The sequence below is a fragment of the Hyalella azteca genome, unplaced genomic scaffold (genome assembly GCF_000764305.2).
Source record: "Hyalella azteca isolate HAZT.00-mixed unplaced genomic scaffold, Hazt_2.0.2 contig1796, whole genome shotgun sequence".
Classification (NCBI taxonomy): domain Eukaryota; kingdom Metazoa; phylum Arthropoda; class Malacostraca; order Amphipoda; family Hyalellidae; genus Hyalella; species Hyalella azteca.
The window spans coordinates 121,297-193,385 of NW_025932096.1; the positions used below are offsets into that span (position 1 = coordinate 121,297).

General features: G+C 37.2%; 4 protein-coding genes across 5 annotated transcripts in view; 1 reads left to right on the forward strand and 3 right to left on the reverse strand.

The window, feature by feature from the left end:
* Positions 1–5,208, reverse strand: part of LOC108678931 — a 7,107-nt gene extending 1,899 nt beyond the window's left edge. Inside the window, exons 1-9 of the mRNA XM_018167424.2 lie at positions 4,933–5,208; positions 4,326–4,719; positions 3,888–4,067; positions 2,334–3,404; positions 1,826–2,224; positions 1,397–1,648; positions 829–1,059; positions 469–627; positions 1–63 (exon numbers count right to left, since the gene is read on the reverse strand). The exon at positions 1–63 is cut by the window's left edge and continues 27 nt beyond it. Coding sequence (XP_018022913.1) covers positions 1–63; positions 469–627; positions 829–1,059; positions 1,397–1,648; positions 1,826–2,224; positions 2,334–3,404; positions 3,888–4,067; positions 4,326–4,719; positions 4,933–5,006 — 2,823 coding nt within the window. The 5' untranslated portion in view covers positions 5,007–5,208. The remainder of the gene's footprint in view (positions 64–468; positions 628–828; positions 1,060–1,396; positions 1,649–1,825; positions 2,225–2,333; positions 3,405–3,887; positions 4,068–4,325; positions 4,720–4,932) is intronic.
* A 6,335-nt stretch (positions 5,209–11,543) lies between these two features.
* LOC108678933 (exosome complex exonuclease RRP42) lies at positions 11,544–19,378 on the forward strand. The gene is made up of 6 exons (XM_018167427.2): positions 11,544–11,757; positions 15,910–16,106; positions 16,463–16,628; positions 17,152–17,346; positions 17,642–17,800; positions 19,227–19,378. Exons 1-6 carry the CDS (start codon positions 11,701–11,703, stop codon positions 19,326–19,328), a joined length of 876 nt encoding a protein of 291 aa, XP_018022916.1. The 5' UTR covers positions 11,544–11,700; the 3' UTR covers positions 19,329–19,378.
* Positions 19,379–19,616: 238 nt separating this feature from the next.
* Positions 19,617–38,082, reverse strand: LOC108678925 (rab3 GTPase-activating protein non-catalytic subunit). The gene is given in 28 exon segments (XM_047884023.1): positions 19,617–19,859; positions 20,374–20,526; positions 20,899–20,988; positions 20,991–21,149; positions 21,331–21,502; positions 22,309–22,421; positions 23,043–23,186; positions 23,558–23,739; positions 24,523–24,696; positions 25,608–25,725; positions 25,948–26,066; positions 26,216–26,839; positions 27,100–27,393; positions 27,776–27,921; positions 28,480–28,631; positions 28,821–28,901; positions 29,585–29,670; positions 30,262–30,503; positions 30,913–31,035; positions 32,329–32,475; positions 33,198–33,351; positions 33,658–33,758; positions 34,348–34,547; positions 35,664–35,787; positions 36,118–36,196; positions 36,737–36,859; positions 37,426–37,536; positions 38,028–38,082. Coding segments are annotated over 28 exon segments (4,404 nt in total). The 5' UTR covers positions 38,068–38,082; the 3' UTR covers positions 19,617–19,706.
* Positions 38,083–47,126: 9,044 nt separating this feature from the next.
* Positions 47,127–58,501, reverse strand: LOC108678934 (NADPH--cytochrome P450 reductase). 2 transcript variants are annotated; one of them, XM_018167428.2, is made up of 13 exons: positions 58,276–58,501; positions 56,935–57,100; positions 54,215–54,400; positions 53,687–53,857; positions 53,195–53,326; positions 52,794–52,927; positions 52,097–52,349; positions 51,506–51,703; positions 51,110–51,270; positions 49,693–49,796; positions 49,006–49,112; positions 48,601–48,722; positions 47,127–48,023 (listed from the first exon to the last, which is right to left on the reverse strand). In XM_018167428.2, exons 1-13 carry the CDS (start codon positions 58,428–58,430, stop codon positions 47,879–47,881), a joined length of 2,034 nt encoding a protein of 677 aa, XP_018022917.1. In that variant the 5' UTR covers positions 58,431–58,501; the 3' UTR covers positions 47,127–47,878. The 2 variants fall into 2 exon arrangements, with proteins under 2 accessions (XP_018022917.1, XP_018022918.1); XM_018167429.2 differs by lacking the exon at positions 49,693–49,796 and adding an exon at positions 50,492–50,595.
* Between the last annotated feature and the right edge of the window lie 13,588 nt (positions 58,502–72,089).

Sequence of the window (72,089 nt, forward strand, 5' to 3'; positions counted from 1 at the left end):
CTTCTGCTCTCCTGGCAGCACGAGGATCATCGAGAGCTCTCCACCCAGCAACGACAGAGGAATCTGATACATTTAGTTGCGAAATAGAATAGGTTTTATAAATATCAACATTTTCAAAATACAAAAGAAAACAGGGTTAGTCATCTCTTTTCTTCACTTCAAAGATACATTTTTTTTCAGACTATAAATGAAAAAATCAATCCGGCTATTTTTGGGGGGAATTGTGTGTTTATTTAAATCTTATCCTAATTTGTTCATTATCGTCTTCAAGATTCGTCGATATGCACTGATGAACGAGCTTCACATTTTCTACACCCCAGATAAAACCAAAGCGTCATATAATACACGCCCTCTGTTGGGGTCCATGGAAGAGTACTTCAAAGTTCATTAGTTCAAGTACGGCTGGAGAATCAAGGTGACACCAGCAAGCTGTAGCATTATTTTTCATACTGTGAGCGGTGTGCATACCTCTGCAATTGTGGCGTCTTCCTCTCTAGAATACCCAGCGTTGACCGTCATTTTCTTGCTGATGCCAATCGTTCTGACGAGTCTTCGCTCAGCTGACGGGAATCTGATGAAACTCATGTCGAACAAGTCTGATTCTAGGAGCGGCACTGACCATGGAGACTGTAGGTACAAACGATAGAACTTATTATTCATAAAATTTGGGAGGTATATATTTGCAGCCTAACCCTTCTTTACGTAATTTACGAGTTACTGACGTAGCAGTTGTATTATATCAAATGTAAAACATTTTTCACAATAGTATTTGACGCATGAACTGGTAGTAAAGAATTTGCCGACAGTAGTAATGTATTTATGCATTACCTGCATAAGTGAACTCGACACGATACTGAAGGGACTACGGATATCAACTTTAGCATCCTCATCCAGGAGGGTTAGGACTCGGCCGTCGGTTTGGTTCACCACCGCCTCGTTGACGCGCATTCGGGCCTTGGCGCCTACGGTTGACCAGTCCGCCTCCTCGATGGTGGCTCCATAAAAATAATCTATGGTTTGTCGAAAGAAGTCCAGGCTGTGCACACTGTTTTGTCGAGGCTGCGAACAAAATTTATTAATTCAGCTGATCGTACTTCCACTGTAACAGCAATAAATTTACTAAAAAATTATTTGGCAAATGACAGCTCCTATCAAGTCCGGACTGTCAACAGAACTAGTTATAGCATCGTTATGTTAAAAGTTCCTATGACTAACAGTGTCACATAACTAACTAACTATGACTAGGCAGACTAGCTTATGTCTATAGACATAAAAGAAGACAAACTCCAAACACTGCAAGTGTTATCAAGATAATTTCGCGGTTTCAGACGAAATATGTTAGTTTCACTTTCTAATCTAAACTAAACTGCATTAAAGCGGTGCCACTGATACCTACTAATTCCACAAACATGTGGTTTGAGAAAACGATGTTGCTGTTCACGTTGTTCTTGAATATTTCGGCTCGGATATTTTTAAGCAGCAAGTGAGGATTGAAGTTACGGAAATCATCCGTTCGTAGAAGGTCCCCTAGCACCGCGGACGTGTTGCCTCTCGACCCGAGCAGCAGCATCGACAACGTGGAAATTAGGTTCATAGGAGATAGCCCGAAATTCCGAGACCGATGTAAGTGGGCGCCATGCCGGTATACCTGAGAGGAAATTCGAAAAGCTGATCGGAGCCGATTTGGGAAGAAAATGGTATTGTATGTTTAAATTTATTTTATAACACGATTGAAGGGAGAAAATTTTGAAAGGCTAGTTTTAATTTTTTACTTCACTAGAAAATAGGGCATAAAAGTTCCATCATATACTCAAAAATAACCAACATCGAATGAAACGTCGTTCATTGTATTGATGAACTGTCTTATGGTGGGGCTAAGGTTCTTGGTGGTTTCTTCAAGCCCGAGATTTCCAGATGGCGCTTGTCGTAAAATATTGCTTTTGGGTGGCACTGAGACGCCGAGTTGAGTCAGCATTTCTTGACCCGATAGAGCGTCAGGTCCAGAGCTTGTAAAATTATCCCTGACCGGTGTTACGACAACGGAAGCGAGGGAAATGTTCGAGTTCGCACTTGGTCTTGAACCCAAAGGGCGCGTCATGTCGCTGGGAACCTCCACCGGATGGTAGGAGGCTGCCACGTCCTTGCCTGGAAAGTCCAGCTTGGAAGGCATGGCCATCTTCGACGCATTGTATTGGTTGGAGTGATGTTGCTGCTCGTAATAGTCCTGATGGACAGTACAAGGAAAAATTTTTATTTATATATACCCGGCCCAGAACAATTTTTTTACTGAATTGTGCAGATCAATTTCAAAAACATTTATGGTCTAAATTTACCTGAGTTTCGTCATCCAAGTATATGTTTTGACTATAGTAGTCATAATTTTCAGAGTCATCTTTGAAGTCCATTCCATCTTCGAATGCATCAGTCGCCATTTGTGACGGTGGAAGGACGTTCGAGAAGTGAACGGTGGGAGAATCGTAGTCGTAATCATACAGGTAATTTGGATGCGAGTTTGTTCCCTCCTCAATGTTATCAATCAATTCTGATGACGAATCTCCTGTATCATCGACCCCAACATCCAAATCGCCATTTTCGTTTGGCTCCTTGGCCTGAAGAGAAATTGACTCAGGCCTTTGAGTTGTAGTCGACTCGAGAGTCTGAGTTGAGACCTGAGCAAAACTGGATACAGTTGATTCTTCATAATAATTTTCGCCGCTACTTCGTGTTGCTTCAAATACTTTACCCTCGGTAGCACCCTGTAAATCATTTGCACTAATTGTCGTAGAAGCCATTGAATACGGATGAGAATAGGTGACGATCGTAAATCGCTGATTCATAATATCTGTGTTATCACTAGTGAAGTTAGTTGAAAGGGGCATGCTTTCAATAGAATCCGAATTAATGTTATCGTTAGTAGAATTGCTGACCGAAAAAATTGTATTAATTTCTAGAACATCTCCATTGCTGTTCGGACTTTCTTCGGTGTCCGTGTCGAAAATGAGTTCCGATCTCTCCAGATTAATATCATGCGCTTCATTTTCCCGTTCAGTGATTTCATTTTCTAAAATGACTCCATGTGTAGTGATTTCATTTTCTAAAGCGGTCCCATCAGTTACAGGCAACCAAGATTGATTGAACAGAGAATTTACATCAAATGAATCGTAATGAGAAGTATCAAGGAAGACATCGTTAATACTTGGATTCGAAATAAAATAGTTTGCATTCGAGTCATTTTTGGGATTATTTCCTGAAGGAGTCACGATCGAATTGTTGGCTAAGAACTGAACGAATTGTTCTCGAATGAGCTGCTGGATGATGTTAGTGGATAACGTGGCTATCTCTCCCTCGTCCATGGTTGTGGTGCTCTCCACGATTCCATTATTAGCCATCTCATCTGCCATCACCTGAAAATAATATCAATGAATGAAATATTTTCATGGCACACCCAATTTGTGGGGGAAATGCATGCAACTGATTGAGAAAAAGTTCGTTTGAGTTTGAAATTGCTGCGTGAAAACTAGAATTTAAATGTTACGATTTTTTACATTTACGATACGAATGCCAATGAAATCTTCTATGTAATTCTTGTCCAGGGACCTATTGCAAAGAACAGTCAAATAAATAAATTCTGTCAAAAAACTAAATGTAATGGGCTTCGTTGCTATAATTACACGACTGAGATACTATTCTCTCCAATTTTAACTCCGAGTTCACGGAACCATCAGTAAAGTGCATTAAATTTTACATTAACACAAATAAAGCCATCGAATGCAACTTCTTTTGTTGGGAAGTTTCAACCTCATGTTAATTTTTTTGCTACTAAACTGTCATTTTGTGGGAATCTAAACCTCACGTACGTTTCATTACACTGAGATTGAGCTACTCACCTTGTGGACCGTGTTAACAACCCCGTCAATGTTGACGTCAGGCCTCTGGATGACCGCAGAGTCCCACGCCGCCCCCGCCACCAGCATGGGACTGGGAGGCTCTGTGGCTGTTGTGCCATCGTTAGGAACTTCGTTGTCGTCGGCGCTCACAAACCGGACGCGGTGGGAGATGAGCAAGTCCTGGAACCGATTTTCAAAAATATAAATGGAAACTCTATGAAAATCAAAATGAATATGTTTCATATTGAATTTCCCACTTCACTGAATGAATTTTTATTTGGGCCTTGCTGAAGTTCAATTGCATAATGGTTAAACTATCGATTCATCTCAGACGAACCCATAAGGAAGAGATGCTTTATACATCCATCCAATTGAACATTTTAATTAAATTATAGTAACCCTTTTACTGATTCTACGATCACATTCCTAAAGATTTACCTGTATTTGTTGCAATGTTATCCATTTTTGAACGAATCGCCCCTCATGATCATAGAGAAAAAACTGGAACCTTGTCTCGGCAAGCGGGTGTTTGATGCCATCAGAGACCGCATTTTCTTTCTCTTCGCGAGGTGAAGGCTTTTTCTCGTGTACCTTTCTTCCTGCTTCTAGTCCAGGCGACGCCTGCACGCTGGAGTTAGGAACATCTTCAGCTTCTTCTTCAGATGAACTCAAATTGCGTGTGGTCTCTTGAAGCCAAATTAATTGTAGAACTTCAGGTCGATTTGGATCGTGTGTTACCAACTCATCGTTCAGTAACACATGGTCCTTTTTAATTACCTTTCCAAAGTCTTTTTCTGTTTGTTGATTTTTTGGAATTAATGAAATCCTTTTCCTATGGAAACGATACAACACAAATTTAGATTTGTCCAAGGTAGTCACGTTTCTTAATAAAGTCAAATAATGGATATAAATTAGATGTATAAATTCAGTTTATGACACAAGACAGATAATTGCAATTAATCACAATTTAGACTGAATATACCTAATATACCAGACATAGAAACTGTTAGTGATTTATATATTTCTACGGTAGTCCAAAACAAACCTCGGGACTAGTGAGCCAGTGCAATAAAATGCACTTATTGGAATGAAGATGAGGTAGATGTCGAAAATCTTCATTTCTATTTCACTTTTAAATAAAGGAGATCATATTTTTCGGCGTGCAATACGTAAGCAAACATAAAGTTAATCTTGCCTTGGTCCTCAAATTATAAAATAGCACTATATGTATAACACATTGAAACGTATTATTTGACGCTTACTTAATTTATTTATATCATACGCCAAAGATTGTTGACAATTTCTTACAATAAATAAATCTGCAAAAAAATTGAAAATGAGCCGTTGGTGTGCAGCCATTTGTTATTGTTGTCAATTTTTGATTAGGAGCGAATTTCACTCAATTCGGCTTTGAAAGTGCTTGAGTCTGGACTCCCACGTGACGTCATCTGCTTCGCGCAGAAGGAAAGATCCTATGGTGAGATTAGGCTTTTATTAATGCACCTCCATCATTACCAACTCTGCTGTCGTGCCGGAAAGTATATAAAGACTCGCAAGAAACATGTACAGAGATCGGTTTTCCTATTAAAGATCATCTCCGGGTACGTGATCTCCAAGTCCGATGGTAGTCTGTCATGAAGCAAAAGTAAATGGATTCCAAGTACGACCAATTATCCTCTATGTACCAGAAGACCAAAGCTGGCAACACAAAAGCTATCAGCAATATAATGAAGCAGGTGCACAACAGTTGCAAAATCTGAAGCAGTGTTCCGTGGCGTCCGTTGAAACGATTTGAGACAAACAAGTCAAATATCAAAGTCAAAGTCGTATACCGGTCTTCTAAGTCGTATATAGGCGAAAACTCTCAGAAATATTATCGTCATCGGAATACCGATTGATGAGAACATCATACAGAACCTCTTGCCATGCAGCAGTGGACAATTGATATTGATTGCCAAATCAAACAGTCATTACTAGGGTTATACAAAACAGGAAGCTTCCAGATAAGGATTTTTACGGACTGAGATGTTGCGGCATTTCGTGAGAATATGGAGTTGGAAAAATGCAAAGAGAACTTCCTTCTTCCTAAATTCGGAGGTCAACTGTCTTCTTAAATGAATTTTTTTGTTTGTCTATTTTTCTTCATTGACAGAGGGGGCGTTCTTGCTACAGTACCTAGGAAGCGATCCTTGCGATGACGTCAGACGAGAAGCAACTGCGTTTCTTTTTCAATTCGCACCCAGAGCCAGAGGTCAACGAGACTGCATTGAGAAACTTGATTTTCTGAAGTGCAAGTAACGAATCTTCAACTCATGCTTAATCATTAATCAATCATGCTTAATCAATGAAAATTAATGAGTCGAAGATTCGAACGTGCAATTATACAATCAAATTTCTAAGTGCAGTCTCGTTGACCTCTGGCCTCTGGGTGCGAATGGAAAATGAAACGCACTGTTGCAATGTACGTATTTATTCGCGGTTATATAACGTAGATACAAAACTCGCCACATTAAAGTTTGCCTTAAATTTCTGCTTGATATATCGTTCACTTGATAATGGTACAAGTAGTGCTTGCGTTGAGAGTCTCGTGAGCTTTTGTCTGTTAATTTGTTTTTTCCCATCCAATTATAAATATGAAATTTTTATCGATATATTTCCAAACACCGCCATTTATCCAATTATTATCACTCGCAGTTATTCAATCATCGATTTTTCAATATATTCTCTACATTATTATCAACATGCACATCTCATTTAGTGATACAACGTAAATTCCTGTACTGTTTTGACTGCCTTATGGTCACCACAACCGCTAGATAGCTAACAAGCAGCCAGTACACTGATATTCTCCGCATGTGGTCCGCAGCCGCCTTGTGGCTGGTGAACCCGTTACGCTGCTCACGTAGCGGCAGCATGCCCAGAGGCCATCCGTGTAGGTGAAGAAGCTGCGCCGGTAGTTGACGCCCCCCAGTTACGTCCTGTTATCTCTACGTATCTTGCGGTTTGATGTTCCTCCTTGTAGGGGAATAAAGTGCACAACTGTAGGTAGTTGATACTGTAACTTTCTCTGCATAAAGTGAATAGGTTAGGAAATTGCGATATAAATATTCACGTTCATACACTTATCGGAGTCAATGAAGAAAGGAAATCTGGCTAGCAAATCTATCGGTAGCAGTTGAAATTGATGTCATGTGATGGGGTCTCTGAACTGTCTAAGATTATTTCGTTTACCAGCATGTTCCTCACTCCTTCATAAAGGCACCTTCGATCATCAATGCTAAATTCACCATAGAGCGTTAAATTTAAATTTGGTAAGATTTTAATTGCGGAACGGCATATTTTTGGAACGTAATGGCAATTTCATCCAACTAAGATCCAAGATACCACTAATGGTTGCAGGGCGATAACGATTTGTCTGCAACTAAAAGGAAGTCCGGCGCAGCGACTAAGTCTTGCCTTACTTGGATCGAGTGTACGAGCTGCATCAGACAAGCTCAAGGAGAACCAAGTTTTCGAAGCATGAACTGTGTTCTATTTGTTTAACACTGCCTTGATGCTCGTAGTAAAAATTAAATTTCACTTGTTTTAATATTATATTACTACATGCAGCACTCGATTACCAGCACGTTTCCTTGATGCATCTAAACTTGTTTTTTTTTCACAAAATATTCTGTGTTTCAATTCCTGGAACTCTAATTGAACGAGGACCTAAATTTATTGCCTTTTTGAATGTCTGTCCTATGTTTAAATAATGTAATACTCAAGAGCGTCTCAAAGAAGGGTGCGGAATCATTGTTGCGCAGATTGGGTTTTGTTCCGTGAAAGTTCAATGAATAGCTAATGAAGATACAATATTTGAAGATCCCATAAGGAAAATAATGCATTCGTGTTCTCTGTACAAACAGATTTTTTTCATTTACACATTGCATTGGATTGCGACAACGTTAACTCATTTCGTTATTTCCGAGATCCTTATAAATTATCTTGAAGAATAAATCGCTTATACAGAAATGAGTAATCAGTTGGGTGACCGAGTGGTTGAAGCTGAAGAGCAGTAAAATTGGAACAATGAGTTGTAGTCTTAAAGATTCGATACCAGCACCCGGCTGAATAAAGTTCCTGTCGAAATCGGCATGGTGGCACGGGCAGTAAAAAAGGTGCAGTGGATATTAAAGCAGTGAGTTGTATGTTCGAGACCCGTAAAAAGCTGCGGAAATTCTGAGATGTTCAAAATCAGTGCGCAGGCAAATGGCGTAATCTTCAACGCTGACAACGATATTATATCAATTGTCATATTCATTCGCTTTTTAAATATTTCAAGCTCGAATTAAAATAAATACTCGGTAACTGCGGCTAATCCGATCCCCTTTCTATGAATTCCTTACCGTTCAGTGGACACAAATGGTCATTCGTGGAAAGCGTGTAAAGTATCATGACATCAAATAAAATGATTTTAGTTAGAGATAGGTTCAGTAATTCTCGGTGCGTGTGATTTGAGATTTTTTTACGATTATATCACTTGAGAAGATTTTTATACGACTATATCAACTTGAGAAGATTTTTATACGACTATATCTGTTTCACCAAAATTAGGAAATAAAAAACGAAAACGCTATGCTAAGTTAAAATAATAAAAAAAAAACAATAAAAGGCTATTGATGAATACAGTATCTTTCAACTTCATTTACCGGTAGTTGTGTCAAGCGTGCGTAGTTCAGTTCCATACGCTCAGTAATAACCGGAAGGCGGCTACAGACCATAAAGTATCAGCTTTCAAATACCTCTGTCGATCGGCTTACAACTCAACGCAAACTGACCGGCCGTGATGATTTGTTGTTCTGACCAACCGCACAATTTGGGTCACTGGTGCGAATGTGCGATCAGAAAAGTGTTTACCGCAGCACGTTCGGCTCGTCACTCCCGCGCGCGTGTGAGAACTCGTGGCAGCTGTAGTCGTCTGCAATGTTATAGTTTAGAGCCAAATATAGCCTCGCATTTGATGGAAATATTAGTTTCCAAATTCAATATATGCGGATGCATCAACATAAAAACTTCTCATCGTGAGTATAGCGCAGCGTGTGTGTATGTGGAGCCCCTCTTGGCCGCTGTATTCGGCTACTATATGTTGTTTTGTTTTCGAGCCGAAACAAGGCTCGCGCTCGGGAGAGGTACAAGTTCCTATATTTAAATATGTGTGTAAATATTTATTAACGTAACTACTGTCAATCGTTACATGCATAGTATGTATTTAGTTTCTCTGTTCTTGTATATAAACTGAGATATGAGTCTTGCTGCGGATAAATAACAGCCTTCATTGTTTAGTGAATTAAATGCCTTTGTTAAATAACTTCGTGCTCTTTTTGAAAATGAGTAAGTACCACGGCTTAAATTAATTGTTTGCTCTTGGGAAGAATCTCCACTGAAAATTATTCGGATCACAAGATCGCGGTCATTGCTCAGAAGTGTTCCACGCGCATTGTTCGTCGTGAGGAAAATTCGATTTATGCAATCTCAGTAGTAACCTATATCGTTTGTTTCGAGTTCTTTTCACCTATAGTCAAATTGTGCTATTATCCAGAAATACAATAACTCATTAATGAATAGTTTCCTCTATGTAAATAGTAATTATTGAGCACGAATGTGTCCAGCCCATGGGAAAGAAAGCTTGTGTCGCTCAGTCCCGTTGCTCCGCCACGAGAAAAACTTTGCCGCCCGACGAGCGGAGTTCCGCTGATGCCTGAGAGGCGACCGAGTAACGCTGCGGTGTTTCAGCGTACGTATACATAACGGAGTTTATTTAACCTGCACAACGCTCACTACGATTGCCTGTTGCATCTGTAACTCGAAGTGAACGTAAAAACCCCATACTGAACGGTGCCTGAAATTTTATTTTCATTTATCAGATTGGCAGAAGCAAGTTATTACTGTACTCTAAGAGCAGATCAACGTTGAACGTACTGAGAAAAAGACCGCAATGTTAGAAGACTACGTTCACAATTCGATGGCTTCAACCGGACTCCGCTACTGGGAAGTGACCTCTTAACACGAATTGCAAATTATACATTTTATCTCCTTCGCATTAAACGTGGGAACCGAACATTGACAACATATGGCTAAGTTCTTCGTCGCACGGATCCTCGATATATAAAACTGGGTTAGTGGATAGATTTTATATGCGTCGTTCAACACTTTAAAGATATGTGATGTCAATTTATCGTAGGAATTTTGTTTCTGATTGGTGAATATTTCTTACGTTTTATTAAAAGTTTCCTTGTGATATCAGCGGAACAAGTCGGATGTATTCTGTTGAGTCGAGTCAATCGCATTCGTATAACTATACGTACATGACCGTCGGACTTTATATACTTATTATTCGGGAATCACTTTTTAGAACTCCATCTCATTGGTAAATATCATAAATTCGGCGACTTGAGTAATGGACACGATATTTGTAGCCGGTCACAAACTAGACCGTTTGAGTTTCTTTTCACAGAAACGACCTCTGTGAACAGTAAAGAGCTATCAATGGTCATGATAACGTTAGATAAATAATTCATATTAATATATGAAAGATTATTTGATAAAATGATATCTCGTAAAATAAAGTCGCAAAATTTGGTTGTTTAATGCAGTAATTGCTCACTATTTTCATGAAAAAGTAAAATTTTTTCTATAGTTCAAGTTTGTTTAGGAATTACATGTTTAAAATCAGAACTTCATTATTAAGCTTTTCGTGATCGAACGAAAAATAATGTTGTACTTCATTATTAATGTTATGAAACTCAATAGGTGGCTTTCGATAAGTTTTAAATTTTTTATTTTCTTTTGCCCTAATACTTATTTATTTCCAGTGAAAATTAAATACAACTTGATGAAGATTAGACTCCATACATATCATAATCAACTACATAGTATATTTACCTGTTAGGAACACTTTCGGCCATCAGCAACTAACTTACCAGAACCCTGAGGAAATTGAATTTTTCTCAGCGAACTTACTCGGAATAAAAACACTGCACTGACTTTATCATGCGTTTCCTTTTAATTTCAACACGTATTCATGAATTATTGCTCCACAAAAAATTTCCTAGACGTTAATTAATTAAATCCAATCATAACTGACTATCAATATAAATATTCGAAATAGTCATCAATAGAAAAAAATTCAGCGTAATGAACTAATTTTTCGTCACTTCTTTTTTTTTATTCGAGATCGAAATGCGTGTCTTGCATTACCGTGACTATTTCCTGCTGAGTGCTGGCACCAACTGACACACGAGCTCTTTCTGAAGCTTCAATGGGCTGGTAGAGCCTAATGCCTTCCATCAAGCCACTACAATTTAGAATTTATTTATTTAATTCTTACATTATTGCACAGTTTAAATGGTTTTCTTTATACTTGAAATTTTTTCCGATTAATCATGCATATGAAAATTTTTCTAAATTTATTGATAAAAAAATTTCACACGTTTATCAAATTTTTAATGGATACTATTTTTTAGAGTGTTGAAATTGATCACAAAAAGATGAATTTATGCAAATTTATTATTTCAAATTATAATATTTTGATGAATTAATGACTATAATTTTCAGTACTTTGCATCCTTATTTAATTTCCTTTGCATCGGAACGGAGTTCTTGTTGTTACCGCTGAACCGCTCCGTAAGTGCATGCTTGTTTGCTTCCAGTGATGCCGATGTTTCCCGCACCCGCAGTTATTGTGGTTTGTGGAGATTCCCTCAGTGTGGTATTGCTTTTTCACAATCTCTTTTGCTTTTGAATTTAAGAAAAAATCTTTTCGAGATCATTCACCATGGTTGATATCAACTTGAGTGAGGCAGAGAAACGATATATCATAGATGGAGTTAAGGTTGGTTAACTTGGAGTCTTGGGTTGTTATTTGTTTGATTAATTTGTTTTTTGTTTGATCAATCTGAAACATTATTTAGTCCTATTAAATGTTTTTAATTTCATTAATAAAATAATGAGTTTCCAAATCAAAACTCATTGCCTAGTGCCTGCTACCAATCTGCAATATCTTGAATATAATATTAATAGAATAAAAATATTAATAAATTTTGCAAAAATTGCGGATAATAATAATTATTTATAGATGATTTTCACAAATCAAGGGCAATAATTATCTGTGCCAAATAAATCCAAACCAAATTACCAATTAGGGCCAATGCACCATATTCCAACAGTCAACACTGTAGGTAATTCTGACACCCCTTAACTTTTCCTTTATGTTAAGCTTTGTCTTAGTTCCACGCATGCACTAGTGAGCACCACTGTGCAGAGAGTGGATGAATATTGCAAGGTCTTTGGGGATACTTCAGTAGCAAAATTTATGCCCTCAGAAGATCTTGCCATTTGCCAACACATTTAGATTGAAATTCTTTCATTTAAAATATTTGTCAGTCTTCGGCCAACTATTTAAAAAAAGTAAGGTTTCTGATTTGTTGGATTGATTAGTATGCAGTGAAGCTTGTCTGGAAATCAGTTGCGATGAGTTCCCACCAAAAAAAATGTAAACATCAAGTTTACGATTACGTAGTTGCGGTCAGTGACGGTCACATTAGAGTGGTCAGACTGCATTATCACATGTTCAGTTGACACTTGCTGTACAATCAGACTGTTTTTAGGGTAAAATTAGTTATTTGGAGTAACACGTGCATGCAACCTTGTTAATACGCTGTCTCTTATACACATCTAGATGTGTATAAGAGACAGATATAAAACTGGGTTAGTGGATAGATTTTATATGCGTCGTTCAACACTTTAATGATATGTCATGGCAATTTANACATCATGGCTTGGCCAATTTTACCGATGTCATTGTCATTTTTCACGTCATTGATATAAATCTGGAAGCAACGTAAGTAAGTAAGGAATTTCCCAGTTCAAATATTTATTTATTTACTTACATCAACTTCGAAAGTGTACACATTTTAAAATTGAGTTGTTATGAGACCATAACTGAGAAAATGTTGCTCAATGGGTTAGTCCAGTCGTAAATGAGACTTTCGTTATTCCCTTCCTATCCACCCCCCCCGCTGAGCCGGACCGGTCGATGCTCTTGCAAACGCATAAGTACTCGCAATAATTCCCTGCCACCATGCTAAGAATCCTTTAAGTATACTTGTATTTGCTGATTTTAAGTGGTAAATAAATTAATAGATGATTGATTTAAGAGACAGTTTTAGACACATAAAAAATATTCTGACACAGGGAGTCAGAATTACGACACACAGGATGTCGTATTCCAACACAGGGTGTCAGAATTATGAATTAAAATTTTTGTAGCGCTGTCAGAGATCGGAATTAGTCTCACAATATGCCACATTTAGTCACACACAGTGTTAGAATTCAGCGATTTTGTAGAATTGAATTCTAAAGGCTGTTAAATAAATATGGCAACAGTTTGTGACATTTCATCATTGCTGGCGCATAGTGTGATGTTTTGAAAGTGACATAAACCAGTCAGAATTTGAGTTGTGCATACAGTGATCTATTTCTAGCCATTTATTTCTTGCTACGTCCTTAAGGTGTTTCGAATATGGTATGTTTACCCTATTACAAATAGGCAAAAAAATGTGAAAAGATATATAAGCATTAATAATATAAAAAAAAAACTTGGAAGTTAGAAACAACAAATAAAAATATCAAACTCTAAGTTGATGTACAAAATAGAACAAGAGTTTGCTATTTAATCAGGACATGCTGTTCATAATTTTTTATTATATACTTGCTTCAAAAATCTTATCTCTCTTAAGAGAAAAATTTTAATATCAAATAGACTAACAAATATATCAATTTTTTTAGGCAAATTGTAATTGGATTTTGTAGTAATATTGCTATAAATTTGAAATATCGGACAGAGGTTTCCTAAAATTACAGGTAAATACAATATTTTTTCAGGTGATTTTTGAAAAATCACTCAAATAAGATGCGTTTAAAAATTTATTTTCAAAGAACACTGCTAAAGAGGCCAGTGTCTCTGACCTTACACATGTACAATGAATTTCTAATCTTGTTATAAATATTAAAAAAAGTTTTTCTTAAATTTTGTTAAATTTGAAAAAATTTTGATTTCGAAAATTATTTATTCTGTCAATTGATTCATGCATTGTCTCCAATTTTATGCAGGTGTGCAAACTGCAAAATTTCAGATCACTTGGACAGGTAGAATGCAGAAGTGTGTTAAATATTGATTATACCTAAGACTTTTTGCAGGCAAACAAGCAAAAAGAAGTGTTGTAACAAGAAGTGAAGTTAAAAAATGTTGTAAAATAGGCAGTTATTTATAATAATTATTTTTTAATGAAGAAATATGAAAAAGACTATAGGAATTGTTTAAATTAGCCAGATTTATAGTCATTTTTATTTGATTCTTGGCTTGTGTCTCAAATTCCACTTAGGTATTGCTAGAGACCAGAGAAATTAACATAGAAACTCTAATCGGACTTGGACACAAACACATTTGCATAAATGATAAATTATTGCATAGACAATAAATGAATGAGACTGTACTAAACATTTGTTTGCATTTGAATTGCCTAATCATACCAAAATTCCATTATTTTGAAATGTAAGCCTCTAACTCTACTTGCTTATTATATACTTGTATAAGAGTACCAGTATATAATGAGATTTAGTGTTCTTTAATTGTTGTTTTTGCTGTGTACCATTTGATCATTTATTACTTACAGTGCATTCCAAATTTTTTCTTGACAAAATAACCATGCACCAGGCACATTTAGAAATTGAAGACATAAATTCTTGTGCACCTAGCACATCTTCCCTAGTATGGCTCCTGAGTTAGAAAGTTAACTGTTTAATGCAGGCCTAATTAGCCACATAAGACATAACAACAATCAACCTGCATAATTAAGCAATTACCATTTGTGTCTCAACTAAGCTCTTCTCCTCCTCTTAAGTCTGCCAAGTGAATGGAGCAATTGAGACTTTCCAAGCTCATACTATGCATTATACTATTACATATTTTAAGCATTGTAAGTTTTCCAATAAATTATTTAAAGACAATTAACATTCATAATTATGAAAAACTAACTTATTCTTATTAACTTACTTATTAGTACTTATTAAACTTATTCTAATATTAAACTTGCCTGGTGAGTTGGAGTACTATTTCTGGTCCATGTCACATGAACCTCTCCCAATTTATATGGTCACTTCGAGTTTCTAATTGGTTTAATTATATATTTTAACATACCCTAACCATGTTATTCTGAAGGAATAGCATGATAATTGTTTCAATCACTTAGCACAGTTAACATTGATATATTTGCTAAATTTTAGGCATACTTGTCAGAATTTTTAATGTAAAGTGTAATTACATGATTTATTAAATGATAATTGAAATGATAAATGTGTAACTGCAAAACTTGGTTAGGGCTCATGGTAAGAACATAGCAAGTCTAACCACTTTATTGGGTGATGCAAGAAAACAAGCTACATTGAAACAAATCCCATCTTAATTATAGAAGGATAAAGTTGCTATGGAATTATTTAAGGATTTTACTGAGCGTTAGCAAATAAATGAGCACTTATACTAATAACAAAATTTAAATGGAGTAAGATTATAATACAACAATCTTCAGTGTTGCGTTCGGTGAAAGAAATTTAACTGCTATTAATGATGTTTATTTTGTTTTGCAATGCCTTTTTGCACTCACTTTGACTGTAACAACTTGTGCTTCATGAGTTGGAAAATACATCAAAAGAACTAGGAAATAGAGTACATTGTATTGAATTTGAAAATAGACTTTAACAAATTGTTGGAACACACATGATTAATTAATGAAAACTAATAAAATTTCAATAATTTAATAACTAACAACTGATCTCAATGAACTTAACTTCTAATTAGTAATGAAAATAAGGCTTTTTTTCTTTAAGTTCTCAATCTGCTGGCTTCTAGGCAGTATCATGATCAACTAATAAAATCTCTACATTGTCTAAGATTTCACTAATGTTGTGGGAATTTAATCCTTTGCAGCTCGGCATTCGAGCAGATGGCCGTGGTCCACTAGATTACAGAGAGCTGGAGTTAGAAACTGGTGTGCTGGATACAGCAAATGGCTCTGCTCGAGTGCGGCTACACAGGACAGATATTCTGGTCACTGTAAAGATGGAGCTAGAGCCACCATTGCCTGGACGGCCAAACCACGGCAAACTTTTGTTTTTTGTTAACTGGTACGATGAACACATGTGACATTTAAATGTGGTGAACTCTTCTTGTTTCTTGAAATTCTGAAGCTTAAATTTCCAACTCAGTTATTGGTTAAATATTTGATTATTGTGAATAAAAAATTGGTAACATTAGATCTTTTATAATTATTCTATTTTATGTTTTACCACTTTGAAAGCCTCATTACTATTCTCAATGTAATAACAAAAAATGTATTTTATCTAGCGTAATTTTTTAATGAAAAAAAATCAGCTACTACGCACTTATTTTCTGTGAGATGAGAGTTGAGCTATTAATTAAAGCTGTGGAAATGAGAGATAAGCAAATCATTATACTTTGTTTAATTGAAAATTTCCCTCAGTTCTGCCAACGCTGCTCCTGAGTTTGAAGGTCGTGGAGGAGAAGAGCTGGCAAGTCGACTGAGCAGCGTCTTGGAGCGCCTCTACAGCGATGCCAATGCATTCAACACAGCTGGCCTGGTTGTAGTGCCTGGCAAATATGTTAAGGCTTTCTACGTTGATGTTGAGGTTAGTCTGGATATTGATTGCTAATACAACTCAAAATATTATATTTTTTCTTGTATTATATGAATGTTCAGAATTAAACCGCAGAGAATGTTATTGTTTATTTAGTTTGTGATGTACGTATAATTACACTTTATACATAGGTAAAGACATTTCTTATTGAGTTAATGTATCTATTATGTACGAAGATTGTTAAAGTTACCTCTGGGCATCATTATTCCATTTGTAGTTTTTTGTTCAAATTTTAGTTAATTTGGTTTACGTTATATTCAAATATTCATCACAATTCAAATATTCAAAAGTTCAAATATTCATCACAATTATTTTTTGACTCGTTCACTCTTGAGTGTCAAGAAATTTATAATGTATCAAGCAATGGAAAAAACGTGCTGCTTTCGTTCACTTTAAATGTGACTGGAATTACTTTTCTAAATTTATTAATAGCGGAAAATGCTCGCCTTTTAGACAGCTTTATATTCTGAAACTCATATGCATTGATCACGTTTTTTGACTCTCATTTCTGCAGGTATTAGAGTGTGGTGGTAATCTTTTTGATGTAGTATCTCTGGGTGTAAAATCCGCCTTGTACGCAACCCGTACTCCACGCATCACCATCACAGGGGAGGACGGTGGAGAGCTAGAATTTACACTCTCAGACAACCCATACGACGTCGACCGACTCGACGTTACCAATGCTCCTATTCTCATTACGCATTTGAGGGTAAGCAGCCTGATACCTGATACTCCTATGTTGTGAATATAATACCACTGTTAAATTTCGAATAGAGAGAGACTCGTGCAAATGAATTAGATTCATCTCACAGAATAGTAACTCCCATAAACCTTAACAAATGGGCGAACTATTCTTCTCACAGAATAGTAACTCCCATAAATCTTAACAAATGTACGAACTATTCATCTCAAAGAATAGTACCAAACTCCCATAAACCTTTAAAAATGGACGAACTAAATTACTTGTTGCTAATTGTAATTTTTCGATCAATCGCGGTTACCAGATATCAGAAGGAATAACAATAGTGGATCCTACAATTGAGGAAGAGCAATGTGCCCCCGTGAGCGTGGTGGTTGGTGTGGCTCCCAACGCCACCATCTGCGCCGTGCATCTTCTGGGTCCAGGCACCATCGGGCCCCACACACTCAAAAAAGCTCTCAAGGTACGAGCGTACAAACTTTTAATAACCCTTTGTTTATGGATACAGTAGCCGTCGTCGATGTTGTTCGTACATAAAGATCTGCTGGGGCCATACTTTCAAAACTCGCTAAGTGAAAGTAAGTACTTACGCTCTATTTTCTTGTCTATGATTGGTGGATTTACCTTGAAAGCCCGTCAATGATTGGCGGATGAACTTACGATCTCTTAACTTTTTTTGAAAGTATGGGCCCTGGGACCGAGTATTCCGTCAGTACACAAAGGATTAGGTACTCTTAACCTCCAACACAATTATTCTTATTTTTGTTATTAATTTTGCGTTTACAGAACTGAGAATAAGACGGAATGAACGTTGGAAAAGAAGTTAGTTTATTTTATTTCAGTGCGTGTGCCATGCGATGCTAATCAGAATCCCATCTTACGATACAAAATTAAAATTTATGTGCGATATTTCATCTAAAATCAGCTCGTCTTTCTTCAGCTATCATCAGTCATATACGGGTATTCATATATTTTTTCGAAGGCCAGGAATTTATTTTCTGGAACAGTATCTTCAGATGACGTTCGGAGAGTTTTATTCTTTATTGAGAGGTCATGATAATCCTGGGGAGCTGAGCAATCGCGTTCAATATATAATACCCGATGATTCAAGCACGGGTCTTCAGTAATTAGAAAAGCAAATAAGAATTCATATTGTATATAAAACAATATATTTAAATAAAAATTATAATAATATGAAAACGTTGAACATGAAATTCAGATTGATGGATAAATGTGAAAAGCTTCTATTCAAGTATAGTTCTAGAAAGCGTGGTTGTTATTAGTCATTGCACTACTGCTACCAACTTCATCAAGTAATTTCAGATAGGGTCAGCGTTAATTTCTACGTTTTTTCACTGCTGTAATCATTTTGGCACACATTTCTTCAGAGCACTGGATTGACAGGGTTAAAATCTTTCAATTGTTTTCCAAACATTAAAATAATGCTCACAACCTACAAAAAATATAACTCGGTACTCATTGCAGTGAGTGACAGAGCGCATTTTCTCGTCGACGAAAACGTTAAGTCACGGACAGACAGACGGACATGACGAGCGATATAGTGACTTTTTTCCATAAATGAGAAAATGCGCTAAAAGGCCTTATTTTTCATAACTGATTAGAAATTAAGTTCATCAGCATCAGTTGTTAGTTATTAAATTTATAAAATTATACCGTATTAGTTTTCGTTAATTAATCATGTGTGTTCCAACAATAAAGAACAATTTGTTGAACTTTATTTCCAAATTCAATACAATGTACTGAATTATTCTTATGATGCATTTTCCAACTTATGAAGCAAAAATTTTTACAGTCTTAACAGTTTTAATGCAAAAAAAAGAAGTTCAAAGAAACAGTTGAGAATATAATATGCTTTGGTCTTTCACCAGGGAAGTGCAGTGCTCGGGGCCGAAATTCACGCTCGCCTCATCGCAAAGCTGAAGCAAGAAGAAAGCATTCCTGACAGACGCATACGAGGTTTTCTCGGATAACATTGCTACTTTCCAATTTTTTGCCCATAAATGTTCTTAAAAAAGCGAAATGTATCTCTCATTCCCATTCACTGCGCCCACCCGTGATACTATACCCATAGTGTAACTTGTGCATTATACAGACAGAATTATACCTTCGTAGATAACTTCCCAGAAAATGCTAGATATGGTAACAGGATATTCTCTACTGCAAGTATAGAAGTTTGGGCTATTTTATCTAAAATAATTCAACGTGATTTTCTAACGATTGATAGAACCATAATAGTGGTTTTGGCTAACGACAATAAAGTCTCTCTGGAAATATAATATATAATAAAATTCCATAATCTAGCTACGAATATTGTAAATTCATGTCTCTGCTTTCTAAAACTTGAGCCCTCATGCCGAGTCAAGCAAAGATGTGAAGGCGAAGAGGAGGTTTTCTGCTTTGGAGTGATCGGCTGACGAGTCTGGAAGAAGTCTCATGGCAGTTCGGAGGAGTTGCACGCTATCGGACACAGCCACATTCGGATTTTTCAGTTGATTTGCGTCCTGCAAGTAATTGGCAAAATTATCAGAAATACACATTTCATCAACAAGTTGAGGAGCCTGAGCTGTGTAAATTTATATTAACATTCATAAATATTTGTATCACTCGTATTTTGATGACGAACTTCTACCGTGTTGTCTGGTTTTCAATGATTAATTATTTGAATGAGCAAAGTGTGATTGTATGTTCTTGTTATATATTCCTCATTAAACGAAATCTAACCACTCGGTATAAATTTTTATACGATGAAATCTAATTTAAGCGGCTGGAATACACCAGACCGTTGGAAAATAACTTAAATTTTCATAGTGTGCAAAACGAACTGCGACATTTAAACTTAAACCAGCACTGCATTCTTAATTTTCAGGAATATTGACATTTCTGGGTATATTTAATTTCTCAAGGAAATTCGCATTTGCAATTAACTTACAAACTACATACAATCTGCAATTCCCTTGAAATAATTGAGCTCAGTCGAATTTCCAAATTACGAAGCGCATCGTTCATGTCACTTACCAGAGATTTGATCCAATGTGATATTGAAGCGCCGAGGTTGACTGTGAGAGGCACTGGACGAGGGCTGGTGTCCAAGAGATACTTGTAGCGGCAAGCCGCGAGGAGCACCAAGTTCTGACCAAGCTGCCTGGTCTGACGCACCAAACGCACCGCCTGCATTGGGAGGAAGGGCATCCTTGGTTAATGTTTCGGACGTCGCAGTTCCAGGCCACGCTGCAGCTAATTCACCTCAAGGCTTAGGAGCTTATTGAGATTACAAAGTATGTTTCTAATCAAATTTTTAACTGGGAACAAAGAAAGCTGCTTCCTACATTCATGATTTTTTCCGGTCCTGCTAAGGAAAATGATAATTCTAGGATATTATATATTATTGTTATGAAATTAAAAATTAAATTGAAAAAAGTCAACTTGCCAAAATTATTCAGTCGTTCTTTCAGATACCAGTCCTAGCCGTTTTGCCTAGTTTACTTCCTAGTCCGATCGCAAATAATAAATAGTGGGAAATCGAGAATAATTTCTACTGACATCTTCGGCGAATTTATCATGTCCGCAACTGTAGAGCTCGATGACTTGGTATCGGTAGAGGTGGTCGAGTCCCACGCCCCAGAGCTCACCCAACTGACCTCCTGGTAGACGGGCTGGTCAGGCAGCGTGGCGATGGCTGCGGTTATTGCGCTCGTCAAGAACTCGAGTCTCGCGCTTGTCACGCTGGGGGCTTCATCGACACCTCCTTGAGCCCAGTCCACGTGCAAGCTTTTGTGCAGCACACACCGACTCTGGATATCAAGTTAACCGTGAATGAAAAAAAAGCAATTATGTTAGATCTATTGGTATCCTGAATTATGTCGATTCATCGGTCTGATGCAGTGCTAGTAAAGTATTCACGCATCATTAAACTGGAAAATTCAGGAACTGAGATTGGTGAATGAGATGAGCGTTTTCTGGATTTTCACTCACTCTTTCGTTGTAAAGCGCAAGAGGTTTTTTGCCTCTGATATCGAGAGTGGCTATGAGTCTGAGGGTGTCGGTGAGCTGTGCGTGCAGCAGCACCAGGTCGTAGGACGTCGCCCTCTGCAACACTGCCACCTCCACCAGGCTCTTGGGGCCGTGCCAACTGCCACGTCTACCGCTACAACGCGCAAAATTTCTTTAGTCGTTCATACGCATATCAAGAAATAAATCGTAAATTTCTATAATCATATCTAAAATTTATCGAAAATCAATTACATAGAGAGCATTAATGGCAGAGCACGATGAAAAAATATCAATATACAACTAGGACAAACGTATATAAGTACTTATACCATCAGTCTGCTTATATCGCAAGTTCACAAGGAATTTAAAAGAAAAAAAAACGCCAAGAAAATTCACCATATCGATATGGAAAACGTTTCGAAGTCCATCTCCATCATCAATTCGACTAAACTAAAAATGAATAAGTCAAAATTCAAAGACAGACATAAAACCTAAACAAGACCTAACATATCGAAATATATCTATTCGATAAATCTATACCTATATCTAGTCCAGTTGATTTCGATATAATGTTAGGTCTGGTTTAGGTTTTATGTCTGTCTTTGAATTTTGGCTTATGATTGATTTTATTCATTTTTAGTTTAGTCGAACTGATGATGGAGCTGGACTTCGAAACGTTTTCAATATCGAAATGGTGAATTTTCTTGACGTTTTCTTTGCTTTTAAATTCCTTAGGACGAACGTATTCGATACTATAAGTTCTAATTTTTTCAATTAGATTTGCTGTCATTGCGGAGACTTTTGAAGAAGGTTCTATCTAAAGAAAAAATTGTTCAAATGTACTACAACTTAATGGGCTTGCTGACTGAAATTTTGCTCCAACTTATCTCAGCCGCCAAAAGAATCCTACAGAAAACACCTTGACGAAGGGAATATTTTTATGCGGTCAGTCAATTTTACCTTGTAGAGGACGGAAGGTCAGGTCTACCATCGCCCTGGCGGTCAATGAAACGGTGTTGGATCAAACTAGGTTCGCTGGCTGTGTTCTCGTGGATGGCCACCATATTGCCCACCTGCAGTGAAAGAAGCATTCAAAATGTCATCTTATTTTGTTTTGTATTTTGCCTGAATAAACAATCGCTAATATGTAATACATGGCTGTAATTGGATAATCAATGAAGTTTCCATTCAAATTCTTGACTACCATAACTAATATTTATTAGCTTGCTTACATCATTATTGAGAAAATCTTCTGCTTATGAAGCTCAGAACGAGCGAAGTGCGGACAAAGACATTTAAGTTTTCCCAGTAAAATTTTCTTTTGTGCGAGTTCTTAAATAATCTCTGGCTACGCTAATGTTAAGTGTTTTATGAATTTTAATTCTATTATTTGTTGGGACAAGCTTCAAGTAGTTTAAATATATGCAAACACATTTAAGTAGTTTTAACTAGGTTAAACATTAAAAAATGCCATTAGAACTTCATACAATTGGAAGAACTGCAGACAGAATTTATAGAGGGACCTGATAAGCTCGAGTGTAGATTTGGATGGTAAAGATTGAGTTTAAACTCAAACGATCAAAGAAAAATTCGTATCTATGATAAACTCTTGTTCGAAGACTATATTTACTCCTACATAGTAATAAATGTAACAGCAAATATTATTTCGTCCTATGTTTACGATGACGGTTTACCTGATTTTGACGGTCGTGTTTGTCAGAGTTGAGCTCATTTTCTTCATTAGCTTCTTTGACGCCAGGGCTTTGGACGCGCGAGTGCTGCCAGAAGCTGTCCACGTGCGGCACCTGGGCTTTTTCTGTTTGACACTTCACGTTGCTCTGCATTGCAAAAAAGCCCAAGTATGGGTTTTTTAAGAACAAAATATATTTAATTCAAGTGTCTTCTCGTATTTGATCGATTTTATCTTGCCAGCAGTAACCGTTCTTTAAATTATTTTGAAATTAGCAAGGAGGGAAAAATTGATTCCCTAAACACAACTCTGAACTTAATCTGAACTCTAAACACAACTATGAACTGAAATCTTTAATTTAATTTAGCTTATTATTGACCAGATTCAATCCAAAATTGACAGGACAACGTATGCGACTTCGTAGTCCTGCTAACTGACCTTTAACATACCCGACTTTTGTTTCCTGATAACTGACCTTTAACATAACCGAATTCTGAGTCCTGATAAGTGATAACTGACCTCCATTATGACGGCCAGCAGCTGCCTAGCAGCAGTCAGGAAAGGTAAGAGTGCGTGCCTGGGCATCTTGATGGCACTGAGGCATTGCGACGGCGAAGGCAAGGCCCCTTGTCGCTCGATGGCTTCACACACGCGCCGTAGCACAGGTCCCACCCACTTCTCCCACACCATCACGCTCACACCTGCGCGTTGTCACTTCAGATAAGGCTGTTGAAGGCATTCGTTGAATTCATGTTATCCAGTTGAAAAGATGGTCGGATAAAAATGAAGAAAGTAATGGTAATTAATAAATCAATTTAACATAAATTTCTATTACTGTAATTTAAAATTTGGAAAAGTGTGGGTGTGAACCGTGGAAGTCGATCACTGTTAACCGCGGCCATTTTTACTCATTTCCTGTGCATTTATTTTTTTACATACCAGAGATGTGTGTACAGCGACATCTGGAGTAAGAACATTTGAGTCTAGCTTTACCGCAGAGGTCGTGACGTTGTGAGGGTTTAGGTTTGAGCGGCTTTGAGTCGGTTGTCAGTCGTGTCCCGCCAGCCCTACTGTGAGGTTCTACCTGAACTCACCTCGCTCTGTTGCTGCACTAGCCATCTTGTGCCCCAACGCTAGTTCTGATGGCTGTGCTCTGGTATTGCTATTTTAAACGTGCTGCTTTTAAAGTGTTCGTTACCGAATGATATATAAATTACCTTTTATCCCAATAAACTGGACTTTCAATGAACCAACTGCAATAAAATGCCAAAGGTTGAAATTTTATCTGACAAGATTGAAGGTTGCGGCAAACTTCCGGTGACATGAGTAATTCACTATTATAGCATTTTAGTCATTAAATGAAGTTGGTTTACTATCTTCAAATGCTAGAAGATAACGAAATAACAACAGTTGATCAATAACTTTAAAAAGCCGGTTGTGTCTAACCTGATGACATAACATGCATTAAAGCAAGCACTACAGACCGTGGCGTACGTGACTGTTGGGGATATTGGCGGCCATGGCAGCAGCGGTGCTAAGCAGCACAGGATCGTGCGCGCTGTGCAACCACGCCGCGGCGCTCTCCCATGCCACGCTCGCTGCCAGGCTAGCGGCGCTCATGCTCTCGGGGAACACTGCGCTCACTTCCACCACGCGTTCTGCTCAAACATAAAACGTTGAATGACTATTTCAACTAACAGTTCTAAATAATATGACTAAATATTGTTACTCAAGTTCTCGGGGAACACTGCGCTCACTTCCACCACGCGTTCTGCTCAAACATAAAACGTTGAATGACTATTTCAACTAACAGTTCTAAATAATATGACTAAATATTGTTACTCAAGTTCTCGGGGAACACTGCGCTCACTTCCACCACGCGTTCTGCTCAAACATAAAACGTTGAATGACTATTTCAACTAACAGTTCTAAATATTACTTAAATCAATCATTACTTTCAATCAGCAGTAACTTGTAAATAATGACTTTATATTGTCACTCAAGTTCTCGGGGAACATTGCGCTCACTTCCAACACGCGTTCTGCTCCGACATAAATATTTGCATCTCTATTTCAATCGACAGTTAGTTACAAATGTGACTAGAAATAGACATTGATGTTCTCGGGGAATACTGTGCTCACTACTTTCACCACGCGTTCTGTTCAAATATAAATCTTGGCATCATTATTTTTATTTGGAGTTAGTTTTAAAAATGATTTGAAATCGGAAACGCGTCGCGCGGTTTCATTATTATAAAAATAGAAAAGATGGTGGCTAACTTAAGAAGGTACATCGAAGTATTGCGTCAAAGATTTGGTGCTCATACTGTATTTGCGTATTATTAGCATGACCTATATTATTAGAGAAGCATGACTTCCTTGCTCTCAGATTATTTTCTCTCACGTTCAGCCACAGCTTGCACCATAGGTCGAACGCTATCCCTGATAAGGGGGCAGCGGTCCTGCATCGGGACGTCCTCGTAATCATGCTTGAGATCACTTTCATATCAGGGGCAAGAGAGCTTCTAAACCAGATTAAACGAAATTTTGTACATGGGTTTTATACTTGCCATAAATAGAGACGAGGTCCAAGTGCGAGTCATTGGGAAAGCTGTTCTCGAGCAAGTTGAGGTGGGCTCCCTCAGGTACATCGTCCTCGTCTATTTCCAGGGCCTCTTCTGCGTAGTCCTGTGCAAAAAAAATCAATACATCGACATGCAAGAAATCACTCCTTAAATCTTAAAGGGTACAATTTCTCTAGGGTAAGAGTAATATTTCTTGCCAAGAAGCTTCTACGAGTACAATAAATTTTTGCATGATATATGGAACTACCTAATTTGTATGGCTTCGATACAAATATTTTAGCTGACAATCGACAGAAATGAATCCGCAACAAAATGGCAGCCTAACATGATTCAGTTTCTTGCAGTGGAGGATGTGAGCGTCGACGGAGGATGTAAGGGAGGCGAGGGCCTCACATGAAAGACCTGTCCTCACAAGCCACTGAGCAACTGCCTCACAAACGCCGCCTGTAAGCAAACACAATTTTGTATACTTCAGCTAGAACGCTATAAATAAAGCAGTAACCTAGTCACTTCTGATGAAATGTAGAAAGTAAATTGTTTCAACCTAACAATATTATTGTTTATGTTGGATGGTGAATAACCAAAAGCATTACCTTTGCCCTTATCTATCATCCTCTTAACGGAGACGCCAGGCGCTGCGGTGGCAGGAGAGCAGAAGTTCAGGAGCCGTTCGAGGGGCAAGAGTCGCTCTAGTTGCTTGACCACGACAGCCCACTCGGTACTCTCGACTGAACAGTCTTCCCACTCACTCAACACGCCGGGATTCTCATAGGAACCTGCCAACAATAGCTTAACCTCCTCTTCAATCTCAGTGAACAAATCCCAGTCAGTTGCTGCAGTGCTGGAAACATTTCCTGATGATAAAGGAGCATCAACTTGGTGAGAATTGTCGCCGAGTTCGTGGGTGGGCAGATTCAAGGAAGAAGCGTTGATGTGATTTGAAACACACGGTTCAGGAGAGACAGTTTGGTTTTTCACATTTGATTCCTCAGCCATCGAGTCTACTCTCGTCTCTGGTTCATTCGTGCTCGTTCCACGTGACTGTTTCAATTGGAGGCGGCGCAAGCGCTTGAGTCTTGCCTCCAATTTCGAGTTAATAAAGCGAGACGCAAGTGCTGTGAGGTAAGCGCCTCTGACGCAAGGCCACGACACCAACTGTGCCCTCACGGAACTCCACCAGGCGTTGCGCTCGTCTTTGCTCTGCGTGACGGATTCCTCTGAAAGAGTGTACGAGATATTGAGATGCCTGTTATCAGGTGAAATCAGACAGCAAATAACATAAATTCTCAAAAGAATTTTTACTAAAACAGAAAGGTTTAGTGATAATCACAATCAAAGCTAATCCTTACAAAACTCAATTTCAGCATACGTTGGTAAACATTGGCGGAAAAGGTTTTTATTCATCAGTAAAAAGTGGCAACGAAGGAATGGAGAATTCTCTCCATTAAAGACACATCACAAGAGTAAAATCACACACCAGTAAGAGAAGCGAGGGACGTAAGCAGTGACGCCATTTTGAGCGTCTCCATCATTCGTTCAACGACTCCTCGATAGGCGTTTGGGCCAACATTCGGGGGCGCGTGAGGCGGGGGAGTGAGAACCTTGACAGGTCCGCCAGAGGTAAAAACGTTGCTTTCGTCCTCGTAGGAAGAACTCCAGTACAGCAGCAGGAGCTTGAGGAGAGACTTGACGTGTACCCCGCTGGCTTTCAGTGAAGCGTGAATGGTTGCAATGTTCTGTTTAGACCACTGCCAGCCAAACAAGAAACGATCTGGGGAGCAAGATAATACGACGTTTAAAAACGAATGATGTAATATATATTCGGGCTATGGCATGCTACGTATAATGTTCGTAATAATGAGGTTTATCACCACCCAATAGTGTCAAATGAAAGAAGTTAAAATTATATCAGTAACAATTCGTAGATTTAAAAGTCATTCTTGACATTTTTTCTTCTGGAAATCCATTTTCTTTCAACAGAGAGAAGATGAATTTGAATACTACGCAATTTGCGGAAAATGATCAATTTAGAACGAACCCTAGAAAAATAGTTCAGGCCATTATTATAACTACAAAATTATTTTACAGCCAAATTGATATTCTTAAGCATGGATGAACACGCGACCTCAGACTAAAATAATTAAAGAACTCACTGAGTGCCGACTTTCTGTCCTTCGAGATGTTGTCTCGTAAAGCAATAGGCAGAGGCTCCGATGAATCAGTGCCCGGTATGGTAGCAACAGCTGCGTCATCGGTAGCACGTAGTGTCGGCGTTTCGATTTGTCTTGAACCAAGACTACTAAAAAAAGGTAAAGACCAAGTGTTAGTTTTCTGGAATATCCTATTCTACATGCACACGAAATAAATAACAGTCCGAAATTTAGAACTTATTATTAGGCAAGAAAATCTGTCAAGTCTTTGTTGAAATGGAGGCTTGGGAAAAATCCATGAATACCATATTTTCCACGTGTAGGCTCAATTTTGCAATATTTAAGAACCACACTTCAACATGGGTGGAGAAACGAGAAAAAGTTTAGTAATAGATGGCAGAACAGTTGATTAGCTTACTAAGACTAATATAAACTTGAACTAATGCCGGATTAAGACACGAGTTCTCTGAAGATTAAGACATGTGTTAACTTCTGACTTCTGGGCTCACTGAAGACTGAGGCAGGAGTTCTCTGAAGAACATTAGGAATAAACTGAAGACTAAAGAAGGACTAAACTGTACATTAAAACAAGAGGCAACTGAAGATAAGGACAGGAGCAAACTGGAGATTACGACAGAAATTAATGAAGAGCGAAACAGGAGTTGAAATAAATACTAATACAGGTGTTAAATAATATAGCGAATTACTTATTGATTGATCTGTCATTGAGGTCTTTGAGGCGAAGCTGGGCCGTGTTCAGGTGCGGCTGGACGCTCTCCTTAACAACGCCCAGGTCGAAGTTTCTCAGAAACCACGCGATGTTCACTCGAAACCGCGGAGCATCATTGCTGAACTTGACCTGATCGGAAAATCATCATAAAATGGGAAATTTATCAATCATTAATCATGTTTTGTTTGTTCAGCGTCAAAGACTTCAAGCGTCCAACTTGATAAACGATGAAATGGAAAAAAAATTATTAGCAACGCAATCGTTTATAGCTGTATTAAATATTATAGTACATCGACCATGCAAAATGTAATACAGCACCTTGACATTCGAAGGCTGTTGTTGCGGACGCATAAGAGGCTCGAGTTTCGAAGATTCCAAAGAAAGACGATGACTCAGTTCCTGCAAATATAGGCAAGTACAGTAAATGAGAAATTTTAATTCCTTCCAATCTAATTATGAACCAAAACAGTTTTTTCTAGCGTAACATTTTTTAGCTAATACTGACGTAGCCAAAATAAAATAATAGTAAATGAGCTATAATCCACTTATAATTCCCATTTATAAGAAACTCAAATGTATTTCAAGAGCAAGGTTTTCCCACCAAATGGTTTGAGTGCTCAATTGATGGTAGTGTTGATCAGGAAAACTACCAAAATAATTAAAACATTGCAGCATGATCATCAGTTGCTAACCACAAATCAAATACACCTCAAACTCAAACACAAATAGATCTCTAACATAAAAAAAAAACAAATACATCTCAAAGTGTAGAAATCTAAATAATATCTTTTTCAAGTATCTTCATCGATATGAAGATCCTTCATTAACTCTGGTAGCTTCATCTTTTTCGTTGTTTATAGCTGCGAACGAGAACATCGAAATATATTATAAGAAAGATCTCTAAAAAGATTAAATAAGAGTTCTAAGAAGTCTATATTTGACGCACGACAGAGCACTTTCTGGAGCATCCTGTCTGTTCTGTTCACAGCTCTTGCCAGATTCTTTTTCGTTGTTTATAGCTGCGAACGAGAACATCGAAATATATTATAAGAAAGAACTCTAAATAAGAGCTCTAATAAGACTATATTTAACGCACGACAGAGACATTCTGGAGGATCCTGTCTGTTCTGTTCACAGCTCTTGCCAGATTCTTTTTCGTTGTTTATAGCTGCGAACGAAAACATCGAAATATATTATAAGAAAGAACTCTAAAAATACTATCAGCGAACGAGAACCTTGAAATACACGATGGTATCTAATTATTTATTAACCCTTTAGCATCCACCTCTCTTGACGGTGCAAAATACCACATTGCGTCCACATTTCTGAAATAAATTCACTGAAAATAAAATTTACCAGGCAATATATATGTTCAGCTGATCATGGCACAGCCTAATAATTAATGGCAAAATATTTGTCCAACTGGACGAAAGAACTTCTTACATAAACAAAAACTCTATTTTGAAAGAAGGTTAACTTATAGCGGATCGGTTAGTTTCGAAACCGCTACAATTCAAGAACTTAGAACGGGGATTATAATACGAATTTGCCGAGGATAGTGTTTTAAGTGTATTTTGTAAAGTATGGAAGTTGCACCCCAAACATTGGCGGATCAGGCTGTTATGATCCTATGGATAACTGAATCTACGAAGAAACAAAATGTCAATCTTTAAGTAGCTCGGATGGTTTGCGAAAAAGACAAATATTCTAGAAAATTAATAAAACTGATAACAGATAAATAGTGTCCCTACAAACTCACGCGGCAAAAGCTGAGGAGCCTCAGGCAGATACAGCGGCCACAAGGCGAGCAGGACGCGATGTAACAGCACAGGCGAGTAAACACTGGGGCAGTGAGCGAGGAAGGAGAGCAGCTGTACACGAGCTGCCGACGTCTGCAGCTGAGAACTTAAAGCAGCTGCGGCATCTTCCTCGCCCCGTTTAACTGAGGCTTTGAAGCTCCTGAAGAGGTGGTAGTCACGAGCTCGCTTGGTGGTGCGCCCTCTGTCAAACGTAAAAGTTAATAATAAATTACTTCTAATCGTCGAGTAAACTTCGTACAGCGAAGGATGGACAAACAATGCAAAATAAAGATAATATTATTGGCTTAAAATCAGTCTTGAAGTCCTGACCTATAGTGCAAATGAGTGATATAAAGTGCAATGTGATAAAACCAAGAATTTAAAAGCAAAGAAAACGCAATTGCGTTTTAAACATTGCGATTGTAGCGGACTGACGATATAAGTACTTTGTAAATAAATATTAGACAGAAACAAGACATTATCACAATCGGCATCAAATTATTGGGTGCCACCGGAAACAAAATTAAGCATACGACAGGCCTATAAGGCTAAATGTGCCTCCGACAATCATTGACGCAACGGACCACGCAGCCTTAGAGTCGAGGACTCACTCGAGGAGAAGATGAAACGGAATCTCGAGACGCTGTAGCGCTCCGTCGGGGGTGAGGAGAAGTACAGAGTGCAGCAACTCGCGCTCCCGACTGCCAAGCATGCCATGGTTCGTGTACAGCAGCCTATTATTACAGAGGAAAAAAATACGTTAAACACACACGTACATATGCGTACTCGCGGTAAGAATTCTTCGACGAGTGTACCGTTAGAAACAAGTACTGTATGTACATTTATCTAGTGTACGTACTTTATTTTATTGAGTTCAGTACTATAAACATTATTTAAATGAATATCTTGTAATCTGTTTACGTGAATTCGCTTATTCATTAATTGATTTTTAAGTGCGCAGCAATTTTTCAAGTTTAAGTTCTTTAAAACGTACTTTAAAAATTGCTAACGGTGTCCGACCAACACAAATATGAACTCATACCTCAATAGCTCAATTGAATCATAACATTAATCATTTCCTAACATCAATCAGCTTCGTTGAACAGCTCGTCGACATGCATGGATGATAGCAACACTATTTTTAAAAACAGTACATAGACTCTTCTCTGAAACAGTATAAGGATTCTCACTCATAAGCACCTTAGAGCATGCTAGGCCATTTTCAGTCGTAAACGGATATTTTAGAGGATTTTCGAAGTCCGATAATAATAAAAGTTCCATCGACAATATTCATAAGGGTTGCTTCTGTTCAGCGATATTTGACTAGGAATATTTTCGGAACTTGCGTCTTGGAGAAAACGGCGGATTACTGTGACTGTAACCAACCGCGCGGATTAAAGGGACTGTAACCAACCGCGCGGATTAAAGGGACTGTAACCAACCGCGCGGATTAAAGGGACTGTAACCAACCGCGCGGATTAAAGGGACTGTAACCAACCGCGCGGATTAAAGGGACTGTAACCAACCGCGCGGATTAAAGGGACTGTAACCAACCGCGCGGATTAAAGGGACTGTAACCAACCGCGCGGATTAAAGGGACTGTAACCAACCGCGCGGATTAAAGGGACTGTAACCAACCGCGCGGATTAAAGGGACTGTAACCAACCGCGCGGATTAAAGGGACTGTAACCAACCGCGCGGATTAAAGGGACTGTAACCAACCGCGCGGATTAAAGGGACTGTAACCAACCGCGCGGATTAAAGGGACTGTAACCAACCGCGCGGATTAAAGGGACTGTAACCAACCGCGCGGATTAAAGGGACTGTAACCAACCGCGCGGATTAAAGGGACTGTAACCAACCGCGCGGATTAAAGGGACTGTAACCAACCGCGCGGATTAAAGGGACTGTAACCAACCGCGCGGATTAAAGGGACTGTAACCAACCGCGCGGATTAAAGGGACTGTAACCAACCGCGCGGATTAAAGGGACTGTAACCAACCGCGNGTTCCTAGTTATATATTGACCATTTACCTTTCCATATCCTAACAGCGTAGCCTGCAGCCACGTCTACGAGCACCACCCGACCGAAGGTGTCCGTGACAGCAACCAAGCGCGGGTCCGGGGAGACCGCTACAGCAGTTCCGCATCTCCGCCCTTCAGGCAAACACCATCTGTATACACCAACACAATGAATAAACATTTGTTATTATGATATCAAGGTAGATACAATAACGTCTTGCATTCAACACACTATATAGTGTGTTGAATGAATGAAAGTCTACTTGTATATTAATATACAAGTAGACTTTCATTCACCCTGCTACTTATATGTATTATATATTACATAAAATACTACTATAGTACTTAGTTTCGCATGAGAGGAAGAGAAGAAATGAATTAATGTCGAGGCAACATCTTGTTTAGTTTCAACGATTCTAAACGCAATATCTTCATATTTAAGAACGGGCTATTTTAATTGCCAACATAAAACTGTACAATAATTCCAAAATTGCAATAAAGTTATTTTGACGTACGTTTTTACTAACGGCACTAACAAATATTGCAAAAAAACTGATAAAAACATTTTGACACTTCATACTTTTCAAGGTCGTAGCTTGTCGAATACTCATCAGTACGAATGGGTATTGCAACACTATTTAAAACTTGCATGAATACTTGAAACTAAAGGCAACAAGCAAATAAGAACTACAGCACCTGGCCATATAACATATGAGGCGACAAGCAAATAAGAACTACTGCACCTGGCCATATAACATATGAGACAACAAGCAAATAAGAACTACTGCACCAAGGCATATAATAAATGATAGTTAAATAGTAAATGCTTTACCTGGCCATATAATAAATGAGAATAAAATAATAATTGTTTTACCTGGCGGCTCCCATGACGCGACTGGTGAGGGCTGAGGCGAGCTGCTTGGCCACGTCCGAGACGTGCAGGGGCGTTGGTTCGTGACGCCCTTTGAACAGCGCCACGTAGGGCTCCTCTCCCGCCGTCAGGAGAGAAACTGCGCTCGTCCTCAAACCTGCATCAGTGACGCAAATGAAATGACCTAATTGTGAGAGGTTATGTAGCGGTGAGCGAAAAAGCAAACAGTTGCAGAGACCAGTAATCGGTTCTGAAAATGATTTTATTTTGCCAAGTTATCAGAAGTAGGATGAAATTGGGATAAAACTTGTAGTAATTTAGGTTCTCTTACCCCCAATGATTGCATCTCTGTTGAAGCCAGACTGAGTTCAGAATTCGGTTCTGAGAATGGTTTTATTTTGCCCCAGTTATCAGAAGTAGGATGAAATTGAGACAAAACTTTGAGTAATTTGTGTTCTCTTACCCCCAATGATTGCATCTCTGTTGAAGCCAGCCTGAGTTAGGGTTGCATGGCTCATGGCATCGTAGAGGCACTCCCGCGCTGACCCCGCGATCCCTACAGACCTGATATAAGACATGAATCAAGCTTAAATGAAACTTGAAAATAAGGCAAGATTAAGAAAGGATCTCTCAATTACAAGCATATTCGATGCGTAAATTGAGCACAGGTACGTGTTGCAGCTTCACAATGGAAATCTTGCAATGAAAGTTGAAAATAAGCCATGATTAAGAAAGGATATCTCATTTACAATCATATTCTATGCATAAAATGAACATACGTTTTGCAGCTTTATAATAGGAATCCTGTAGAAGCTATGTTCCGGTTGTGAATATATTTTTTGCTCCTTCGACTAATTTGCCGATATAAGCATAAATTAGTGTCCTTAGTAATATAATGATATTTTTTGCCGTGGCCTAATCAAAATAAATCTTTATAAGTCTCATAGGAAAGCCTGTGTTGTTTACACAGAATTAACAGAATCTACTTCATCACAGTACTAACCAAGATATCAATTTCAGTGACATGAATTGAATAATTTAGATTCAGTACAGTAAGAAGTTAGTTGAGAGCTTACTTTGTTGCAGCAGACCGGCCTTGCAGGAGCCATTTCTTGTAGGGCAGAGTGGGACTGTGGCCAGTCAATGCACTCACGTCACCCTCGGCACTTGCTTCAGTATTGATATACAAGACAGATAATAATGTTCGTTATTATTGGTAATTATTTTATGATATAGAGATGAATAATGAATCGAATATTTAAGCGCCAAACAATCGCTTTCAGTACGAACTTCAACACCCAGAACGCCAACGCCAGGTTCCTCAAAATGCTTTTGGAGCAACACGACACCATTCTGGAAATTTGGCCAAATGTTTTCATTTAAAACACGAATTTCATGATCAAGAAATGGCGAAGAAAACACCACACTAATAGGAGAAGGTATATAGGATTTCAGGGTTTCAAGCATTGATAATATTGATATAGAGGATATAATTGTACATTAAAACATTGCGTATTACTATCACTGGCATTGATTTGACTATATCATGCTAGTGTCATTAAGGACTGGAAAATTATGATTAAATAATTATTAGCCTGAAGCAATAGAAAGCCTTAACCTCAGTAACACGCTTCACTGTCCAGACATACTTCACTAGAAATTTTTTCCTTTCCTGATAGAAAAAGTTATTTCATTACAAAACAAACATCTATAATAAACCCTGCTACTTTAGTAAATAGATTTCAGTAAATAAACATATCATTTCCAAAAGTTTCAGGTACCTATACCGGTAGAGCCATTTTTTGACCAGTATTCAAGTGCCCAAGTTTTCAAAATAACTAAAGACTGCAAGATCAAACATGGCTACACTAAAAATATATTGAGACTAAAATTCTAATTGCTTTCAAATTTATCTCTATTATTACATGTGCCTTGTTTAAGAACCCTATCGTTCATACAATATCAGTAACTATTTCCAGTGACAAAAGACAGTTAGGCTACGCCCCAAGCCTTTGGGCCAGCAACACATCAGACAAAACTTAGTTACTTGTCGCCTGATAACAGGTTCATGTCGGCTCATGATGAATGAGGAATGGTTTGTCTGTTTTCATGATGAATGGTTTGTCGGTTTTCATGATGAATGGTTTGTTGGTTTTCGTGATGAATGGTTTGTTGGTTTTCGTGATGAATGGTTTGTCGGTTTTTGTGATGAATGGTTTGTTGGTTTCTGTGATGAATGGTTGGTCGGTTTTCATGATGAATGGTTTGTCGGTTTTCATGATGAATGGTTTGTTGGTTTTCATGATGAATGGTTTGTCGGTTTCCGTGATGAATGGTTTGTCGGTTTTCATGATGAATGGTTTGTCAGTTTTTTTGATGANTTTTCGTGATGAATGGTTTGTCGGTTTTTGTGATGAATGGTTTGTCGGTTTTCATGATGAATGAGGAATTGCCAGGAAAGCACCCAACCTGTGTTAGCCAAGCAACAGATCCAGCTTGTGTACACACGAGGATGCAAGTAAAGTCTGGAGCCCCAGCACTGCTGCGCTGTAGTGAGCTGATAGGCAGGCACATGACGGCGCTGATGTCTTCACTGAAATGCAAGTATCATCTCATCATCACCATCGTCAATATGTGCAAAATGCATATGAGAAAATAAGTAAACTTATACGTAATTTCATGCAGGTTGAGTGTTAATTAAGGAATAACATGGATAATGGATTATGATAGAAAATATCCAGTTAATAATTTTATTGCATACAATCACTGAATTGCAGATCATTTGGCCAAATTCCTATTCATACAATGGAAGAGATGAATTTATTTGAAGCTATCATTTCCTTAAATCATTTATCAAGCATGGCCCAAACTAAAAAATAATCTTAAAAATAAATTATCACATGAAAACAAATTTTAAACTGACGGACACACGCTGGGAACACCTCGCCAAGCTGGCCGCAAAACAAGCTGTTCTTCAGCATCTTCAGGAACTTCCCAAGAACCTGTTGAATAAATTCACATTCATTTTCATGCAAAAACAGGTTCATTATGCACTTGAGTAAATCAAAATTTAAATGCATTTATATAAAAAGTGGAACCTTGGATAATGAATGAACAAAAATTTAAAATAACCAGGAAGTATTTAACTAAAATTTCAGGTTGTGTCTAAATCACAGCAACCCTGGCCATCTATGAGTATCCTGCACAAATCTTGCAATAGGCTCAGAACAAGTTAACTTTGATTGTCATTTATTTTTATAGGGAAATTAGCTCTGCCCAACAAACCACCTTCCTTGAAGTATACACGAGTTCATCTTTTAAGGCACACAGATAGTCAAAAATTACTATAATATCAAATCTGATCCATATTTTTGATTCTTCAATATTTTAAACAAAAACAAAGAAAATAAATTGTAATTTACTCAAATGCTCAGCAGATAACATCAGAATCCTTACATTTTTTGAATAAGGATAATGATGATAATAAAATAATCAAATCTATATTTACATGACAAAAAAACATGATGCTATGAGCCACTTACCTGTTAGTACACAAAGCTTCCTCTCCCTAGCAATGGCCATCACGTCTCCAGTGGGACTGACAGACACCTTGCACTCATTGAGCCAATTTGCTTCACTCCCAGCCTTGTCAGCTGCTTTTCCACCTAAAGAATTAGAAAAAAATACATCAGAAGAAGGAAATAGAAATACAGATATTACAACTAGCATAGTTCAAGAAACTAGAAGCGTGCAAGATGGTTGCAAACACTAAGAAAGCAAAATAGTGCATAAAAAAGATAAATGTAAAAGGCAAATAATGGCTAAGCTAACAATGAACAAATCAATTACCAAGAATTCCAAAAAGACAAAACTACTAAATAGCAACAGGTGGATAGCAAAAAGCAAGGTTCTAGAAGAGAACTGATTAGGAACTATTGAGTTTCAGATAAAAAACTAATGCAATAAGGTTCTTGAATTATAATTAATGGAGCTTGCATAAAAATACAACTTTGAAAAATTCAAATTGTCCAAAATATAATAAAAGATTCAATTATTATTATAGCAATGAATTAAAAATGATTAAAAATACACTGGAGTAAGACAAAAATGATTAATTTCTATAGGAATATGAAAATTTAATTTCACTGAAGAAAAAAAATCATACAAAATATAATATAGCCACCTGGAATCTATAGAGCGCATTTCTTTGTAAACTCAAGTGAGAAGATACCTTGGAAGCTACCATGCAAAGCTTTGAGATTGTAACAATGATGAGAATCATTCAAAGAACTAGGTTGATCTAGAGGATCCCAGCTACCCCAGTCATCTGTCCAGGCAGAATCTGCAAGAAAAAAGCTAACAGAAATGAAAATTGTGCAAGAAATGTAAGCTGTTCAAGTGTGAGATGATAAAGGTTTCTAGAAATTTCTGGTAAGAGGTATGGGATGGCAAATAAAAAATTATTTTATATAAAAAAGCACAGCATTTCAAAAACAGGGACTCGAGCTTCATGTGAGAAATCCATGAATGCTCTGAACTAAAACTGAGTGTTTTATTTTTACCACTCAAACAATATAAATGTATTCATGCATGAAGTATTTTTGTTATTTCAACATTGACCAATCTATATGAAATCTTTTGGCACAGGAATAATTAAAGAAAGATAAAAATTTATCCTCACTGCAGAAAGCAACAGTAGGTTACTCATCCTTTCTCAATAACTTTGAACTTACAAAACACCTCATATAAATTTTAATATCATTTTAAAAAAATTGGAGGTCAAATGAAGAATATATTAAAATTTGAGTTGTATATATATTTAAATGAACCAACCTGGAGACCATATCCAAAAAGATGCACCTGATATGCTCATTCTGTAATATCAGGCAGAAGCCACTTGTGAATCAGACAAAAAATGCCTGTGCACAAAGTCAATTTCAATGTTTTTATAGCTTTTGCCTAATTCCTTGAAAAAAGAAACTAGGAGACCCATTTTTGTTTGCATATTTTTGAAAACTGATATTAAAATAATTAAAGTTTTCACTGGCAATTTTTTTTAAAATGTTGCCCAATATTCCAGATTGCTTCTCTGCTGCAATTGGTTAGCTTAATTGATGAAATATTGTCCAAGAGAGTAAGGCAGAGAGGCCTGATCAGTGCAAAAAAATTTCCCAAAAATAATTCTTTTTGGCTTGGTTGACAGCAGAGCTAAACTTATCAAGTTTAAACTTGGGGAAATTAATTTTTATTTTGATCTTTCTCTTTAAAGGAACTCAATAGATTTGTCAGGTTTTTACTTTTTAGCCCTAGTGACATAGGGCACATACAGATTCTCAATCCGGCAATAACAAAGGTAACAAGGACGAAAAATAACAATATGTAAATGGAAATATTCAACATGATCTATGGTATATTATAAAAATCCGACACAGGTCTAAATACAGGAATTGGGCACAGTTATTGTCAATAGAATGGAATAACTTTTGATATAATAAATCAGGACTCAAGTCCTGATTTATTTATTTAATGACTCAAGTCAACCTTGAGTCATTTACCCAGGACTCAAGTCAGTAAAATGACTCAAGGTAGAACAAGGATGAGGCAGTGGACTATTGAGTAGTTCTTACTATGGCAAGGGCTGATTCAAGATTCCCTGAAGGGTGTCATGTTGTCATTAACTTCTAACTTACTTTAAGCACTATCCTAGAATTCAAGACTGAGCAGGCATAATTTCTGAAAATTGCTGTAAAAATGATTGTCTAATTATCATAAAAAAATAACATGCATAATGACATTTTTTGCTTTTTTTCTTTGATAAAAATATACTAGGAAAGGGTCAAAATAATGGATAAAATTAACAATAAGCATAGGTCTTTTTGTCTCAATTATGGGTAGCTTCTGCAGTTCTGCTTTTGCCTAATTTTCCACTTTGGTACTCTTAGTTATAAGTTGCCACAAAATATTGAGCACATGTACAAAACGTTTTTAATTGAGTTTAATCTATAATTACGTAAATCATTATACAAATTTACAAGATTTGGCATAAGTTTAGTAAAATTGCAGCATTTGCAGATAAAAATATTTGTTTCATTTCAATTTTTGAAAATGGCAGATAAAAATCCCTTCATCTTTATTTTTCACCAGAGAAATTGAGAAAAAGCTTTAGACACAGGTGGAATAGGCAGGATTAATAATAGAATTTTGTCTGATTAGTGGCTTCTGCCTCATTTTCTAATTAGGCCATTACCCATGGTATTTTCAATTATGTGCAATATCAAACTCAAAAATAACAAGATTATTGTTGGATATTTTAGCATCTCATTTTATACTAGCATCTTCTTTTCATAAGGCAATACCGTAATAATACCGTAATAGACTTTGTAGTTTGATTGACCCCTCCTCAAGTTCATTTTTGAGTCCTATATATAGACCAGTGATTGCAGTGAAGTATCATGGATACCATCATACCAGCATTATCATACATAAGAAATTGGTGTAAATCTTGAGTAGATGAGGAAATTAAAATGAACTGATACAAAAAAATCTATGGTTTGTCACCAGACAGTCAGACACCAATCACCATGCCATGCCACTGTTTTACAACTACAGCCACAGCCCACAGGCACAGCATCAGCATGTGCACCAAAACAACATGTATAATAGTATAAATGTGTAGTATAGTAGTACATGTATAGTATAGTATAGTATCTTTGGCATTGCAGAATAGGCCTGGATAGGCCTGTTGCCAATTCTTGTATTTTTCTTGACTAGACTGGCCTTTTGATCAAATATTTTTCAACGGTTGCTACATTTAAAATTATTCTTAGATTTCAGTTGTACTGTAGGATACAAGGCATTTCAAGACTATTTATATAATTTGCTCTTGCATGGCCTTGTCTAGTCTGTTCTTGAACACGATCATACTCAACAATATCTTCAGGGAGGCTGTTCGGGCTGCCTGTTCCACATGTCAGTGATTCGAAGCAAGAAGAAATGTTGCAAATAAATAATGCATCACATGGATATAATGTATATAATATATAATAATGTATATAATATATAACTTGACCATCAATCATAGTGGCGTGGCAAAGCAGAGAGTTTTTTAGACTCTCCCTCAAGTTCATTTTTGAGTCCTATATGTAGACCAGTAAAGTATCCTGGATACCAGCATTATCATACTTAAGAAATTGGTTTAGTTTTTTGTTGCATTGAGATTTAATTTCTTTTGATAGTATTTTTGAATACTATGCGTCTCTATACATAATTTAAATCACTTTTCCTGTTAAGTTTGTGTACTTACATGCATTAAAATACGATTTTTCAAGTGTACGAATATTAATTTCCCCCCACTGTATATTATAGTATCTTTGGCATTGCAGAATAGGCCTGGATAGGCCTGTTGCCAATTCTTGTATTTTTCTTTACTAGATTGGCGGTGGCCTTTTGATCAAATATTTTTTCAACGGATGCTACGTTTAAAATTGTTTTTAGATTTCAGTTGTTCTGTAGGATACAAGGCATTTCAAGACTATATACGGTATATGATATGCTCTTGCATGGCCTTGTCTAGTCTGTTCTTGAACACGTTCATACTCAGAGTGTCAAGTGACGTCAACAATATCTTCAGGGAGGCTGTTCCACATGTCAGGGTACTGACTAAAACCTGGACCCGGACCGGTCCGGCGGACCAGGTTAAAAAAAATAAAAGGCTGCAAATCATCTGAAACGTCAAGAAAACTTTTAATTTTACATATAAAATTTTGATATTTACTTTGAACAATTTTGTCGCACCAACGTATGAGGGTCACAGAAAAGTTCATTTCTCAATCAAACTAATCGATGGAGAATGTTCTGAAACGTCCAGAAAACATGAAACTTTTGTATCAAATTTTTGAAAATTTACTTAGAAAAATTTCACTTCAGGTCCGGGGAGCCCCGGACCAAGTGACTAAAACCCAGACCCATATATTTGGGTCACAGAAAAGTTCACTTCTCGATCAAACTAATCGATAGAGAATGTTCTGAAACGCCCAGAAAACATAAAACTTTGGTATCAAATTTTCAAAAATTTACTTGCGATTGTGTTTACTTAGCTTTGAAAATAATTGAAATTATATGATTCGTCTTTGACAATGAGTCATGAAACTCATCATTTTGTATCACTGACTCCAAAGTTCACATGTTGTGGGGAAGAACTCAAGAAGGTCCCACAACGAACTATGTTTTGATAAGATTCTCAGTACAGAAGTTTAATTAATTCATGCATTATTGGTAACTTTTTACATTACATATTATAGCTTTGGCCTAGCATAAATGCTGCAAAAATCTTCAGTTAACTAATTTATGTTTCACTTTTTTTACACTTGCATATATCAGAAATATTTTCTTGAATAAAAAAATTAAAGAACTGCAAATTCCAGCCAAACCAATCATAGCTCTGTTTGTGTCATGCTTCTTACCCGTGTTTCTTGTCGGTTATATCATGACTTGAGACCACAAATGACACCCTTATAAAGGATCATCAGGCACCAAAAAATATGCAATTAAGATATGTCATTATGATTTACCGTTTACGACCGCAAACTTCCTGGTCAGCGGGGTTAACAGCCCATGGATGTTGTACTCATAATTTATTATAAATTTAGTAGATAAACATAAACATGCAAGTGGTTAATAACTGGGAGCGGTGATTGAATGTTAATACCAATGATCTTATCATAGCTCGAAATTATTAACTATCAGTTGTACAAGACCCCTTCTTATAAGACGTACAAAAAATAATGTATTATAATCTGATACTTCCATGTTGATATGTGTAACTCTACATAAGATTCCAATTTGTCTTATATTTATTTATATTTAAAATTTCTCAATTGTCTTGGTCTTGTTTACTTGTTTACTGCTATCATGGCAAATATGAACAATAAATAATTAGCAACGTATAGCGTTCTATTAATATTGAACGTATTCTCCCTATTATTAAACGTTCTCAGGAATGTTACCACCACACGGCTCACGCTTCTTGCTATGTTTGTACATCGTGCACTTGAACACAAGATTGATTTATGACATAAGCTTGAGAGCCGCAAAGTGGCATGTGCTTCTCAATGTGTTAATGTGGTCACCAAAACAACCTCTCTATAATAGCAAATTTTGCTTCATGGGGCAAACACTTTGACTGCAACTTTCTGACATGCCATTAAAAAAAATTTCTTTCAAAAAGTCAATTGTACTGTAAAATAGTAATTTGTTGCAGTACCGTATATCGGATAGAGGCAAGGCATAGTGACAAACCAGAGATTTTTTAGAATCAGTTCATTTTTAATTTCCTCATTTACTCAAGATTTAAACCAATTTCTTAAGTATGATAATCATAGTGACAAACCAGAGATTTTTTAGAATCAGTTCATTTTTAATTTCCTCATTTACTCAAGATTTTAACCAATTATTAAGTATGATAATGCTGGTATCAATGATACTTTACTGGTCTACTTATAGGACTCAAAAATGAACTTGAGACAGAGTCTAAAAAACTGTCTGCTTTGTCACTATGACTGGCAAGGATCACAATATTTTTCAATGTACTTAATGCAAATTGGCCTGAGTTTGATCATGATGAAATGTCTTCAAAGTGGATTTATGAATCCCACTGTGCAGAGAGTGAACGAAGATTTAAAGACCTATGGCGACGCATTATCGGCAAAATTTTCGCCTTCAGAAGATCTTGCCGACACATTTAGATTGAAATTCTTGCATTTAATATATTTCTCAGTCTTCAGCCAACTATTTAGAAAAAAAGTAAGGTTTCCGGTACGTTGGATGGATAAATTACCCGGCGACGCATCTTTAAAATGGCCAGCGACGCTTTGGGCTTAAAAATCCATATATTGCCGACGCTGCATCCACCCTCTGCATAGTGGTATGAATCTTACTTTTGCACTCGAGTATTAAGCGAATTAATGAACTGAAGGCAAATGCTAACTCGTTATATTCTTGCTTGCACCGTAGCCCAAAATTAGCATGAAGCAAGCTTGGTTAAATTGTTATTGCAGAATAACAAAGTTTAGATTGAATTAATGTCATCTCGAGACTAATTTCATTGTTAGTGTGATACTTCAATCAATATGAATTCAATAATACTTTGAATAATACTTGACCAATAATACAAGTTTTAGGCATTCTGGCAGGATTCTGAGAAGGCTTCTCATAGACTCATAGAAATGATAGGAGCATCAGTTCAGCCCAAGCAGTTTATTGGATTTAGGTATTAACTTGCATTTTGGTATGTCTACAAATAATTGGAATGATTTGAATTCGTCATTGTAATAATAAGAGTGTAAACTGAATCATTTACATCCCATTCATTAAAAGTTCGATAACGTTAAATGAGTGGACAACGACTGAGTTTACCTAACACCCGACGTTTGAGATGACGATCAAAATATAAATCGGGACAGAGCCAATGCTGAATTTCGTAGCTAACATCTACGTGAGCAATAGTACCTAAGCTGCTCGTCATTATGAAATAAGAAAGAAATTCAGTAATGGTAGAAGACAACTAGCTAATGTTCTACCACATGCACAATACTTGACATTTCCTTGTCAATCCAACAGCTGACATGGCGGAAATATCGGAAGGTTCGGTTGCGCGGATTATTGGTTTAAGTGGTCAAAATGAAGCCCCAAATCATGGTTGAGAAGCTTCCCCGAAAAAAAGTATTTTTTTATGGCTGGCTAGTAGAATTTTTACCTTGCTGAATGATTGAAGGTAATGACACGATGCAGCTACAATTATTTGAAACAGAATAGAAACAAAAAATATATATACTCGTTTACTGAAATCCAGGCTCAACCTTTTGGACTAAGTGAATGAATTCATTAGCGGAAGCCGTTCTGCACTAAAATTACAACCCATTAATACAGGCATTCAAGTAGTGCCTCTTATGATGGCTCAATGTAACATATCAAAAGCTATAATGTAGAAATAATTCCAACGAAGTTATTGTTTGAATTTCTTTCAAAATGGCAGAGAATTCTTACTCTAATCAGGTGTGGGATAAGAATCTTAAAGGGTCTAACATAAACCAGCATCCCTCAATCGTTTTTTTAGTTCAATTACAGGCCCGTCAAAAACACCACACTAGGAGACACTAATTTTTTCTTGAGCTGCCGACACAGTAGAGCAACCCTAATGCAGCATGAACACAAAAAAATAACACTAGTTCCTAAATTAACCAACGAAGTAACGATACGAACTTGTTCGTTTGACGTTTTAAAAACACTAATTTGGAAAACTAAAATGCCGCCTCGGAAGGTTGTCAAATAATAACTTAGTTAGAACAAACCAGAATTTAATTTATGCAAATACCAAAATAAGGCAACGTTACATTACACGGAGGACATCCCTCTTAAACCACGAGTAAGTCTTCTAGACCGTTTAAGCCCAATTCTACACGACACAACAATATAGACGTATTTTGTTAACAAAACCGGAACAGTGAGAAAACAAGGCGATAATTTATTATTATATTCGGCCAAGTTTGGGTGCACGCGAAACTTTTTGGTGACCTTTTAGAAAGGATTGACAATTAAAACCAGTTTTTGGAAGCTTTGACTACAAGCGTCGTGGATAACAACATCGTCATCCACATGATCCTAACAGGCGAAAAAATCTGTCTAGAAGGAATGTAGCTTTAGTTAACAAAGTATTCGTAACAATACCAATTCAATTGTCTGGATGCTGGGTGCATGCTACATATAAGGTACTTGGGCCATTGAGCCCCTTTGCACGGTGCATAGTCTTTCATCAAATGAGTGACAGAGACCAGGCTGGGCAGTGCACAAGCACTGGAAGCCTCCAAAACCAACTATAAAAAAAAAAAAAAATCGTAACAATACGATTCAGATGTAAACAAAAATTCAAATAGTCTTTACCATCCATACTAAGCTTACAAATAAAAGTTCAGAAAAATCTATACTTTGTGCGAGCTGAAACGCAGCCTATCCTTAACGAACTGAAGCTGCAGTAAAAAATATATTGCACATGGAAAGATTAGAATAATAGTCGATGAATAATTGACTTTGAATCCAGTTGTATATTGGTGAAGTTTTCTAACAAACGTACTAATTCCAAAAGTGAAAGATCCTGGCCCATAATAGACTCCCTGGCCCCTTCAACATGTATACGGTGGAAGGATGCTGATAAACCACGCTGAGTTCTCGATTCATAACACTGTTAAAATATACCCTGATACCTCTTTGTCAAGTAGACACAATCGGCCACAGCGAGCTTATCTTAAATGAAACCTATTGCTTAATATTACAGGTGGCGTCTACCCAGACTGCATTTCAATCAAGTGCGTTTCTAGGAAGGTGAAGGCACAAATTGCATAGGTGACATTCTAAGGCCTAGAAACTACAACACATTAACTTGCATTTTTGACACGAAAGAGGTTGAGTTATAATCAAACTCTTGCAACAGTTACCAATTTAAACAAGTATTTTTTGAAGTATGTAAATTCATAGATTAATTTCTTCGAACTTGACCTCACTAAAACATTTTACGTATTGCAGGTTACTCGCCAATGCAAATAAGAAGGATTAGGGAAAGAGGAATAAACAGGGTGTTCTCACATTTGGCGACGTATAAACAAGTGGGTAAAATCAAATGCCAATTTTTCTGTCGCTTACATGTCCCCTAGAAGGATGAAGGACAGGTCAAACTAAAATTAGGACGATTGTTCCTCTTTGAAGTACATAAACTCAACGCCACAAGTGCGGATTTCATCAGTGTTTCGAGGCAACAAGTCTTGAGCTGCATAACTACACCCACGAACCGTGGTGGAAGACCGAGATATGAATAAATTCAACCGAGATATGAAACAACTGAGCACTAGAACGTATATCAAGCATTAGCTGCATTAATAGCGAACAACATGCACATGCACTATCTATAAACACAACGGGACTATGATACTTGCTAAATAAAGAAACAATCCTGTAATTATGATTTAATAGGTATCATTACGCAAAGTAATTCAATGGAAATAGGATCAAGAAGGGAAGTAAGTGAGGCATGAGCTAGTGAAGCACTAGCAATAAAAATAGCAAAATTTAATAAAAGTAACAACAATTGTCGTATCGTGGAAAATAGTTGACATTAATAAGTTATGAACGATGATTACAAAATTTAAAGGCAGAAGTCAAAAAAGTAAGAAATATAAGTACTATATAACCTCAGATTTCAAAGAACTGTCAATCATTTGAAGGAAAAATAATGTTCAGCAAATATAAATTTGCAGGCAAAAGCGGGAATCAGTTAGCCACACGTTAAATAAATATAGGTATATCTTCTAACGATCAACACAAGGAACAAGCATGCACATAAAACTAATAGCTAGATTATTTTGCACGATGAATTCCAGCAGTTCATTCGCAACTGAAATAACTCAAGCAAAAGATAGCAAATAAGATCATAGTGCAAAATCAGGGAGGCTGTCATGGTATTAGATAGAACATAATAAATGCATACAAAATTTTATCAACGCTGATCCTCGAGTTGGGCTGATAGTTAAAACAACACTATGGATATTTCTCAGTTTGCTTCCAACTAGACTCATGCTTCAACAAATTTGGGTCAAAATATTTCTAGAGGTCACAAATCCAAAAACAATCTGGCTATAAATGGAACTAAATAATTTTTCCCTTGCCTCGTCTTATTAAAATAGCCCGATAACTTCTTTCATTAAGATATTTATTGTTCTTATGAATGCGATCCTATGTATAACTCGATCCATGATGTCTTCTTTCAGATTTGTTCAAGAGATTTTTTTATTTTGCATAGATGCACTATGAAGGAAATGCAAGAAAGCTCGTAAAATAAATGAAAGTGCACAGTAATTCTTCAAAACAGAACATCGACAAGTAGACTGCCAAATCATAATGAATAGTAATACAAAGCTAAACTTCGCAACAGATCTTCAGAACAGAAATCATCGCATAGACTGGAAAACTAGAGACCATTTCACACGGCAATTTAATTAATTTAGAGACCATTTAATTCCCAAATAAATGCTCCTCATTAAGAGTACTGCAACACGGAATTTTCGAGGGTACACAAGCATCATGGTTGGCATGATGACAAATATACATTCATCGAAATTAGCGATGATTTGAAGCGACTATTGAAATACTGAATGAAATGAAATGTATTGTAATTGGAATGAAGTTAAAAAATAAAATTGCAATCTATGGATCAATACTCTTGAGGAGGAAACCAGAACACATAAAACATTATAAACCAGTTATAAAAGATTTGTGTTCTAAAAAAGATGGGATGTGTGATAAGTGATTAACATTAAAACCGTGACTGGAAGAACTGGAGCGAAATCAGCCTTAACACAAAATACCTGCAAGTAATTTGTCATTCGCAAAAAAAAAACAAGTGAATATTGCACAGCTTCATTTCATTTTACATCATTAAAATTTAATATCACCACAAATATCAACAGTGTAAACACGCATCTCAGAAATTATGCAGTAATTTTGTATTTCATCCTATTTCATGATAAATCGCCGTCAACTGTTGACAAAGATTGTTTACCACTTGATGCTGTCGGACTTTCAGGAAGGCTCGTGATTGGTATAGTGGAAACAGCCAGTTGTGTAAGGCTTTCAATGCTTTAGCTCCAGACATCTGAGGAGTAACGCTTCTTCTGGATCATTGTCTTGACGTAGTCCTCGGCCTGCTGTTGAGTCATGTCGCCTTCCTTGCGACAGATGTCGATGATGGTCAAGTTCACTTCCCGAGCCATGTTCTTGGCGTCACTGCAGACAATTTTGAATATTAAAAAGGTGAAGGCACAAATTGTACAGGTGACAGGTGACATTATTGAAACTTTCATGTAGCTTTGCCGAACGAGATAATCTAGTAGAGTAGATAACATAGTATATAGTAGACATGAATAGATAATGTATTATACAGTAGATAATGTATTATATAGTAGATAATCGGTGATAGTAAAAGAGCCTTTATGCAGCGTGTATGAGCGATTTGAAGGTCGTGACCGGAGTTCAGCACGCATTCAATTCCAACCACTTCGAGTTGCAATCCATGTTTCAAACCAAATGACCAAGCATAAAAAGTAATAAAATAGTTTGTTCCTTTATAGCGCATTTTCTCATTTATGGAAAAAATGCACTATTGTGCTCGCCATGTCCGTCTGTCTGTCTGTCCGTCCTTCCGTGACCTCAAATTTTTGTCGAAGAGAGAATGCGCTCTCTATCACTCACTGCACTGAGTACTGAGTTATATTTTTTTCAAATTGAGCCACAGATATGAATCGCTAACATAACCGAGATGATATCTTTGCGCCCAAAAGCCCGTAATTATGAAAGCACTTACCCGCAGACGTAGAGATGACCATTCTGTTTACCAATGAGGTCCCAGACGAGCGCAGCATCTTGAGCAAGCAGGTGCTGCACGTAAATCTTCTCTGGCTGGTCACGGCTGAAGGCTAGACGAAGCTTCACGCCAGAGAAACAAAAATCACTAATGAGACCATGATTATAGTTCTTTTGAAGAGACACAATTACAACAGCAATTTGAAGACGATCGTGGAGCCAAGTTGCCAGAGAGGGGTACAAATATCATTGCATTTCCATAAATGGTTCTAGAGGAGACAAAAAATTTTTTCTGAATAATAGGTTATTCCGAAAAGCAGCATTATTTCAAGCCTGAAATCATTGTATTTAAAAAGAGAAACTCAATCTAGAAATAGAACCAAGGATAACAAGACATGAAACTTACCGTGACAAGACCGGATTTTTCGTACTGCTCAAGTTCCTCCTGGTAGATGTAGTCGTGAGCTTTCTGGCGGCATCCGAAGTACAGCAACATTTTGCCCACACTGCCGTCTATAGTGACACAAATTTCATTAGTTGCACGCGTTTTTACCTTATTCAAAGCAGCATTAATAAATCATTATTTAATTGGAAAACTAGTTAGAGTGAGTGAACTTAAGATACCCTAGATAACATTAACCCAAAGTTTGTTCAGGGACACACACACCCAAGGCCATGCTGTAAGCACCACCTTTCTAATGGCGACCAAGCGCCGTGCAGCAGCGACACCGAGAAATCAACTGAGCTTCCCAAGCAACGAACCCTCGCCTAGCTCCACTCATCTCGGTGCTGCCATCACTGCGCATACAGTGGCGCTAACCACTGCGCTACAGTGACTCTTTACTCAATATGGTATACTAGTGAGTAATAAGTGCACTATTCATACGTACAAGTCCTCTAAATTGGGACAATCTAAATCATGAAAATATCAAATTTACTTCATCATTATATATTAAATAGGGATAACACCATTTTTGAACGAATTTTTTACTGGTTTAACTCAGCATTAAAACTCGCCCACAATTTCCAACAAGATATTTGTTCGCTTATAACTGATGTTGCAGTAAGTGAGGCTAAGACTGAACATACATACCTCTCTTGAAAGCGACGTCTCGTTCCTGCAGGAACCCTCTGAAGGGCGCGATGCCCGTGCCAGGGCCGATCATAACCACGGGCACCTCGCTCTTGATGGGCAGTCTGGAAAGAAGGTGAAAAACCTGCATTTGAAACGTACATGGTTCCTTAATAATTTTGTATTTTGGTCTCATTCGGTGAGCCCACATGGAAATTTCAGTTGAATCAAGAGTCATTTTTGTGCTTCGATTTTGCTGTCTGAGTGAAGATGTAAAACGCTGGATATTCCATGCATTAATTTGTGTGGTTGGATTAGTCTCATTTGGCAAAGCTACATGCAAGTGCCAATAAAGTAAGGGTTATTTTTGTAGTTTAACTTTCCTTTATTATATTGGAAGACAACTTACGGATTTGTCTAATAGAGTGATGGCGACCATCAGCGACACCAAGAAATCAACCGAGCTTCCCAAGCAACAAACCCTCGCCTAGCTCCACTCATCTCGGTGCTGCCATCACTGCGTGTACAGTGGCGCTAACCACAGCGCTACAGTGATTGGTTACTCAATGGGGTACACTAGTGAGTGATAATTGCACTATCTATACGTACAAGTCATGTAAATTGGTGACAATAGAATTCATGAAAATATTGAAATTACTTCATCATTATACATTTAATATTGATAACACCATTTTTGAAAGAATTTTATACTCATTACTGGTTTAACGCAGCGTTACGACATGACCACAATTTTTCAATAAGATATTTGTTCGCGTACTATAACTGATGTTGCAGTAAGTGAGTCTAGGACTGAACATACCTCTCTTGAAAGCGACGTCTCGTTCCTGCAGGAACCCTCTGAAGGGCGCTATGCCCGTGCCAGGGCCGATCATGACCACGGGCACCTCGCTCTTGATGGGCAGTCTGGAATGGAGGTGAAAAACCTGTACTTGGAATGTACAAGATTTCGCAAATGAATTTGTATTTTAGTCTCATTCGGTGAGCCCACATGGAAATTTCAATAGAATCAAGTGTCATTTTGGAGCTTCAATTTTGCTGTCTGGGTGTAGATGTAAAACGTTGGAGATTCCGTACATTTATTAGTGTGGTTGGATTAGTCTCATTCGGCAAAGCTACATGAAAGTTTCAATAAAGTAACGGTTATTTTTGTAGTTTAACTTTCCTTTATTATATTGGAAGACAACTTACGGATTTGTCTAATAGTCTGAACCCCAAACAATTGTTACTCCCCAATGAATAAAATGACATTTTATTCTTAATACTGCAAATATCATTTCCATTTTCTAATGAAAATCTTTTTCAAGCAAATGAAATTCAAATCCACATAAAAAAATCAGCATTTCGTTAAAAACGAAACAGTGAATTCCCAAGGTACTCTATCGATATCTCACTTGTTACCTATTGGGATTTTCTTTACCTGAATTGAGACTTCCTGACGAAGATGGGCACAGTGTACTGCTGGTCTTGCGTTGGCTGACGTGCCATGAGCCAGTTGGTGGCGACGCCTTTGTTGATGCGCTTCGTGAGAGTCTCGTACTGCAGCACCACGGCCGTCACGTGCACGCTGGACGGGTGCTCCTGGATAAATCAGCCTATATTATTCAATTAGATAATGACTAGTGAAGGAACGCTAATCTTGGCGAACAAATCAGTAGTAATTCAGGTAATACTGAAATAAATTGGGAATAATTATGTGACTACGTACAAGGGTAACATGCACATAGTTGAGATGATATAAATATAATTAGCGTCCAACTTTGCAAGTAGAAAAAACGATGATAAAATGATCGTATAAATACAGGCTGCTCCGAACCTTAGGAGAGGAAGATATGGAGTAGTAGCGGGCCTGTAGACGGGGTAGCAGCTCACAGAGGTAATCAAGGGGCGGCCGACAAGAGGGCAAGTCCTCCAGGACGTGACTCACGGTCCTGGCGCTCTTCACCACCCACTCCTGGTACGCGGCGCGGCCCTCGTCTGTAGTGCTCGTCATCAGCACCAGTTGCTCCCTGTCCTGCATATGTAAGGAAACACCAGATGCATACGCTCATCAAATCCTATATTCCTATATCTGTTTGATAATAAAGTTGATCATTAATAATGTTTACTGCAGTTGCCATAACCTGCATTTGGAAGAAAACGCACACGAAATGCACACGCTGTTCAAACCCCACATATGTTTGAGAATAAAAATTTCAAGTAATAATGTCTACTAAAAGGCCTTGAATAGTACAATAAAAAAACAACTGCAAGAAATTTTCATAATATCACTATCCTTGAACATCCTAAACATTTGCACTTAAACCATTACGTATTGATAATCCCATCAATTTCAACCCTTTACAAATCAAACAGCAGAAACGTGATAGGCTCAACACGCAATTTGAGTGCAGTGTATTAGTCAGACCTTCTCATCAGAAGCGTATTGGATGAACTCCTTGAGGACGTGTGTACGCGGAGGTGAGGTGATATCAACGTAGTGAGACAGCGCCGTGCGGTAGCTGCAGGGGCATGGAAAAGGCGACCGCTTGCTGCTGAACTCATCGAGGTTGGTGAGCATGAAGACGGTGTCAGGGTCCTTGCCAAGCATTGAACACAAGCCCTCCACCAGCTCAGGGTTGTTGCACGAGTAAACTGCCACGTGGTCACCAGCATCATATCTGCACAAGCAAATTGTTCATAGTACGCGGCCAAGTGTTCACCATCATCGTATCTGTGCATGCAAAATGTTCAAAAGTGTGCATGCAAAATGTTCTAAAAGTGAGCTTTTAGAATTTTATCAAAAGTCCTTAACGAATCTGGACTTGAATAATAACTTACTTTCAACAAAGATTTAACAAAGAGAAGGCTAGTGAAACTTAGTGTGTAGGACATCAGAAATGAGTTGCAATTAAGATGCATTCACCTAAGATGTAATCATTGATACTATTATAAACAACTTTCCATGACAGGACAATCCAAGGGTAAATTGTTGAATAGATGCCAACAACACAATCCAAGGGTAAATAAATTGTTGAACAGATTTTAACAGATGAACTTCTATCAAGTAGATAATTTAGAAGTAACGATTCAAAAATCAGCACAGGACACAAAATGCTAATTACCTAATTTTAGAGTCCGTGATGTCAAGTTCAATGTGCAGACAGTTCCTGCCGCCTCCTTTGTGCAGTTCGCGGTTCACTAAAACCCGCGACATGAATGGATTTTTGGCATCAAACGGCGGCCGCTGCTTGTCAGGCTGAGCAACGCAACAAGCAATGAGAATCATAGAATATGTGGAATGTGTAAAATATAGTGGAATATTAGATATGACAGCCGCAAAGTTTAAAGAGTATTACTGGACAATTTTTATACTAGTCAGGCAGCAATAAATGCTGGTTGCAACAATATTCAATTGTTTGAGAAGCATCTGCAGAGTCATACTACTCTAAAGTCAAAAATAAAACACGATAACCAAATATTATAGCACAAGAGAAAAACCTAACAAAAATGTATCACAACGTACCAAATGTGACTTAAGTCTTGTTATTTCTCCAGTGAAAGTTTTGTTAGGGTCAGGGTTGGTGAGCTCAGTGAGACTGTACTGCCTCATGTTGATGTCTTGACCAGTTGCGTCCAGACCAAAGAACTCGCACACCTGCAAAATTTCCACACTAGTTATCTTAACAGTGGAGCAGGGAGAGCTGCAACGATGAGTTTGATTCAGTAGAAAACACAAATAAATGAGAAATCTTAAGAAATCACTATCATCACTTTAACAATGAGGGAGAATACAAGGGGTAAAACAAAGTGTAGTCATCTAGTGAAGAAGTTTATGTAAGTTTATATTATCTTACTTTATTAAAGTTAAAAGATTTTGTTATCTCAAATGAACATGTCGCAGGGATTTGGAATCAAAGAGAAACTGAGCAGGAACTTTTCACGATTCATATTTATTTATGGATACTTACTAGAAATAGAAACTATTTTTAAACTCGAAAGAATTCAAGTATCATACCTTCGGCCACATTTCATCCTTCCAAGTGATGAAGTCATCTTCCATGTTGGCATCGTCATCTCCTTCCCCCATGGGATGTATGCACTTGGCTCCTAATTCAATCAACCTTTTGTTGACATAGCGGCCAGTTGCATTGTAATGCTCATAAGTCTTGTTTCCCAATGCAAATACCTGGCAAAAAATGACCAGTTAACACTAATTAACAAGTGCCTGAGGCTATACAGACAAAATACTACAATCCAATAAGGTAGAGCCTGTAAGGATGGAACTTCATATGCAGAATCTAAATTTTTCAAACCATAAGCTTTCTGCTATTTGTAAAGTCAACTGTTTATTCCAGCTTCAAGGTTAAATTATGATGCCCTAAAACTATTTAAAACAAAAATAATCTGCAGAATGAAAAATCATAAATGTATGTTCATAAAAATATTAAATCACATCCAAGCACTTCAACTATCACCACTATCCACTTAACCTCACTGATATACAAAACAACTTAAATTACTTTACTAAATGGAATAAACTCACGCAAAAGTTAAGATTGCTGAGGTCAAGTTCCTGGTCTATGAGCATCTGATAGAACTCAGCAGCATTATCAGTGGGGTCGCCTTCACCATATGTGGCCATGCAGAAAATGGCAAGGTGGTCATCTATTTCAGCAGGCAGCTGAGCAAGGTCGTTCATATCAAACTCCTCAGGATCTGCCACCATGCTCTGAAGACACAAGAAATATCACAATTTTCAGGTAAATAAGTTGACATTCATTAACAATCATATGTATGAGGTTGAAAGGTAGATTTTAGGAACCGTCATTGGATTACTATGGCTGCACTCTGAAGAGTAATCACATGAGGCTAAGTTTACCCATAAAATCTGACCATTGATTTCAGGCAATAATATGCCTATTGAAGCATTAGATAAAAGTCTAATTATCTAGAGATTTGCTTTGAAGATAGGGAACTGCAGATCACCATTAACCAGCTAATTTGTAATTTAGCATTTTTAGCAATGATGTAGGGAAAATTGACAGCACATACCTGTGAGTCAAAGACTTTGTCATTTTTATATTTATTAGTATTAGTTCTCTAGAATTGGGTACAATAAGTTTGGGTGGATATTGATATCTGTACAGAAGCCAGTTGTCAAGTGTGAAGATTGGTCATGCCACCCTGAGATACATTCTAAATAATCATCTGCATTTTATTAGATTTTTATTCAAGATGAGACAATAATTTAAGTTTGTCCCAATTATTTTAACAATTTTCAAACTAGGTACATATATAAAATGACTTGGCTAATGTCTATCTTGTGAATGACAGAAATTAGCAAGGGTCAGAGAAAGCTTCTCCACATGCTAGTGAGAGAATGACTGAACCTTAGGAGAGATACGCACAAGACACGGCTATCACTGACCCGCGCTGATGTACTATAACGTGAGCGCAACACGTCATACTATATATATACTATCGGTATATACATACTTTACTCAATTAAGCTAATTTAGGTCTCTAATTGCTAGTTTTTAGGATTGTATCTGAAATTGTTAGGCGAAAATAGCCTGCATGCCGAATTTCAGATCTCTAGAGCAATCAGAAGTGGGCTAATTTTCGTTGTCAATGTTAACAACAAACAAACGCAAAGCTGAGTAAAGAAAAACGTGTTAAAAAAAATTAGCAGCAAAATTATTGTACCAGCAATACATGGCAAAGTCTTCCCATTAATGTAACTGCAATATTTTGACTAATCCTTTCACTAATGTTGTGCAAGGATTAGCAGCAAAATTATTGTGCCATCATTATATGGCAAAGTCTGCCCACTATTGTAACTGCCAAGTTGTTTTGGTGGCCAAATGCTAGAAGATCTGTCCAACTGGTCAATAATGATCATGGGTTTAGCTAGTTGATTCTGAATCCACATGTATGGAATGTTTTGTAGGCAAGTGGAATACGCTGTCATGTCCATATTGTAATATATATGATGTCTTGCATAATTATGTCACATCTTCAGAAATTCTTCGCTCTGAGCTGTTTTTGTGTCAAAATTTATTCGAGTCCACGCATTTGTGTTGAACTAAAATCCCGGAGGCGCAATATCAAATATCGCAATATTTGAAAGGTGCTGTATATAGCGAGATAAAGTAAATGGCCACATCAATAATCATTAAAGACCAAATCCATGAAACTTTAGATCTGACCCAACATCTGTTTGACTTTTGAATTTTCACCCCAATTGTCAGTGATACTAATAAAATTCAGATCAAGGAAAAGCCAGGGTGTGACAGCGCCAACAGCGCTGGGGCTCCATAGAAGGCAGTGATTTTGGATGGAAGGTCGGATCTAGCTAATAATGTTGTTATGGAGAGCAAACCTGTATTCGTGACGACCTTGTGATGTTCATGCTTGAAACCTCCTTCAAGTGATGTTCCCTTGCCTTGTAGACCTACGTCTTATGGATTAATAATCTAAACCTGCACCAGCCACCTCGGGATGATGGACCTCTCTTCGAACACTACGCTGGGCCGAACTTACCATGGAGGCCAAGTCTTTATTCAGTACACTGTAAGTCTGGCAATGACAGAGCGTGATTCATTGTGAAGGAGTGTGTTGGGTTAAAGATCTAATAGCCGCTTCACAGCCTGATTTATAACAAAGATGTAGGGCCAACTGATCTAATCTTATTTTGTCAATAGAGCAAATGAAATGAAATGATTTTTTGAATTGATCCAAATGATGTATAAGTGATTGATAACTGATCCCAAATTGAATAAATGATTGTTAAACTTGCTAATTGATCTCAAAGAAACAAATGACAAATTCCAAGTACAATGATTGTGATATTAATCTCTCCTCGGTATATTAATGTCATCTTTACTATTTACTTAATAGATGCCGCATGATGACGTATGCATGGCATCATCCGCCTCAAGTTTTCTGCTGGCCCTTCATTGAACGAAACAATGGCGGAATTTGCGCAATTTTTATTTTCTGCACATGGTTGGTCAAATAAATTATTTCGTATAAACAGTTTTTGCCCTTCCGCCATAAAGTTTTTGTTATTTCATTAAAGTCAAGCCTATAAGCTGCAAAATATCCATTTCAGGCTACAACTTGAACCCAAATCATATGAGATATCTCTTTAATTTGAAATAAAACAAAACATTTACATACATTTTGGTAATTGCAATGTGATATCTCATGTTTCTTGAAGTTATAAATCAACAAAGCAAATTTCCATAAAATGAAGAGTACCTTTAATCCATATCTTGTGGCATCCTTGGCAAGCCGTCCAGCAAATTCTTCAGCAGTTCCAGTCTGTGATCCATAAAAGACCACAACTTTGCTGCCTGATCTTTTCATTTTGCCAATGAAGCTGCTGTCATCGGAGCGGTCTGATGTCCGCATGAGTGGAGATGAACTGAATAAAGGTAGATTTCAAAATAAATAGACAATATAAGCTGCTTTTGATTCTGCAAGAATTATATTGACTAAAAGTTGAGATTTTTAATTCATATGAATAAGATTTCAACAAAAATGTCAATATCACTATCAATTCTAAAAGCAATTGTGGTAGAGTGGCCTTAGTGTGTCAAAAAAAAAAAAAAAGACTCTGAAGCTGTGCACTTGTGTGAACACTAGCAAGAACAAACTTTTCAATAAATTATAAATATATATTCAATCTTTAAAACAAGTACCTCAATTTAACAAAATAATTAGATCCAAGTGCTAGGGTATTAATTAGAAGTTTTTGAATTGAACATCAATTTATACAGGGATACAATCTAAAATACAGCAGTCATGGACATTTATACATGTACCGTACACCAGTAGAACCAACAAAAACAAGCCTTTACTTGAAGTTTTCTTTGGCAAGTGTAAATGCATCGAAGTAATAAAAAAAAATTTTTGTTACTCTCTAGGTAGATCGATTGATATTTAATACCTACTAATGTAGTGGATTGTGAAGTCTAATGAGGTTAGGTGAGTTACCAAGTTCTGTTGTATGTTCAACTCCTAACAATAGATATATTTTGGTTGAATTTCAACAACCAAATTTAGAAAAATTTACTAGAAAAAAAGATAAGAAGAATGTCCGCTCTGGCAGGACCTCAGACAACACCACCACATAACCTCGACCCTACAGATCTGGAGCGACCCCCTGTCGGTGGTGTCGTACTTGCGTGAGGGGGGTCTCTTGTAAAATTGAGACCGGGGAACCACAACAACAACAACAACAACAAAAACAAGCCTTTACTTGAAGTTTTCTTTGGCAAGTGCAAATGCATCGAAGTAATAAAAAAATATTTTTGTTACTCTCTAGGTAGATCGATTGATATTTAATACCTACTAATGTAGTGGATTGTGAAGTCTAATGAGGTTAGGTGAGTTATTAAGTTCTGTTGTATGTTCAACTCCTAACAATAGATATATTTTGGTTTAATTTCAACAACCAAATTTAGAAAAATTTACTAGAAAAAAAGATAAGATTGTAAAAAATTAAAGACAATTCTCATTTGATAGAATAATAAATTTCTCATCTTTAAATGATTAAATCATAAGGATCAAAGCATGAAATAAGAATATTGAACCCACCTGATATGAATGTTGGCTGGAGGAACATCCTCATTGTCACCTCTACCTCTGAAGTAATACCAAGCTATGACAGCTATCAATGCTCCTATCAAGATGGTATCCATTGTGGAGAACCATCCTTCTTCAATTTCAGAAACAGCATCAACTGAATCCATGGTCAATTATCTTTAAAAAAAGTTTCCACAATCCAAATGAATCTGTTCTGAAAATAATGATATTTAAATATATAAATAGGTCTAAATATAAAGCTAAATGAATGCCCAAAATTGAACTCTCTAAAAGGATGCCCAATTTTAAAGTACAATTCAAAATGAAGAGCAATAGGCTACGTCAAAACGGAATGCAATGTGCATTATGTGGCTGGCTTTCAAGTAATACTGACTATGTTTGGTTCAGTATCATCCAGCATGACTAATTTCAAGGCTGTATGACGTCACTATCACTGTGACATTCATTCTATCAGTGCTGCATCTACTCCTATCTAATTTTTTGGGAGATAAGCTATCTTATCTATCACCATATCAAATATAGCCATCTTGTGTCAATTCTTGAAGAATACAAATTAGTAAAAGAAATCTTAACATAGAGCCTTCAGAGAAGCATGTATGAGAAAAAAACCTGAATAGAATATACTAGTATGCACTTGAAGATCAACAACTTCGATATTTCCAGCCCAGTTTTGTAAATGTCCTGTGAATTATATACCTACTATATTGTCTTCTAGCCTAACTAGACTGAACTGAAGTAAACCTTTCATTCCAGCATACAACATGTGCAATTGATGGCACTAGTGAATAGACTGAATTAGCTCTGCCCCACTTACAACCACCAGTTGCCAGGTAATTAAAAATGCACTTATTATTATTCAGCTCATATCATTAGTTTGGCAAGAATTTGAAAGCAAATAAAATGATAAGTTATTAATCATATCTTCAAAGCAAACATTTCAGAGAGCAGCTTCATTATCAGTTCACAAACTTTCTAGGATACAAGTACAATCAGTACGTAGTGATAATCAAAATATACAACAAATAGGGTAAACCAAACTAATGAGAAAAATACATTTGAAACATAAAAAAAACTATCGATTTACAATTTCAAGAGGGTAAGATCTGTAAGCAATATCACCTCAAAATTTGTGTTTCAAAATATTCAGTGCTGCATATATGTATTGGCATCATTTCAAGCTCTCCATAAGCAATCTTGATCTTAATTGGTATCCATGACTGATCATTAACTATGGACTGATCATTAACTATGGAACACTGGCATCATTGCATGTATTTCCCCATTGTTTTGACTGCATGTATCAGTCACATGTATCATCCTGCATCAACCATTGTCTGCTGATCAATCCTGCATCAACCTTTTAAATCAAAAGCTTAAATCTCAATGTAGATCATTGTGCATCAGCCACATAGATTGAAAATCACAATCTAAAGAGCAGCACAATCTTTACTGTACCATACTTTACAGTCTGGCAATACCAGACATCAACAAATTTGAGATAATTCATCAAGCAGGCATTACAAGCAAAAGCTAACTTAGCAAAGCACAGGATTTAAATTTTCATACTTATTATGCAAATCTTGTGGCCACAAATCTACAAATGTTCAATGCATTTGGAATTATGCAGTCACATCCCATACATTTTAAACAAATAGGTAGGATGTTATTAATCAGGCAAGAATCTAACAGCTGCAAAAATTTAGGAAAAGCTCTATTTGCTGCTCAAGTGCTTGATGAAACACTGTCATCAATGAAAGTGAGTCATATAATGGAAGTGTGTCAAAGGATGCAAGTGAATCAAAGAACAAAAGCAAGTCAGAAAAGGAAAGTGAGTCTAAGGACAAATGTGAGTCAAGGAACAAAAGTGTGTCATAGGATGAAAGTGAATCAAAGAACAAAGCAAGTCAAAAAAGGAAAGGGAGTCACAAAAGGAAAGTGTGTCATAGGATGGAAGTGAATCAAAGAATGAAAGTGAGTAAAAAAAAAGGTTTTAAATCAAAGGACAAAAGTGAGTCAAAGAATGGAATTGAGTTCAAACTAAAGTAGGTCAGCAAACAACAGTGTGTCACCAATGAACAAAAGTGAGTCAAATAATGAAAGTGAGTCAAATAACAAAAGTGAGTCAAAGAACAAAAGTGAGTCAAAGAACAAAAGTGAGTCAAAGAACAAAAGTGAGTCAAAGAACAAAAGTGAGTCAAATAATGAAAGTGAGTCAAAGAACAAAAGTGAGTCAAATAATGAAAGCGAGTCAAAGAAGAAAAGTGAGTCAAATAATGAAAGAGAGAACAAAAGTTTTGTTCTTTTGTTTCATCCTCTGATACTTTTGTTCTTTGATGACACCTTTGTTCTCTGACCCACTTTCATTTTTTACTCACTTTTTTGTTCACATGACTCACTTTTTATATTCATTTTGTTTAGTGGGTCATTTACTTAGATTCACCTTTGTCCTTTATACTTAGTTATATTCTGCAAGCAACTAATGCAGGCACTAATATTATTCTCAACTTTACTGTAGTTTGTTTCAGAAACCAAGAACAAACGTATACAATCAAGGTGGCAACTCGAGTCCTCTTGCAATATATGAGGCTTTAAATGAATAAATCTAATGTTTTTGTATGAACTTGAAATTACTTAGCAATAGAAAAAGTGACTTTCTAATCAAATGTCTGTGAAAATACATAAAGTCATACACAAAACTTTTTCCATCTCAATGTCATCAAGAAGACTGGTGTCCAACTGAACTCATTTGAATATGTTGCATACTGCAGGAACGCCATTGAACAAGGCAACTCTAAGCAGTTTCAAAGTGCTACCCGTTACTCAATCCCAAAAAGTTTGGGAACCATTGCTGTTTGCCTGTACTATGTAGTGGTAAAATTGATCAAATAGGGATAATTTTGGTCAATAGCATTTGCTTACAATCATTGAAGTCCTCCCATACCATATTGCGCAAGAAGCTTTGAGATTTACAGCATGTCAATCACAAATGCATCTATTGTAACCTGTTGTCAATGTACTTTTCAGACATACAAGTATATAGACAGGTATTGTGCAATGGTATCATGAATTCATTAATCAGACCATGTTATGCTCATAACTTTCAGATGTAAATAGTCAGGCATAGTGTTTGCTTATCAATTGTTGATGCATCATTATGTCATTGAAATTGATATTACTTAATACTCTTGGAGGAATATTGAGACTTCCTTGAAAGAATTGTATGGTGGTTTGAGTATCCAGAACATCAAACATGGCATCCTTGATGATAACTCTCAAAATCAAAAGATATTGAACAGCATTTGTTTTTAGTTTGTATTGCTACTACCCATTGCTTGCTTAATATTCTTAAGACCTGAGGGGAGAGGCATTTTAGTCACATTAGTCATATGACTATGTAGAAGGGCTGAAATTTTACTGGGTCATGACACAATATGTGTTTTTCAAAACAGACTCTTTAACTGTCATATTCCCTTGTTATTTTATCAACTAGTGCCTGCCAGCAACCACCATCCGCTCGCCATTAATTTTGGCATCCTCACCGTCTGGTTACTAATGCATATCAGTTTACACCATCTATATTGGTTTGCCTTGGCATCATTAGATTAGAAAAACGAAATCCTCAACCTATGTTGTGCCATGCTTTACAGTCTTGCACAGTAACTAGTAAGTAACAACACAAACCAAGGCATGAAGCAGTACAACTCAAGTTGATAGTTGATACTGGCAATCCATTAAGTTAACTACTAAAAGTCTAACCCAGTGGTTCCCACAGTGAGCGGTACAGGCGTACAGCCCTCTGGGCTGACTGGGGGGTCGTGGAATGTGGATTACTTGGAAAGATCTGGGGAGGCAGACAGGCAGTGGGGAAGAACAAAGCAATAGGGGGGTGGCAGACAGCAGTCACAGTCTGAAATCAAAGACAGGAGTTCAAAGTCAAGCGTTTGTTTGATAATTTGCGCACAACACGTGCAGGACACGGCTCCCAGACCGTCCAGGCCGGACGGTCAAGGCTCCCAGTGATAAGTTTTTTTCCACCCAGATCAGGATTTTTTTAACCTCTCTTGGGATTCAAGAGCTGAAAAAGTTCAAACTGCTAAAAAATGTACTGGTTTACTAAATAGTTTTATTTATGAAATACACATTTGTGTTCAAGTTTAACCTTTCTCTTTTCAAATTGCAGCTTAAAAAACATCAAGAAAAAGGCATTTTTCATGGACTGCAATAAATGGGTGGGTCTGGATCATGGATGAGAGATGACCCACTAAGATTGTCAACCATGTCCACATAGCAATGCACTTTTTAGACTCGCTTGCCAGACTGCCAGTTGCCCCATTTGTGGGTCATACAGAATTACAGACAACAGAGTTATTGACCTATTACTGGCCTTCTAAATTACAGGTGTCAGGTTGACTCACTTGCTCTCATGCTCTGACACCCAATCAGCCAAATGATCCCTACATATTCATGCTATGGCCCTGGGAGGCTGGGCCCATATGGGAGGTGTGACTGGTGTCAAAAGCAGTTTTACACCACAAGTTAGTCAGTCATACCTGAAATTTAAAGGGTCCGTATGACCCAAAAATGGGGCAAGTGAGTCAAAAAGGTGCATTGCTATTTGGACCAATTAGACACGTTGACTCAACTTACTGGGTCAGCCAGACAGTCAGACTCAGACCCACCCATTTTTCTGTGTTTGTCTGTGGTGCATACTCAGTGGTGGGTTTGGGCGCTAGGAATTCACTGGGGAGCCATCAGCCAAGGGCAAAGGGGGCACCACTCAGCAGTCAGCACTCGCCAGCCTGCAAAAGTTTGGGACTTTGTGAACCACTGATCTAACCAAACTTCCTAAGATTGTGCAAACTACAAAGCTAATAAAGGGAACAGTCTAAAATTGTCCATCGTGAGCATATGAAGAACCTTGAACATAATAAACAAAAAAAGCAGTGGATATGAATGAGCTAAGAAGAATTTAATTGAAATGCCATCTCTACTGCAGTTTACATTCATTCTGGAAGAACTACTGATAATTGAAAATAACTTCTGATCTTTTAAGTTTCAACTGCCTTACCTTTAAGCGTGTGAAGCTTTAACTCAATTTGTTCTAGGTATAGTATAGGAGTTTGAATGACCAGTTTAAAACATACACATTCTCTCCGAAATTTTACAATCTCAATTAAATTTTTTGATCTCCATTACCTACTGAGTGACTAGGTACTGAGAGTGAGAGGATGAGCCAGCGGCCCAGCTTTGTAGAAAGCGTCAGCTGGCACTTGATTTGATAACTTTAAAACAAGTTTACATTTTTTCTATCAAAATCATTATAAAGAATGAGCTTTAGTAAGAACAGGAAGTGAAAAAGAATTTGAAGAAGTGAGAGTGCATAAAAAATGAACATGGAACGTGATTGGACACCCCAATGTTAAACATAAAGTCTGTTGATCACGCGAATCCTCTATAACTCGGGAGTCGGGAATAATATAGTTTTACATTGAAACGAGTATTTTACTACTGCTACACCTTCATGACAAATATTTTGAACACATTGTTCAGATTAATTTTTAATTTATTCACCCTAAGTACACATGAGTTAATCGAATTGAAACCAAATCTTTGCCTAATTAGAAGGTGCGATTCACTCACGTACGTTCTTGGGAGCTCTGTCAGATTTTTCGGTCAGCTTACCGAATTGACACTTATAACGTACCGAATGTGCCAACACCATGCGTTTCTTATAAATTATTGAGTCATTAGTCAGGTATTCTCAACACAATTGGATATATTGGATTTTCCTCCAATTTTGACGATTCGTTAACTAACGCATTTATAGCAAGCACTTATATTCCAAATTTCAAGGCGATCAGTTCACCATTGATAGATTTATGACTGGGTGGCGCTCCAACCTATCGTTTTCCATATTAATAAAAGAAGTGATTGATGTAAAAATCTGAAATAAATCTGTCCAAAAATTACTGATATTATCTACTAATCTTTCAAATTTGAGAGAAATCCGTTTGGTATTTATAGATTTATGGCTGGGTAAGTTGAAAATGAAGTCATGTTTTCCGTATTAATTAAAAAGTAGTTGATGTAAAATTCTGAAATAAATCTCTCCACAAATTACTAACATTATCTACTTATCTTTCAAATTTGAAAGAAATCTGTTTGGTATTTATGAATTTATGACTGGGTAAGTTGAAAATGAAGTCATGGTTTCTGTATTAATAAAAAAGTAGTTGATGTAAAATTCTGAAATAAATCTGTCCACAAATTACTAATATTATCTACTTATGTTTCAAATTTGAAAGAAATCCATTCGGTATTTATGAATTTATGACTGGGTAAGTTGAAAATTAAGTCATGTTTTCTGCATTAATATAAAAGTATTTGATGTAAAAATCTGAAATAAATCTGTCCGCAAATTACTAATATTATCTACTTATATTTCAAATTTGAAAGAAATCCGTTTGGCATTTATGGATTTATGACTGGGTAAGTTGAAGGTGAAGTTAGGTTTGCCTCTTGAGCTCGCGCTTGAGTTTGCGCTTGAGTTTGCTAAAGTGTCGATTCGGTCTAAAATTCCGCTACCATTTTAAATGTTTCTTTTATTATTAACCTATCGTTAATTTTTGCAGCGTGCTTATCTATCAATAAAATTAATTGTCTGTCTACTTTGTTCCTGCATCAAATGATGAATTTTAAATACTCATACCCAAATTTCTGTGATTGAAATCCTGATACGTTATCGCTATTAAATTTTAATACAATTTTGAAATTAATTTTAATACAATTTTATTTTCGCTCCTATCATATGATGCTCATTTATACCAGCTGCAGCTGTAGAATTAAATTAAAATAAAATACAAATAATTCAAAATTAAAATTTATTGAATTAAATGTGATTATTTAATACACAAAATGGTACATGCTGTTGATTTAAATTATATTAAAGAAATGTTTAGTTAGAAATTTGATTTGAAAATTCGAATTAGAAATAAAATTGTATTAAAATAACTTTTATCATATAATTAATACAACTTATGGTACATGCCTAAGCTCTGAATGATAATATATTGCAATAATTTCCACTTCAACAACAAACGTTTTCTAAAAGACACAAGACGTTCGAAAACTCGCGAAGGGAGACGAAATCATTTAGAATCTGAAGTGAAGTTAATTATATAGACAATATCGACAAAATAGGCCAAAAACATGAAAAAATGTATGTCTGGACACGTATCAATGGGTATTTATAATTTGAAACAGCTTTCCATCATTAAAATGTCAGTATGGAATGTGCATCAAGTCTAATTATTATAAAATCAAACTTAACATGACCAAAAGATATGCCTGTGACGCCGCAATGTCAGATATGATTGTGGAAACACGCTGTGAACATACGGTCATACGCCATGGAAAAGTCAAAGTTCATCTCATACTTTTGTGTGATATCGAAAACTTTGTTGGTATTGTCCAATCGTGAGAATTTTTACGATTGTGGATGTGTTTTTTTTTTTATATTAGAACGTATTCATTGCAAAAATTTGTCCACTACCCTACAGATAAACGACTACTTAACTTGATTAGGCGTTGGCAACACGGGATTGGATTTCAAACCACGCGCGATTTTGGAAGCGAGGCTGTTTCTAATGAGCTCCAGTTGATCTATTTTCATTGCAGTGAAAGGTGGTGCAACGCGGTGGTAGGGTTGGTTTTTCGATACGTTTTCTTATATTGACATGAGAATATATTACCTATATAGAATTCTACACTAAGGAATTTAAAAGCAAAGAAAACGCCAAGAAAATTCACCATATCGATATTGAAAACGTTTCGGAGTCCAGCTCCATCATCAGTTCGACTAAACTAAAAATGAATAAAATCACTTTAAAAGTCAAAATTCAAAGACAGACATAAAACCTAAACAAGACCTAACATTATATCGAAGTAAACAGGACTAGTTATGAACGAAATGATTTAAAGTGATTTTATTCATTTTTAGTTTAGTCGAACTGATGATGGAGCTGGACTCCGAAACGTTTTCAATATCGATATGGTGAATTTTCTTGGCGTTTTCTTTGCTTTTAAATTCCTTGTGAACTTGCGATATAAGCAGACTAATGATATAAGTACTTGAATTCTACACTGTTGAATAAATAAAATAAATAAATAATAAATTAAAAATAAACTACCTACTCTACTCTGAACTATAACCACTACGCCATCTTATGTAGTATAATGTAGAAAGATTAAAATTTCAATCCTGAGCAAATTATTCCAAAAATTACATTTCAGAAAAATTCAGACAGGATTAAGTACCTAATGCACATCGAATTTAATGTTTGTAAAAGTTATTAGTAAAGCAGAAATCCTTCAAGCAATCAAGGGCTTGGAATTTATGTAGTTGGGAAGCATGGCTGCTTCTTCTCATGCAGCAGGACAGCACACTTCATAAAAATTATAAATTTAGAATAGCTAAGCAACACGTAGGTATACAGGTCAGATATAGCTACAAGTTATTTTTAAATGTCAAAAAATTTCACACACAAACCTGAATAACATAGGGGACAAAAACAGCATTGGGCTTTATTAAAGCTAGAGTGAGCTGCATAGATGTCTTGGCCACTTGATTGTGCATGGCAGCAACCTCGGCGTATCATCACTTCCGACAATTCGATATAGTTAGATAGGCCTACTCGGATGATACCTAAATGAAATTCAAATGGTCTACCTCTCAGTGTTAGATGCTCATTGTTCATTGGAGTTCAAAATTGATGATGCATGTTGATGTTAGATTGTTAGTGGCCAGCTTTGAAGACTTTTTTCAAAAAATGATTGGCACAGACTTAGACATAATGATACAAACATCATGAAACATGGCACTAGCCTACATACTGTTTTGAAAAAAAAAATTCGATCTAAGGACTTGTTTTTAGATCTTCTGTGAGAAAGTCACGAAAAGTACAAGAATCGACGACAGGCCACATCAAGCCTATTCTTCAGCGCCGACAAGCCCGTCATCACTATGATTACAGTATGATATGAAATGAATCAAACGATAATAGGTACTACCATTTTGATTATCACTTTTATGTTCTTTCCCCTGCGGCGTGCAACAACATGCTACTGCTGCCAAGTGCCAACTGAGTTGAGCAGCGAAGTTTAGTGTTTTAGACTCAGGCGCTGTTGTTGGTTCCCTGGCAGAATTAAATGCATTAGGCATTTAATTCTGCCAGTGAACCTGATGAGATAACTTAATTTAATTTCCAAATTAAACATCTCGCGAGATCCCTACAATCTTCAATGGAAACGAGTTCGTTTAGTAGCATGAAGTTCTTTATCAAATCATTTAAGTGAACGTTTTATAGCATTTGATTCCACATTCATTTGTTAAGTCAGGTGGTACCTAAAATAATATCTCAAATTTTGGGCAGTGATATATGAAAAAATTATTCGCAATTAAATAATTTGATGTGTGTACGGAGCTGTGCAAGACTGCTGAAAATATGCCATAGAAAATTAGAAGCATTTAATTTATTTGGGTGGAATATATCATGAACAAAATGTTTTCCGTTGCAGCTTTGTTCGTATCCACAATACTTCGGCACGCCATATAAAGCGACGAGTCGAACTTTTTGGTCCCCAATTTCTTGTGGTTTTCGGTTTGGCTGTTGCTCGCGGCGGGGGCTTGAAAGTGATCGGACGACTCGCTTTGCTACGTAAAAGGTAGCTAGCCGACCGCCAGTTCTCCGTGCCAAAGAGCTATTCGGGAACTGTGTCGTTGAGGAAGCCCTCCCTCACTCCCAGTGGCTGCATTTGTGCTTTGCAGTCCGTTGTACGGGGAGGCGTCGAACGCATCTTATTTCTTGCCCCCAATGCTGTGCGAGTAACATGCCGCCGATGAACATGGAGTTGGGGCAACTTTCTTAGATTAAGTTGAAATATTGAACCATATCTGAAATACTGATAACCGTGAGAACTAATTTATTCTTTGCAGGAGACGGCTTATTCTTACTTTTCAGGTAGAAGTGAGAAGAGCAGGATCGAGCTGTTGTCCACGACGTTGCAGTCCCAGACCACGCTTCCGTGGTTGCTGAGCGTCGACCCCGAGCTGAGCGTCGACCATATTGGGGGGGAGCCTGGTCGTCCTCGCGGCCTGGGTCCCGGGAGGCAGTAGAGACCGCAAGCACCTCACATCTGCCCTGGTCAGTCGTCGCACGTCATCTTATAGTGGACCCGCGCAAGTAGTACTTACTTCCGTTTAGTGAGTGAAGAACGTCTGTTATTTTATATGTGTTTCTGCTTGGCGTGTTTCTGCTTGTTTTTTTATATGTGTTTCTGCTTCTGCTTTTTTATATGTGTTTCTATCGGTGCCCGCCTCGGCTAACTAACCAAGCATGTACTATATTACTAGTAGATATTTACGTTTATGTTAGATTTAAGTGCCGAAGTGCCTAGTCCCACCCGTACTCTCTTCTTCTTTCCCTTGTCGTCTCTCTTGACGGCCCCTTGTCGTCTCTCTTGACGGCCCAGGTTTGCACTATAGGCCTGACTGATAACCGTGTGATAACCTAAATACTGATAACAATGTGAACTAATTTATTCTTTGCAGGAGACGTGTGTTTCTGCTTGGTGGTGTGCTGAGGAGAGGGAGGCCTTTATCGGTGCCCGCCTCGGCCAGCTAACCAAGCATGTAGTGTCTTAGATATTTATGTTTATGTTAGATTTAAGTGCCGAAGTTCCTAGTCCCACCCGTCCTCTCTTCTTCTTTCCCTTGTCGTCTCTCTTGACGGCCCAGGTTTGCACTATAGGCCTGACGACCTTCAAGTCTGAGGGGAAAGCACCTGGTAAAAAAGCATCCCATCAGACATTTGACGTTGGCTCATCGTTAATTAAACGTTGTTGCAACGTGATTTGGTTGGTGGGGTGAATAACGAGCTAGGGTGCAAACCCGCCGGTCATCCCTCCGTTTAAGGGCAGCATGGAAATGACCAACTTCTTCTAACTTCTAATCCTTTTAACTCCTTATTTTTATTGCATGCCTAGTGTGGGTGAGGCTTCAACAGAGGGCGAATGCAGTGGACAGCAGTGAACGTCCAATCCAACGTAAATCGTTCCAGATTCTTCGAAGTGAGAGGCAAGTTCATCAACTTGGTCGAACTGCAACGAACTGCAACTGTTGAAGTGCAACGTTCTGCCTCATGTCTACGGATGTAAGCGTTTTCAATCGAAGACATCGTAGAGCAACGTAAAATTACGAACTGCTGTTCAACAATGTGAAAACATTCTCTATAAGTAGAGACTCGACGAGAACAGTTTCTGCAGCTTTGTAATTTATTTTGAACGATATTCTTCACGAGTCGCTCAAAATGTCTTTACTGCAAGTAACTCAGAAATAATGACTGAAAATTGCGATGAAGAGTTGGCTGGAATACTGAAAAACTCGAGCTTAATGCTCTGTAAAAACGTGCAATATATTAAATAAAACGTTGAGCACGTTTTCGACAGAGGAAACGTCCTCTATGGAAACCTGTTTCCGTTTTAATTGAATGCTATTATTATCGAGTCCACACGTGAGCAACGACGTGCACGAGCACATGAAGTCTGTTCAGAAACGTTAATCCCGACCCCGCTGAGGCCCGACTGTAGCCACAAGGGTTCATAATCCTTTATTCCGTAAACATTAGACGTCCCAACGTTACCAAATAGGAGAGGGACGCAAAGATATGAATCCGGAAGAGAAGACAATGTCATGTGCCTGAACGGCGAGAGGTAATAGTAACAAAGTAATGAAAGTATTAACGAAAAAATGGCATCAGCTATAGCGATTCTGGACCCCAACAGATTGCTCACGCCGGATCTTGTAAAATTTATCCCCTCATTATTCCTATAATGTCTGCGTCCATCATTTGAATAGATTTGTTCTGAAAATATTTTGTGTATTTGAAACCGTTCGTATTTATGTCCGTTCAACTCGAAGAAATGATTCGAATAAACGATCGATTCCACAATGTTCAGATGAGCGAAAACTTTGAGCAGGTTCGTTCATTCTTAATCATTATTGCTCGAATTATCAATCAGTACACTGATAATATTCACAATAACATTTTTATTACGAATATTGCGTTAACTTTTCAAAGTAGCAGTGTAAGAGCCTGAAGCGAATCAACATTTTAGGTTGCGTATTAAGAGTGCGATTGTCAGAGTGAAGGACTATACTGGGATAACCTGCTGAAATGTTTATTTTAACGAGATTAGGCACCTCCAGAGGTATGATTGCGAATAGAAACTACTATAAATCCAGATCAGCCGCTATAAATTTTTTTCTTTTTCTCTCTTCTTTTTGCCACACAATTCCTACTACACACAGCAAACCCCAATTGTGGCCTTTTCCCGTGTGTGTCATTAGTGTATAAAACAGTCTTACATTAGTTTTACCTAGCCAAAGAACCCTAACCAAACTGAACACAGCCTGACATATCCTAACCTAACCTGTCGTAACCTAACCTGTCCCAACCCAACCTGACCCAACCCAACCTAACCTAACTTATCCTATCCAAACCTAACCTAGGCTAGCCTGAACTAACCTTGCCTTACCTATCATAATTAAACCTAACCTAACCACCCTTTGTCATGGTCGCCATAGGAACTTGTTCCTGGCTTGAACCTAACCTCAGCTAATGACGTATATTTTACGACATGTTCAATTTCCTACCTGTTCCATTTCCATACCGTGCATAATTGGGGCCGGAGTTTGCATTTCCAACACTCACTGAACGTGTTGAAAATGCGAACTCCGGCTAAATACTCCAAACTTCAATAATCTAGGTGTCGCTTTTCCTCTATCAAAGTAAATAGTGCAAAAACTTTGAATACTTAGTCAATGGTTGCAAGAAACACAGCTTCAAGGCTTCTTAAGCTACCAGTTTCTCAACTTACTAGTCGCACTTACGAGCGCTGCCAACTCCTGCACGCCGGTGGTCATCATCGTACATCGTAATAACTGCTTGATCGAAATTCTAGTTGAAGTCTTGTTTGACGGCAGATATCGAGGGAACGTCAAGGCCCCGAGCTCAACACTCGGGGCCATTAAGAGGAAACTTTTGTTTTCTTTCCATTGTTATTCGTGTCAATTTTCTTCAATCCTGATCGTTACCGAGTTAAAATACCTTGAAAGAGCTAAAAATCACAGTTACGGATCGGGCTCATTCTGGCACGGACCAATATTAATGTTTCATGAAAACCATTTTCTACAGAACATTTGAGATTTTTTCTTTTGCATTATTAATTCTAAAAAGCTGAAGCAGTAAACCATATATGAATGATCTTTCTAAGTTAAAATTAAGATGATCAAATATTCGCTCAAAAAGTGAAAAAAATCAAATTTTTGGTCTTATTTTATTCATCAAGTTTCTTAAAGTAATAATATTTCGAAAATACGTGTTATACACACTTATTAGCTCAGTTTTATCCTCTGTTGATTGAAACTTTCAGAAAGCTTCCAGGAAGTACGCAGCTCGCACAATAATCTTATGAGTGAAGACGTTGAAAACGTTCAGGGAAGCTCTCGAAGTTACGCGATTCCGACGAAAATTCGGTCAATTCTTGTCCAATTTGAAAAATCATATCTCAAGTTCTATAGAAGCTGGGATACTGAAACAGGGTCCAAATTAAAGGCAAAGACTTGTGCTTGATGATTAGAGTTGTTGAAAAATCTAGAAAATTTTTCCGTATAGTTGTGAAAAAAAGTAAAAAGGTTGGATAAAACATGATCAAAGTTTCGCTCACAACTTTGTGAGTTTTAATTT

What these genes read in the sequence shown, in the direction of transcription:
- LOC108678933 (XM_018167427.2), top strand. Translation starts at nt 11,701, where the DNA reads ATGGTTGATATCAACTTGAGTGAGGCAGAGAAACGATATATCATAGAT. An exon ending in CTTTTGTTTTTTGTTAACTG is followed by an intron (nt 16,107 to 16,462) that starts GTACGATGAACA and finishes AATTTCCCTCAG; the next exon opens with TTCTGCCAACGCTGCTCCTG. An exon ending in TTCTCATTACGCATTTGAGG is followed by an intron (nt 17,347 to 17,641) that starts GTAAGCAGCCTG and finishes CGCGGTTACCAG; the next exon opens with ATATCAGAAGGAATAACAAT.
- LOC108678934 (XM_018167428.2), bottom strand. Translation starts at nt 58,430, where the DNA reads ATGGATTCAGTTGATGCTGTTTCTGAAATTGAAGAAGGATGGTTCTCC. An exon ending in CCAGCCAACATTCATATCAG is followed by an intron (nt 57,101 to 58,275) that starts GTGGGTTCAATA and finishes ACCTTTATTCAG; the next exon opens with TTCATCTCCACTCATGCGGA. An exon ending in CCATATCTTCCTCTCCTAAG is followed by an intron (nt 51,271 to 51,505) that starts GTTCGGAGCAGC and finishes TGATTTATCCAG; the next exon opens with GAGCACCCGTCCAGCGTGCA.